Below are 72,089 nucleotides of genomic sequence, written 5' to 3' on the forward strand. Positions count from 1 at the left end.
ATTAGTTTGCTTATATATTGTATTTTTGGGCTGAAAAATACATGGTTTACCACTATTTCCGGTATTCTTATACATGGTCAACAAGAATGAACATGGTAAATTAAAAGCATATCTTGATTTTTTTTTCCTTATAAAACGTGCACAAGAAATCCTTAAAAAAAATAATTCAGCTAGATATATCTTTATGTTTTCCATAAAGAAGAATTAAACACAAATTGCTAATACTCCCATACGCAAAGTAAAAATACAGTAGCGTAGTTCATTATTAAAGAATGAGATTGTCACATATAATATAAACTAGCTTTTTAATCTGCGTTATGTGCAAGTTTTCATTATAAAGCACCTATTATATTTTATTAACATAGTATTCCAATATTTAAAATGGTTACGTATTGCAAAGATTGAGTGAGGTATCAAACAAAGTAAGCTTATGATAATCTATATTTCTTCTATATATATGAAGCCAACTTTTGGCATCAATCCCATATTTACAAAAATGTCCTTAATTTTTCCTCTCTTTTCATTACTTTGTTGAGATCACTTATGTAAACATCTACCATACTTTAAAATTTGGTTAGTTAGTGAATCACTTGCTTTTTTTTTTAGACCTTTTTTTTAAAAACTTTAGAAGTAGAATCTATTACAATTTGCAACCACTTCATTTGCTATAGTAATTTGGGAACTTTCAGATTACTATAATAATGAGAAATGACTTAAAAGAAACAATAAAACGTAAGTAGATCCGTAACTTAGTAATATGAGCTTGAAATAATGAGAGTGTGATGATACCATATAGAATTTAAAGAGGCACTCGAATTGAACAATGGATTTTAGGACATGGCTGAAGAGTACATAATGCTGAAATATGTAATAAAACTAAAACTATTGTAGCAGTAACTTAATGGATTTAGGCTAGGCAATGGCATCAAAAATTAATCCGAAGAAGATCAAGAAAATTGAGAAGCGTGAAAATAGGCCAACATAATTTTCCATAATTAATTGAAAATAATTTTTGTGGCTAGAACTTAATTCATGTTAATCTAGCCTATAGAAAGAGACTTTTGGACACTTGATTGCTTTATACTGCGAAGTATTTTCTTTCTTTCTTTCTTTCTTTTGGCACGGCAATAAAAAAAGGGACAAAATTTGTTAAATTTTGTTATTGAACTATAAAAATGCATGAAATAAATTTTTTTTTATTGTCATTCAAAGAGTTCTGTGGCCCGGTAAAAGAAGAAAATACTAGGTACACCTTACTTGCCAAGTCGGTAATAAATTACTTAAATCATTGATCGCCGTTCGGTGAGGGTTTTTTATGGAAGAGAGAAGGTGAATTAGGAAAAGATTTCTGAAAGAAAAAAAAAAAAAAAAAAAGATCTGAAATGTGGGCCCACGTATCGATCAATTAATAGAGTGATTTGTTATTGACTTGGCAAGTAACGTCTATCCAATATTTTCTCCAAAACCAGTAAAAGAGGAAACAATCGAAAAGGTCCACACAATTTCCGAAGAACTACTTAGATTGTTTCGCCAGTGATGCGGAGAAAGGGTCAGCTGAGTCAAAGTTGCCGGCATCATAGGGTTTTTGAAACATCATTTTTTACAATTAATTGACCTTATCCTCGTAATTTTCGATATATTAATGTTATTAAAAAAATGTAAGTATGAATAATTGACTAAAGGCTTCTTCTGCCATGAATAGAAAAGCGTAGACAAGTAATTGATATCAATTATTTGGCTTTTATATTGCCTAATTAATTTTTCACCAAAGGAAAATATATTGGCTAATTAATTTGCCTACTTAATAGCCCATTTATAATTAAGTTAAGTTTAAATATTTGTAAAACAAAAGGAGCCATAATTGATTTCATTTATTACAATTAAGTGACCTCATTAATGAGAAGAGGCAAAGTTTTTAGATATTAGATGTTAAAACTTAGGGTCAGAATATACAATGAGAAGTGAATGGTATGAGGTTGAAATTCAAGAATAAGGTAGATGTGCTTTAGTAAGAAAAAGTACTATTTAGATGAGTAAATTTTCATGTACAATATACCTACTCTTACAGTGAAGTATTAATCTATATGGTCGTCCTCTCATCCATATATTTTCAGGATTTTGTTAGAGATGCCTCCATTGTACTTGTTAAGAAGCCATTTAAAAGTAACTTCATAGTTTTCCAAGTATTATTTTTCTCGTGTTACGAGTAATCACTATTTTAGAAATCGAAATATTCCTTGATCAATATGTCCAACAAATGCATGAGGGACAATCGTTAACATAACCCATATTTTTAAATAATAAAAAATTGCCGATGGCATTTTTAAAAGAGGAAAGAAAGACATGCTTGAAAGTAGAAGGATCTTTTTATTAATTGATTTATAAAATTTAATATTCATATTCTTGAAGTATGAAAATAAACATGATAGAATTTTATAGGACTATATAGCAAAAGTGACCTTTTAATTTGTCTAATCTAATCAAGTCTTTAAATTTTTAATTTTTCTAATTAAGCCCTAGAACTTGCAGAAATTGCTAATTAAATCCTTTTTGTCTAACAAATCTAGTCAATGGGCAGCTGCCGGACCTCAAGCTTAGGCGTATTGCCCAGGCTTGCTAATCATCAAATTGGTACTTACAAGCCCTTGGGTTGAGTTGAGTCGGGGCGGTCGGATTTTTTCACTAAATGCCTTTGTTGAATACCAACTGAAAAGTCTTCAGGCCCTTGTGGCTCAGGTTGGCAGCCCACGATATGGTCTAATAGGAGGTGACATGTTTGGTGGAGCGTTTCACATGGAATGTTCCAGTGCAATTCGTGTTGAGAATTGCCCGAGGTAGTCTCACATGAGACCACCATTTTAATGGGTGCAATTGAAGTTTCTCTGTCCATGCTTCCTGATATGATGGTATCCATCCATTTATTTGCTTATTTATCTTATTCATGGCCGTTGAAAAGCGAAATGACCACGCTCGACTAGTTAACATTGCTTCTCTTTTAGAAAGTAGAAAGGAAAATGGAGAAATGGTCAGTCCTGATAACGAAGTGACCATGTGCAGATGCAACCGCACCTTCACGAGGCAGGGGAGGTGCGAATCCGCTACTCACGCAAACCCGAAAAAGAGTATCATGCCTTTTGGACTTGGTCAATCGCATTAACAGCTTTTCAGACCAAACTCACCAGTCAGTCTCTCTGTTCATATGTAGTGCATCAAACGCTCGCTGTCTCTGTCTTCCTCATAAAGAAATTGCTTGGTTTCACTTTTGGAGTTTCATCAGTCAACTGAAGCAAAAGGCTTCTTGGAGCAGATCCAAGACAGTGTCACTTCAAGGCTAAGAATGTCAATCAATGAACTTGGTCAACATCAAATGATAAAGGTTCTTCTTTCTGATCTTTGCCCTCCCCCTCTTTTGCTCCCGCCCTTAGGCGACCTGTAGTTTGTCATCTAAGCGGTGTTTCCCGACTCATTGAAATCAATTTTTCTCTGCTTCGCAGACACATTTGCTCAAAGTGCACGTTAACTGTCTAGGATGCCGGCGGAAAGTGAAGAAACTCCTCCGAAAGATCGACGGTAATCATTATCTCTAGATTTTGCCCAATAGGCTTTGCATGTTTCAGACTTTGGGTGATGAGAGTCTGTTTCTTCTGTTTTTTTCGGGCAATCATCAGTGAACTTATTTAGAGTCTCTTGCTTCCATGTTCTGAAGAGTTCTAAATTAGTTTTCTGAACTTCAAGTCAAGTATCATTATGCAAGCGAGCGCTTAATTAATATCGAGTCAGCATTGTAAAATCCATGCATCAATAAACTAAACATGGTTTAATGGCGCCTGTTCAAGTTTCTGTTCCATTATCAGTTTCCTCTTGACTTATTTCTTCAATTTCTTATGCGTTTGTTGGCGTATTATCTGATTAAATTGTTAATTTCTTTTTACGAGTCCAGGTGTTTACTCGGTACACATTGATCCAGAACAAGAGTTGGTAACTGTTTCCGGCACAGTGGACTCTGATGTTTTGATTGAGAAGTTGGCAGGTTCTGGTAAACATGCAGAGCTTATTCTTCCAGAAGTCAAGGCGAATCTGAAACAAGAAGAAGATGGCTCAAAGACATACTCAGACAATGATATACGGATCCTACGTCCAGTGGATTCAATGCCCTCCACTTTCTTCGAAGGAGATAGGACCCTCGGAAACTATCTTACCTCGGATACCGGAGAGGCGACATTGATGGGCAGGAGTATTGATGCTGTCCACTGGAAGGGGGACATGAATCCCGGTGTCTATACCCAAAGAAATGACCTCGGTTATGCTGGCTTCAGAGGCCATCAAATCGACTACCAGAATCTTCCCACCATTCCGTGTCATCTTCCACCGATGTCGATTTGGGCTCGCCCGTACCAATTTTCAGCTCCGGAGATTATGCACAAGCCAATGATGAACGAGGCCCCAAGTGACTATAGCTCGTATCTCTCTTGGCCTTATGGGATGCAACCCTATATTCACTTCACTCCGTGATTGCGATTACCACATGAATAGTGCAATGGCTCTCTAAGTCTCTAGATTCAACAAATTCATACTATTTGCGCAATATTTATGTCTAGTAATCTACTTAAATGGTGTTGTAAGCAAAAATTTCAAAGGCAAATTGGGAACTGCGATGGCTAATTAAAGCCCATCATACTGGTTTTTCTCTATTTGAAGTTAAATCCACCATGAATTCCGCGATTATTTAAGAGATTCCAAAGTGGTCTCACTCGCGCAAATTGTTGATATTTTTACTACTATACATAAAATAGTTTTCGTAGCAGAAAAGGAGGAGACTTCAGAACAAATGGAGAGCCAAGTGACTTAACGTATGCGAAATGGGTAATTGCCGCTGAAAAGTTGGGCTGCAACATAAGTAAATTATGGTGTAAATTGGCCGCCAAGACTTGGTCACTGGTAAAGGAAACGCTTCCGCTGGCATCATCACAAGGTGTGATTCACTTCTATGGAGAGCGGTGAAATGAAAATTGAGGTTCAATAAGACCGAAAGTGAGGAAAGATAGGGTTGGTGCAAAGTTGGAGATAGAGGTGGCAAAATTGGTTAATGGCCCTATTTTGACTTATATTTTACAAGCCTAATCGAATGGTGGGTTACTGGAAACTTCCATAAAAGGTTGTAATGTCACAGTAAAACCCAACTAAAAATTGGGCTTTAATAGATATGTGAGAGACCCATATTTAACCCATGAATTACTTAATTTATACCCCAAAAGTTTTCTGATTGAACAAGCAGATCTCTGCAATTCATGGTTTGTCTTGCTTTTCCCTCCCCTCACGCTGCGAGGAAGATTGCTAAAAACCATGATTTGTACTTTGTGTGCTTTCCAGATAATTAACCAATTAGGATTACTTTGAGTATTCATCACCAACTCTTATTACCTACTTTTAAAATTTAGTTAAAATATACGAGAAGTGAGTTGCTATTTTAAAATTTGGAATAAATATATCAAGCGACTCCTGGTTACATTATAGTTGGATAATCTACGTCTTATTGAGAATTTTGCAAATGAATCCATTAATAAGCAGTACTATGTGTGAAATTTGAAAACTGGTCGTCGAGCTCCCGGAAGAGAGTTATCTATAATTGGCAAAACTTCATGCATCCATAAAGTAACAATCAGGTATTAGACACGTTTATTATTTATTTATTTTTGGAGGAAATTAGAAAATAAGACAACAAGATGTACGAAAGTCCAAACAAATGTAGATTAATCTGCATTCCTATTGCATGATGTAGCAGGAACTTTAATCATATATAAACTAAGGAAGTAGTAAAGATTTAATAATGTCTAACAAAAGACTCTATTTAGTCGAATTTAACAGTCACCGCAAATTATCAGCACATTTCATTTAAATGACAAGATTTCACGAGAACATAATAATCTAAATTACCAGCATATACATGTTTAAAAATATTTGGGTGTATAAACAAAAATTATCCTTGGATGATGGTATTGGGTACATTTCCTTATTTTCCCTTTTGATGATTTGACTGATCTGACTATTTTCAAATCTTAGTATTTTCAAATTTTTCAGTACTTACAATAGTAGAAGTTTAAGTCATACATATCTTCTTAGGTTTGTTCTCTTCTGTTAAATTAGAAATTTTTAGTGCTATGAGAAATAACAGGTTGTGTGTTCTAGTAGCTTGATCTGTCAAATTCTTTAGTAATTCTTTATTTGTGAGTTGTTTTCATCTTTACTTTGTTTCGAATCCCACATTAGCCCCAAGACATTGGGTTTTCATGTATGCTATTTTCATGCATAAAGAGAAAATTTGTTGAGAATTGGAGCTCAATTTGGGTCAAAGTTGAGTATGGGCTACTAAAAATATTTACATTAAAATGAGTCAATATGAATTAATTTAGGTCTAATCCAATTTGGAATCCGAATTTGACCCATCTCGGTCATTTGACAAGTCTAGGTAGAGACTATCGTTGAGGTAGAAGATCAAAAATTCAAAGGATGATTCCCAATACAAACCCGTGGATAAAAGTAACAGTGAATCTAATAGCCAATTATTTCGTGAGGAATACCTATTAGATAACGAGAAAATACAAAGAGACTAGGCAAAATAGAAATGAGCTTAGATGAAAAATAAGAATCGTGGACTTTTTTGGACCTTCACTTTGTTTCTTTTGGTGCATTCTATTGTAAGTGGCAAAGTCAATTTTTTTTCTCCACATTGAGCTATAGATGTATAAGTAATCTTCTTCAGTAAGTATATCATAGCGCATATCATGCACAATAAAGTCAATTCCACGTGAAATTATAGATAAAATACTTTCTTATTCTTGCGAAGTTATTAGAACTTATTCCTTTAGATATTGCTGAGCATATGTAATATCTATATCTATGTTGATAGTTTATGTTATTTTCTCTTAATTGTTTTTAAAAACATTTTTTAATTCTCATGGGTCATTTTTACTACTTACTGTCAAGAGATATAAACTTTTGCCTTTTTTTTGTGGAAAAACTCTTGAATTTTCATACTGATGGTTTTAATTATTAATGTGATGGGCCTAAGTTGGCCCGTCCGCCCATGTTGGGCCTAAAAGCCTGGCCCACAATATTAGGGCCCATGGATAGAGGGATATGATGAAGGGACACGTTTCTTTTTTGAGGGGACGTATATAAGGGGGAAATAAAGAGGGAGGAAGGTACCTTTTGAAGCAACGTACATTCCTCCTCCCTCTCTCCCTTAAAAACACTTCCAGAAGAAAGAACAGTAAGCAAGAGGCAACACCCATCTTTCCTTCAAGGTGAATTGGCGTCATCGGATCGAACAGGGCCAAATTCTCTTCCTCATATCGGCGTCGGTGCTTAATCTATGGCTAACAAGGTACGTTCGATTCTGTGATGTGCCTTAGGATCGGTGATGCATGTGTTTTTCCCGGGCTCGTCTTCCGCACAAGTTTAGGGGTTCGATTTAGTGTCGAATCCGATTTCAGGGAATTAGAAATTCCCTTCACATCCCAAAAAAGAAAGAAAGAAAGAAAGAAAGACCCCCTTCATTAAATTGAATACATTTTATGTGCCAAGATGGGTACCAACATAAATATTGTCAAACTTGCTTTGACCGCTATTTTTCTCAATCTTTTATCTCAATTTAGATCAAAGGCCAAGCATTTAGATCGGATCTCAAGCAGTGACAAACAGTAGATTGCCAAAGACTTGTAAGTCCTGCACCATCTTTGATTATTGGTTACTGCTCAACTAAGATGGTATGTTCAGAAATAATGGCACTCTTCGAGATTAATCATGCCGTGAACGACCATATTTCTTTCGGTTGTTCCAAGTGCGTTTGCGCTAATTAGTGCGTAATAAATCATTACTAAGATGGTACGTTCAGAATTATTGGCACTCTTCGAGATTAATAAGCCGTCAACGACGATATTTCTTTTGGTTGTTCTTAGTGCGTTTTCACAGATTAGTGCGTAAGCGAATCATTACTAAATGATGCCGCAAGCAAGTGAAAGGTAATGCCATCCCAAAAGTGCACTGTGGATCGTGGCCAAGATAAGTGTTATGGAGGAGGACCTGTTCAAGCGTACAACTAGGGTAGCATAAAACCATATTCCTCCCTCTCTTTTCTCATTTTGTTTTGAGAAAAGAGATGAGTGCAAATGAGATATGTGTGTGGATTTGGAGAACTGAAGTGATTTGATTTCCTCGCATCATTAGGTGTAAATAATTTATTTAAATTACCTATTTAGGTTTTGACTCGTGTCTTATTTGATCCATGAAATTCGATAATATTTCTTCATCCTATTTAAATGAGCTTCCTTGTCATGATAAAAAGAGCAACTAGTTGAAAAGAGCAGTGCTAATTGCAATTACAACATAAAGCAATCGAAATGTGATCATTATAAGAAGGAAATGACATATTTGAGAGAACCAGCAAAGGAGTGAAAATTTGCAGACGTTTCGAGGCGAACATGTTGAAGTGCCATGTTTCGCAGAAAGAAATGGAGGTGAAATGTATGGTGATTTCAGCTCCCATTACCATTCTGATATTTGATTTAATTCTCAGATAAGGCAATTTTTAGATGTACTAAGCAAGCGATAAAATGTAAAATACAACCTGCACTGCTTTTTTAATAGTTCACATTCTTAGAGAAGATGATTGCAGGCGTGAGGCGGGAATATTGTCAACTAAAATGCAGAGTCCACTATTTTTTAAACAATTTAAGGATTTAGAGGTCCAGTCTCTATTAATAATCGAACTAATCAATCGACATGATATAATCTAAATGACCGTATAGGAAAACGAAGTCGAGAAACGTTTGAAGTGGTGAACTTGTTAAAAATGCACTGGGATAATGCGAATCCTAAAACTTGTGCAACAGCACACTTGATTTCTAAAATTTTCATTTTCTTCATTTAAATTTTAAAACTTTCATAGAAAATGCAAATAAGGAATTTTGTCAACTCTATCAATTTCCCCCTTCTCTCGCTAGGTTGCACCAGCATTAACAGAAACTGAGACCATTGATAGTAAATGAATTATATTTTCCTCCAACCCCTTCAAGCATCCTTCTTATTGGTGGGCTAAAAGCTGTGAATATTACCCACATGTAAAATTAAATAAGCGTAAATATTGGTGAAACCTATGATTGTAAGTTTTAGGACTCACATGAATGAATTAAAAGATTTTAATGCAATATTGGTTAGCATAAATTTTAAGACTCCAAGCAAAATGAAAAATTGTTCAAGAAGTCCTAAATCTATTGTATGGTGGCTAATTCTGATCTAAACTTTTCAATTATGTTAATTTAATCTTAAACGTTTTGACAATTTTCCAATTTCATTTTTTGATTAATTTTAGTTGAAAATCACTGACATTGTGGTCTACTCAACACTAATCGTCCAATATGGCATTGCCGACATAGGCACTATTTTTACTAACATGGAAAATTTTTGCAATTTTTTTAATAATTTTGTGATTTTTTTTTCCTTTTTTCTTTCTTCTCCTTTCCTTTTTTTCTTCTTCTACCTGCCATCACCAGGCCTCGATGATGGCTAGTGACTAATGGTTGTCAATGGAGGTAAAAAGCGAAAAACAGAAAAACAAAAAGGAATGACAGGGATTGGAGGAAAATAAAAATAAAAATTCAGATAGAATGCTCCAGTTTAAGGGTCAAAAGTAGATTTTTACTTGTATAGATTCTAATACGGTGGCATGAACAAATTGCTTAGTCACAATAATGGTAAATGACTATACCAAAAGAGTCATAAATCTATTACAATTATGTCAATCCAGTCTTAAATTTTTTTTTTTTACTAATTGAGTTTTAAATCTTTTATATTTGTGTTAATTCACTCCATCCTACTCATTTTAGTTGGTTGGCACTAACATAGACGCTAAGTGTCCTATGTGACGCCACGAGGCTGATATGAACAATTTTTAATAATATATTAATTTTTTTTGAATTTTTTTATCTTTTTCTTTCTTTTCTTTTCTTTTTTTTTTTTTATCTTTTTCTTTACTTTATTCTTCCTCCACTTGGTCACTAGCTTGTGATTGGCTAGAGGCAAGGCTGGCGAGGTCTCGTTAGCCTTGGGGAAGCTTGCCCATGGTTAGGCTCGCCTAGGTTGCCATTGGGTTAGTGAGGCTTGAGCCTCGCCTAAGGCGGTTGAGGGGGCCTCGCCTAGGCCACTTGCTAGGGTTGGCGAGGCTCGAGCCATCACTAGAGGCCGCAAGGTTGAAGGCCGCAACCTCATGGCCTAGGCAAGGCGTGCCATGGCCAGGCTCTCGCTAGTGAGGCACGACCTCACCGAATCAAGCTCATAGAATCAGGCGAGGTCGAGCCTCGCCCATGGTTGGCCACACTCGAATTCACCTACCATGGGCAATCGACTGGAGGAACAAGGAAGTGAAGAAAAAAAACAAAAACAAAAAAAAATTCAAAAACATTATCAAAATATTATTTAAAATTATTGATATTAGCACCACGGGCGCCACATACCAACACCCATTTAGGACTCAATTGGTAAAAATACAAAAAAATTAAAACTGAATTGGCACAATTATAATAGGTTTTAGACTCTCTTTTTTTTTGGTAATTTTCTCATAGTTAAAAAATAGAAACGATAAGCGGAATTGTGAGATATTGCGCAATCTCAAGATATACAGAAAACTAAGAGGTTTAATTATCTCTAATATAGAAAAATATCCTAAAGAATTATCCTAATTATCTGACACCTAGGATTATCCAATCTAAGAACTCATCCCCTGCGAGGCAATCTTTCTTCCGCCATTGTAACAAAACTTGTACCAAGATGTTGGCATTGCTTTTCTTTTTGAAAGTAGGAAAGAAAATGGAGAAACGGCCAGTCCTGATAACAAAATGACCATGCGCAGATGCAATCACGCTTTCACGAGGCAATGGAGGTGCGAATATGTGACTCACGCACATACGAAAAAGTGCCATGCCCTTTGGACTTGGTCAATCTCTGTTCATGTGTTGGGCACCAACCCTGTCTGTCCGGCCACTCTGCACTACCAAGACTACTCTCTGTTTCTGTCTTCCTCGTAAGGAAATTTACTTGTCTCGCTTTTGGAGTTTCATCGGCCCATTTAAACGAAAGGGTCCCTGGAGCAGATCCTAGACAGAATCACTTCTATTCTGGCCTCGGAATGTCAATCAATGAACTTGGTCAATGTTGAGTAGCACGGGTGAAGATTCAAAACTATAATTTGAGGAGTACGGGTGAATATTCAGGAATTTGACAATTTTACTACTTGGTTTTTCTCCTTTTGAAGGAAATTAGAAAATAGGACCACAAGATGTACGTAAACCCGAACAAATGCAGTTAATACGTCTGCAATCTTATTGCATTTTTTCAATGGGCTTTCAAAATGCTGAACCAAACACACTCTTAGCAAGAAGTAAAGACTAAATAATGTCTAACAAAAGACTCTTTTTTGTCAAGTTTAACCGTCTCCTCAAATTATTAGTACATTTCATCTTGATGACAAATTTTTGTGTGAACATAATAATCTGAAACATCAGCATTTACATGCTTCAAAGAATCAGGGTGAATACATAACCTAATCCTTTGTTGTATTTGGTACATTTCCTTACTTTTCTTCTTAATGTTATGACTGGTCTGAGTATTTTCAAATCCTTAAGTATCTTCATATCTTTTAGTTTTTATGAGAGTAGATGTTTACCTCACATATATCTCTTCAAATGTGGTCTCTTCTGTTAAATTAGATCAATTTTTTAACACTAGGAGAAACCACAGCGATGTCTTTCACTTGCTTGATTCATCAAATAGTTTAGTAACTTCTTATTTGCTGATTTTTTTCATGTCTAATTTGTTGTTGATTAGTTATTTGTTTAAGCATGTTATTTTCCATATATAAGAAAAAAATCGTTAAGAATTGGACCTCTCTTAAATTATGTTAGGTCGGGTTGGATATGGGTTACTAAAGTTATATTATATGGAAATGGGTTAGTATAAGTTAATTTGAATCGGAGCCATTTTCGACCCATCCAAATTCAACCCATTTCATCCATTTGAGTAGAGACTATCATTGAGGTAAAAGATTACTATTGAGACGATGATTCCTATTACAAACTTGTGGATGATAATGATAACGAATATGATAGTAGCTTATTTTGTGAGGAATACTTATTAGATAACTAGGAAATACAAGGAGACTAGACAAAATAGAATGGAGCTTAGGGAAAGAATTAAGAATAATGGGCCTTGACTTTGTTTGTTTTGGTGTATTCTATTATAAGCACAAAGTCAATCTTTCTCTCCACATTATTTTATAGATTTGTGAGTAATTTTTTGTGTAAATATATCGAAAATCACATACTATGCATAATAGACTCAATTTTACTTAAAGTTATATGTTACACTCATTTTTGTAGAGTTACTTTTACTCTTTGTTGCTTTAGATATTAGTCAACATCAATATGTATATCTATGTAATATTTTAAATTTGTTTTCTCTTAATTCTTTCTAAAAACAAATTCTCATCCTCATAGACAATGTTTACTACTTATTGTCAAGAGATTTCCCTCTAAACCTTTACCTCTCTTTGCAAAAAATCTCAAATTTTCACTTGGGAAAAAAGAGACTCCCATGACGCTTTTGATGTGCAAACATTACTTTTAGTATAGTATATTCGATTAGACGGGTACCAACATACATAGTCAAACTTGCTTTGACCCACTGTTTTTCTCAATCTTTTCTCCCAATTCAGATCGAAGGCCAAGCATTTAGATCGAATCTCAAGCAGTGACAAACAGTAGATTGACAAAGGCTTATCTTTCGGGCCTTGCACCATCTTTGATTATGGGTTACTAATCAACTGAGATGGTATGTTCTGAAATAATGCCATTCTTTGACATTAATCATGCCGCTGTCGACCACGTTCCTTTCAGTTGGTCCGAGTGCGTTTTCGCAGATCCGTGCATAAGTGAATCATTACTAATAATGCCGCAAAAGTGGAGGGTGATCCCTTCCCAAAAAGTGCGTTGTGGATTATGACCAAGAAAAGTGCAATGGAGGAGGACCGGTTCAAGCATGCAATTAGGTGTAGCGAAAAACCATGTATCTTCTCCCTCATATGCTGTTTCCTTTCGAGAAACGAGGTGCGTGGGAATCAGGAGAACGAGACTGACTTGATTTACTCGCATGATTGGGTGCAAGTAATTTCATATTTTGAACTATCAATTTGGGTTTTAACTCATGTATCATCTGATCCATGAGATCAGTAAAGTATTTATTTATGGGGTTATGATTTACCTGATCAAACAGGCTTCTTTGTCATGATAAGGAAAACAGCTTTTACAAAGAGTGGTGTTGGTCGCAATTACAACATACAGCAAACGAAAAGTGATCATTCGTTAAAGGGATATAACATATTTGAGAGCAAGAAGCTAATGAGTAATCATTTCCAAACGTTGAGATCAACATCTTGTTTAAGTGGCATGTTTCACATAAAGAAATGGAGTTGAAACGAATGGTGATTTTAGCTCCCATTACCAATCTGATATTTTATTTAATTTTCAGAAAAAAAAAATCAATTTTAGGTGGACTAAGCAAGTGACAAGATTTAGAATACAAACTGCTTCGTTGTTTGATGGTTCACATTCTTAGAGAAGAAGATTGCACAGGCGAGGTGAGAAATGATGTCAACTAGAACGTAGACTACATTACTTTTTTAAACTATTTAAGGATTTGGAGGTGCAATCTATTTTAATAATTTAACTTATGAAAAGATGCGACATAACTTCAAGATCTGTCTAGAGAAATGAATTCAAGACATATATGAGGCGGCGAACTTATTCAAATATATAGGACAATCCCGCCAGGAGTCATAAAATTTGTTCAAATAGCGTACTTTTGACTCCTTAAACTTCCGTCTTATTCGATTAAATATTAAAAACTCCCACAGAAACTGCAAATAAGGAATTTTGTCGAGAATTAGAGGAAGCTAAAATTTGCCTTTCAACTTCATCACTATTACGTCACCAGTTTCTTTTTGTTTTCCCCCTAGAGTTATACACACAGAATAATGTATAAAAGTGCAAATGAGGAATTTTGTCAACTCTCTCTCTCTCTCTCTCTCTCTCTCTCTCTCTCCAATTTTCTTCGATGCGGCTCCGACATTGAAAAAACAGAAATTGATAGTAAATGGCTATTTCTTTTTTCTTCAAATCGAATTGGAGGAAATATTCTTTAACCACCCTAATAATTAGTAAATACAAATTGAAAACATCATCTATATGCAAAATCATTTAAACATAAATAGCAATGACGCCTTTGGCTGTAACCCACTGATGCAAATGGTGGTTAGAAGAAGTTTTTTTTCCAACTTGTTTCTTTTTCACATTTCTCGTGCGGGTTTTAGGATTCAAATGGACAAAACAAAAATTTTGTAAGATGCAAGTACATCATCAGTCGCCACAAATTTCAAGACTCCAAGCAGAAGCGTCCCCATGCCACAATATGAACTTACCCAATGACTAAAGTCAAGCAATGTGATCGAACTTCTCGAACGCCCTGCACTAGGACCAGATTTTTCGAACGCAGCGACCATCCCATCCCACCATCTCTAAAATGATCACCAAGTCTAAAAGGAGGAAGACAAAAAGTCAAAGGAGCATTTAATCAGCACTCGCCAACCGTTTGTTGACCTTTTTAAGCACTGAAGTTAGGGGCAGAGTTTGGAACGATTTGCTTGCGAACTGAAAACGTCCCGACAGAAAACTTAATTGACGGATGGATTGACACCCGCAAGAGAGTCAACACTTTCACCTATATCTAACGAAATCAATGCACGTCTGTTCTTCTTCTGAGAAGGAAAACAGTGGCCCCAATCTTCTTCATTGTCCATTGATGTATCCCCTAAAATGCAAATGATTAAATGATGTCTGCAACCCGAAAAAGGGTACATTACCGACAGGCGATGCCATAAGTCGAGCTAATTTTAGGTTTCAGCGAATTCCCATGTGAAGGCTTACTCAGCTGACAAGCCCGAAATATTTGATATGCATGGGTCTGATCTCAAACCGACAAACGGTTACTAATTCAAGAGCTTAGATGATAGAATGTATTTCGACTCCTATGCTTGTGTACTTAGAAAATCACCCAAAAAAATCATAAATCTATTATATTTATGCCACTTTAATACCAGCCTTTCAATTTTGAAAATTGAGACCTAAACATTATGACAATTTAGTCATTTTGATCAATTTGGTGGGAAATTATTCACGTAAATGCCGATTTCCAATATGGCACCGCTGATGCTACCGTGATTTTTTAAATTTTTATTCTTTTCTTTTATTTTTTCCTTCTTTTCTTTCTTTTCATTTTTGTTCTTCCTCATTGGTCGACTACCGATGACCGATCACAAGAGGGGGCCGGCCTCGCAATGCTTGAGCTCACCAGATCCCAATAGGGCTCGAGCTCACTCGAGGCTCAAGGCCAACGAGGTCAAGCCTTGCTTGATCACCAAGCCTAGTGACCGGCAAAGGAAGAAAGAAAAAGAAAAAAAAAATCAAAAAATCAAAATTTGTCTACGTCAATGTCAGTCATACCATATAAAACGTCTGGCGTTCACGTTAGTAATTCAGGTTCAAAATTTGCTGAAATGACTGAATTGATAAATTATCAAAAAAATTATAATTCAATTGAAAGATTTAGAACTGAATTTATATTAGCGTAATAAGATACGACTTTTTTTAGTAATTTCGCCATTATGTACTAATGAACCGATTAGCTGAAGAAAGTGGTGATACTTTCGATCGGCTTAATCAAAAGCTGTCCGAGAACAGTTGACTTTTCATTCACTATGCACGAACCACAAACCCCACCTATCAACAACTCGAAGAAAAAACTAAAGGGGATTAATTTCTTTTCGAAAGTACGTATACATATATATATATATATATAGAAAGCAGTGGGAGCCCACGAAATGGGTTTAAAATTTTTCGGACAGCGACTGCACCGTCAAAAGGTAGATTGGGGATTGGGCGGCCGCTCGCGACTACGATGCTCGAACTTTTGACCATCTTTGGATGGCTGCACGCCGAAAACAGGCTCTTCTCCACTTGGACACTATTCATGACTCAACTCGGACAGAGTATTTTTTTTTTCTTTTTTCCTTTTTACAAATGAGATAAATAAACCTTAAATTTGAATTCAATTTATAATATAATTTCTGAACTTTTAATTTATTCAATGCGATTCTTAAACTTTAGTTCAATATGCAATATTACTGAACTTTTCATTTGTTCTATATAATCTCTGAATTTTTTTATACATATTCAGTATAATCATTGAACTGTATGAAAATATTCAATATAATCATTTCATTAATTCGAAATCATGAATAATATTGAACATTTTAGTGTAATTGGGGACTATATTAAATATTTCTATATAATTCATAAATTATATTAAACAAATTAAAAGTTCAGATATCTTATTAAACAAATTATAAGTTTATGAATCACATTACATTTTAAGCCAAAATTCACGAACAATTTGTGTCATCTTCCCCTTTTTTATTTGGAAAAACTTTATAACTCTCATTATTTAATTTTATTTCACATATACTATAACTATATATATATATATATATATATATATATTCTCATAAGTAAGGGAGTGAGGACGCCACAGCCATCCGACTTGGAGCAAAGATCATGTGTTGCTTTCGCTACACCTCAATGATAAAAGAGAAAAAAAAATCATTTTTAGGATAATTAGACAAGTGAGTGGTAATATTTACCTCTCAATTTCATCACCTTTTGCGTCACAACCTTGTTTTTCTTTTTCTTTTTTTCATTTTTTCTTCCCACGACTTGTTCACACTAAAAATAGTGTATGAAAGGGAATTTATTGATGCAATCATCACACGACAATGCTCTTTTAGACTAGTGGGAAATACATGAAAAAGGTGATTAGAGCTTGGGATTGACATGGCCCCTATCCTCTTTTTAGACTTTTCTTCACGACGATGCTGGCCGTGTGAACAAAAATCATGCTTTAAAGTCGCGAATTGCTAGGGACGATCCATTGGGAAACGCGCGAGTATCTTTCGGATTCACACTCTGTATTAACTTCAATAGCTTTTCACGTGATCTCGAATAGAATTACGGTGAGTTTGAGGGAAGAGAGAGAGAGCGAGCAGAGAGATGGGGAACAGCATGGGAGGGAAGAGAAGAGCCAAGGTGATGAAGATAAACGGCGACACCTTCAAGTTGAACACCCCTGTTCGGGCCGGCGACGTCGTGAAGGACTACCCGGGGCACGTCCTGATGGACTCCGAGGCCGTCAAGCACTTCGGCATCCGGGCGAAGCCGCTCGAGCCCCAGCAGGAGCTCAAGCCCAAGAGGGTGTACTTCCTCGTCGAGCTGCCCAAGTTCCCGGAGGAGGACGATAAGGTCCCGAGGCGGGTCCGGTCCACCGGCATCCGGATGAGCGCCAAGGACCGGCTCGAGTGCCTGATGCTGTCGCGGAGGGCAGCGTCCGACCTCGCGCTCGCTAGGTCGGAGGGCGACGGGGGGTTGCCGCGGCGGGGTGAGGGGCCGTTGACGGTGAAGATGAGGCTGACGAGGGCGGAGATGGCGAAGCTGGTGGAGGAGAGCAGGGACGAGAAGGAGGTGGCGGAGAGGATCATGGGCATGTGCCATGGCGACAGGAATGTGTTGCAGCAAGGAGGATCGAATTGGACGCCTGGTCGCGGTAGCATTAGAGAAAAGAGCAGCAGCATCAGCAGCAGCAGCAGGAGCAGCAGCAGCAAGTTGTCCGAGGTAAATCTCCTCTCAAATTAGTCCCAATTTGTGACAACTTCGATTCCCAACTTTTTTGTAATTAAAAGATTAAGAAACGTGTAGCTTTTTTATAATTAAAAGCACTATATTTTAAGAGCAAACAGTACTAAAATGGTGAATCTCACCCCAAATCATGTGGATGATTCAAATCAATAACTTGACTCATTCTTCAGAAAATTTGGCACCACAAGTTCTGCCCAGTTGTAATGAAAGTCCTAAACGAATGCGAACGTGCAATCTAAGTCCGTACGTTTCGAATTCTTCATGCCTGCGAGTCGTGTTGACATCTCTTTTAAACCATTTTGCAGAAGAGGGTGAGATTCGATCCAACGGAAGGAGGAGAGATCCGTCCGGAAATTCAATCGGAGTTGTCGTGAAAGATCGATTTAAGGGCAACCGCGGGCGCGAGGATGTCGTGGACGGAGACGGTCGTGGAGCACGAATTCACGGGGGGCGGTTAAGCAGCTCCTCAAGCGGGCCCGTTCCGGAAATTCTACTCCCGTGTGCTAGTCCTTTGTCTCCCCTTTCGCTATTCCACTTTGAATATTATTATTTTTTTTTTATTAGTAGCTTTGATGTTAGTCAAAAAGGTTGACTCCGTGATGCAAGCAGTCGCATTGCAGATCGTAGCGTATATATGGCAGTAAACTTCTTGGAATTAGACTCCACACGCCGACATTTACGACATAGTTCGCATGAACCCTCATATTTTTTCCAGTTCCAATGTGCCCAAAAAGAAAACTGCTTGTAACACACTGTCCTCTAAGTCGAACATTCAATTCATTTAAGGGACACAAAAGACGTCCACATCGACGGGATAATCCAAGAACAGACGACAAAATTGAACGTAAACGAGCATGTATGTGACACGAGTGTAGCATCAAGAAACGTTAATGAACAATGCATGCCCCCAAGATGGGCAACGCCGCCAAGACCAGCCAACATCCGCAGCCATACAATGCGAACGAGGCTTACAATTCAAAGCATGAGTTTTGGGCCGGTCAATGTAAAAGCGCTGAACGGACGACGCCAATCACGGCGGATGGGAGTGAAGCAGAAGGAACGTCGGGGTGATCGCAAGGTTGAGGATCCACGGAGAGCAGAAGACGATGGCCACGGCCCGTGCCACGAAGTCCAGGACCCTGACCAGGTTCAGCATCGCGATCGACTGGCTCTCTGCTCTCCGCGTCTCCTGCTCGATTCCCGCCTTCGCGCTACCTGTTGAGGTGGGTTCCTCGGTCCCCGTTTCGAACCATATCTCAGCTTTGACTTGGGAGGTGGGTGGACTGGAGAAAAGCTACGTGCCCGCCTCACAGACCGCGGAGGACATGTGGTGCCATGCGCCGGATAGAGCTCCCGACTCGCGTCCTCAGCTGATGGTAGGGGCATCATGCATGCATCATGGTTTACCTGCTGTAAATCTTCAATTCACTCTACCCACTAAAGTACCTATTGTGTACTTATCTTATATGGTTCAAATCGGGATCCGTTTAGATTGTGTCACGACTTTCTATTGAGTAGATTACGGAAAACTAATCAACTTATAAGAAAACGTTTTTCATGACTAAAAAGCAATAAGCTTAGATTGGGAAAACACGACATCCTCCTCTAGTAAAAAGAAAATCACTCTCTTTAAATCACCGAAGAAGTAAAAATTAATTTTTTTTAAAATGATGTTTATGAAAAATACTTTCCTTTATAATGCTCGCAAAATATGGGCTTCGGATCTTAGACTCCATGATCAGGCCTATTCCTCAGACCATTTTCTGAAGTGTTTGGATAATGTTTACTGAACGGCCCAACTCCCAAGCCCCCCCAATCTGTCCATGGGATTGATGAATTTCGTTCATGTGTTACACAACTGACGCAAATGAATGATATCAACTTTACTCATATCTCCAACGTTTGCGCATTTCGCGCTGCAATCTTGAACGTCGACATTAAGGCCGTGGTTCGTTCGGACAGTTTCTTTCTTCAGTTCGGAGGAGCGAAGACCATCCCCACCTAGAGATCAAGGGAGTCGGAAACATTGACCTCCTCACGGACTCATTCAATAAGTTACGACGAACGAGAAGCAAATTCAGGACATGGTTTCGGTTATATTAGGAAGTCGATTAGACCATGGAGTTTTAAGTTCTCACTCCATTGTTCATCAATAGCCAATTACCCATTTGAATGCTGAACAGACATGTGTTACTTCTGCAATTTTAGCTGTCACCGATGTGAGGCTCCGGCTAAATTAGGTAATGGTGATCATCTTTTTTCAGCACATCTAACCGCAACAGAGCGAGTACAAAGAAGTCCAAGAAAATCGCAGGATTAGGTCATCAGATTCTGACACCAAACCTTCCCAACTTTTTACTGGTGATGGCACCGACTTGAAGTAAGTGAAACGGGGATACGCAAACGATACGAAAATCATCATGGCATATTCGCGAAGGATCGATCAATCAGTTCATCAATTAAAAGTCAACAACAAAGCCCATCTATAAACTAAGATGAAACCTAATCCCCTTTAAATTTGGAAAATTGTCCAATCAATTTTAAATTTATTGTAAAAACGTCAATTTTATTTTAAACTTTTCAATTTTACCAATTTAATTCTAAATATTTATGCGAAATTTGAATATAATTTTTTGATTAATTATCGTTGGAAATCACTAACATAACAACGCACCATGTCAATTGCAACAATCTTTTGCTTTGCCAATTATCATAATCACGACATTAAATTTACTCAATATTACATTCAAGATGAACCATAAAATGCACCTAGAAAGGTGAATAGTTCGACGGTTGTCAGGCTTTTTGCACGTAATTCTTTTTTTCCATTTTAATTGAATGTAATAAATACTAGAGTAGGACACTTTCAGGTAAAGGAAAATAAAATTTGAGATGACAATTCATTAACTTATTCCTTAGCCCAACAAATGATCCTTCCTCAACTTATAAGATTCGGCATGCTCCTAACTAGCATTTTAAAAATTTAATGACTATTTATGTAATTATCTCTTTCTTGAGAATTTGAGTTTGCATGTCGTGTTCATATCATGTTATGTCAATATAACAATATTTCAACATAATTATAGAATATTTATCCACCAAAATTGAAAGAAAATGTGTAAATTCATGCCAAATTCAAGTTAAGTTGTATCATGTCAAGCTCGAATATCTTTGACTAAATTCTTGTTAGGTTCAAGTCGTGTTCTCTTAGACCGTATTTGATGACACTCCCAAGAACAATTAATTATATTCTTTTGTTTCCTTAAACAAAAACAAAAAAAAAGTAGAAATTTATTTGCTAAATTTATTTGTTCCCAAGACCAAAAATCCTTTTTTTTTTTCTCAACAATAGATTTGGAATATAATCAAGAAGTAAATAAAGTAACTTTTATTCCCAAAACAATTTTAGAATCAAATCCAACATTTTTCTTTTTCCTTTATTCTATTTCTCTTCTTCTTCCTCCACTAGCCACTGTCGGCCACCACCACCGACAACAATCGACTAGGTGAGGTCCGATGAGCTCTCCAAAGCCTCGCCAAGCCATGGTGAGGTCTAGCAAGCTTGCCAGAGGATTGCTTGGCCACCGTGAGCCTCTTCCTCACAAATTTGGGCAAGGCCAAGCCTCGCCAAGCTAGGAGAGGCTTGGTGAGGCTTGGCATCGCTAGCCAGCGAGGCCAACCTTGTGCTACCTAGGCAAGGTCAAGTCTCGCCCAAATCTAGCAAGGCCAAGGCTCACAATGACCAAGCGAGCCTCCGGCAAGCTCGCCAAACCTCATTATGGCCTAACAAGGCTTTGGTGGGCTCGTCAGACCTCGCTCAACTGGTCGCAACCACCACCATGTTTAGCGACCACCTACAAAGGAGGAAGAAAAAGAGAAATGAAAAAAGAAAAAAGAGAAAAATATAATACAAGTATTTAAAAATTAAAAGAAACAAAAAAAAAGTTCAAAATCCTATCAAATGGATTTTTATCACGAGAACATAAATTTTGAACAGTTATCAAGCGCTTTCAAAAACTCAGAAATTATTCTTAAGAAAAAAAATTTAAAAAAAGAATTTTTTGAATAAATATTATTCTCAAGAACATAATAATTACCAAATGTGTCCTTATTGTGTTGGGAATTGCCACTCTTGATTGACAACAATGGTCAACGAGAGTCTAGTCACAATTTAATATAGCGATTCGGAAAATTGCTATAATTTCTCATAATGAGAAACATTACCAAAGCCCTCATCGCGGTCAAGGAATAAGTTTTTTCGTGGACAAAGCTCGAGACGATGTTTGCACTCATATTTAATGATCTCCTGTCCCACTTATGGCTTTTTTTTATGATGTTGCTATCACCAGATTACGTCCATACAATTCTTTAATCTCAGATACTCTAGGAGTTGGTGAAAGTTTGAGGGAAAAATTAGGAAAATAACCCTTTTGACCCCAAAGGGCGGTAGTTGAAGTGTTGTCGCAATTCAATGAACTGTCGACTCTTGTCCCAACTAAAGTAGCTTATTCTAATCCCTTCGAGGGACCGGGACATCGAAAAAGATGTTGAGTTTCACTCCATCTTATGTGAAATAGCGGACAGCTTTATAGGCCTACGTTCCTTAGCCTAGCATAAGGTTTATCCTAATTTAGGGAAAGTGGCTGAGAAAGAGAAAGTTGGCCGATGTTTGCAACCTATAGATGAGCCTTTGGGCAGGCAATGGGGTTGCACCTAAGACCCTCGAGGATTTTCCCTTGTGAAAAAAGTTTTGCGAAAAGCTCAAATTATGCCTCGATTATTGTTATGTAATGGACATTCTCTGCCTCCTAAAGCCCACATAGAGGACTGCAATACAATGAGACCTTGATTTGTTTAGAATCCAAAGATGGTTAGGGGGGAGGGAGGGAGAGAGAGAGAGTTGAGCCTTTTATTTAAATCACTTAATGCGGTTCCTCTGAAACTCTCCACATTTTCATCTTCTTAAGTCTCTCCTGTGTTTTTGGCCCTTTGGTTTCTCCCTCTCAGTGAAGCCAGAAGTGCTGCAGAGAAATGGCAAGCTCCATCAAGAATGGTCATGGCGTATGTGCAAGTATCTTGGTTATGGTTCTGTTCGCTGCATTTCCACAAGCCCTGGTACATGGACAAGCTGTAGTGACAGTTTCGCAGCCGCCACCTAGCAACTGTCCCTACCCTTGTCTCCCGCCGCCGACGACCCCCACAATGTACCTGCCGCCATCTCCGCCGTTGCCGCCTTCCATGGTCTATCCACCGCCCAGCGGGAACTTTCCATACTATCTTCCGCCGCCATGGTACTTGGCCAATGCACCTCCCCCTCCTGATCCCATCTTGCCTTATTATCCATGGTACTACAAGGAGCCTCTGGTGCCAAGCTCTTCGTCGGAAATTCGCCACCTGCAGTCCTGGGTCGTGATTCTCTCTCTTCTGCTGATGATTGTGAGTTCAGCTCTGTTTGGGTGATAGTTTTTCGCAGTTGCGCTAAGGTCTTTACCTAGTTCTAGTGACAATGTCGTGCTCTTTTCCCTCAAATTTGGTGCTATTTATCCTCTGTAGCAATTTGACAGGATGCCCAGCAAGTAATATGATTCTGGCCCTCAAAATTTTTATTTTATATCTAGGTTCAAAGTTGCAAAATGTTGTGTTTTGTTGCGAATTTCGGACCTTGTTTAGTCCTTTGGGATAAATTCTTGCTGCAAACGATCAGGAAAGAGAACTTGGTAGCCCTTTTTTGCTGCATTATGTGAAGATGCAGCATTCAATCATGTCGATCAAGAAAAAAACGATTGGAAAGATTGCAATGCAAGGGAAAGCGAAAAAAAAAACTGGGGTCTTTCGAGTAAAAGCTGAAGAAGACCAGGACACGCGGTTTGAACAGCGGGTCGCAAAATCAAGTTAATGTCATGGCCTTCTCGAAATGTCAGCAGAATTGGCTGTTTCTTCTTCTTGTTGGTAATCATTCAATCTGCAATCGTCGGCTCCGTTTTCCTGGTTCTCTGAACTTTCTCTGGTTGTCTTCTTCTTCACAAATAAAATATTCTAACCGAACCAAATGACCAAATCTGGAGTGGGATAAATTGCCAACTTATGTAACGGATGAGATCCCAGGTCAACTTTGGAGGTGAACCGGGCCACCACATCAACATGCCAGCCACCTTCATCATCACCAAGTCGCGGGCTGTTGGTTTACGTTATTAGTAAGCAGAGTGCGAGCAGATGAACCATTTGGGGGGTATTCATATTTCATGCATAATCACTTCCTTACTGACTTCTGACATTTCCTTGATGTCATCCGGTAATAACGTGTTCATCAAAAGTTAAGTTTCGAAAAATGTAAGGACCGTAAACCAATACCGAGCCGTGTCCCATGACTCCTATCACTGTTTAATTGTTGATGTGAACTGTGAATGTCCCCTATTGCTCAATGACCTTAGTCCTCTGACCTCAAGGAGACGAGGACAATGCCTATTACGTAACCCGGCAATACAAATGAAAACCAGTGCAAAGAAATTCTCTTCCTATCGTCAAACAAGATATTCTGAGACCAACATCCTCACTCGGCGATAAAAACTTGTAAAAGGCTTGATGCGAATTCTTTATCATAATCTGATCTCTTTCGTCGGACAATAGCTTCCGAGGCCTGAGACCTTGTTAGAAAGTTGAATATGCGATCCCTGCAAGTTGGGTATGCAAATTTTGTGGTCGACTTTAATCTGCCAATGCCATTCAGCCTTGGAAACATGAACAGGTCATTTCTCCTTCCTAAGTTAGAATCCAGCCACAACAAAGTGCCAGCTTTGGGATATACGCCTTTGTAATATCATAATCCCACAACAATACAAAAGAATTACATAATTAGCCATGGGACTACAAATTCAAAAGGCACAAATCCTTTTCACTGAACAGGCGTTGGAGGAGCCGCATTTACTACTGACCATAATATACATGGACCTCACATCCAATCTGACATTACAAATCCTAGTTGTCAAGGCTACAACACAAAGAAGCTTGTATACCGCTCAAAAGAGAGCCCTGGTGGCAAGCCTTGAATGCTGATGTCTAACTAGAAAGCCCATACATTTCGTTCCATCTACTGTGCAACAGAACAAGGTGGGGCTTGGTTAAAAGGCATCACAGCATTGGGGCTTGGTTAAAAGGCATCACAGCATTGGGTAACCTGCAAAGATTATGAATTAGGTAACAGAGCAAATGATCCAACTTCTAGAACAAGAAGAAATGCAGGCAGAAAAGCATGCATCACATGCATTTTGACTGACATAAGTGGAGACATCAACTCAAAAACTGCAAAAGCAAACATTAACACTTTGTTCAGTAACAAATTCATCAGCCAGTCACAGGTTAAGACCCCAACAAGGTGGTGGTTGACTATTTTTAGTGAGAAAGGTTCTATCAGAAAGCAGTCAAAGATGTTCCATGATTGTTCAAAGATCGATTAAGGAGGAAATGGCAACAGGAGTAAAGGTGTCTTTAAAGATATCATTCTGATAAATATCTTCAGTTTGCATACTAATCAACACTAACATAGCACACACCTAAGAAACAAACGAAACAATGTTCAAAGACAAGTAGCCACCCTATATGATTACAAGAATTCAGTTAATATGGTTTAAAAAAGAATTTTAGAAGTAAAGAGTAGAACCTACTGAGGGTCAACACGCAGTTTCTTGTTGGCCTTTTTCTAGTTCTTGCGTCGCTTTTTACCCGGATTCGTAGCAGCAATAGGCTGTTGTTCTGTACTTGAAGGAACAAAGGAGATTAACGGATTCTCCACTGCAGAGGATGCTACAGCCACTGCTCTTGGTATTTGGAACAAATGATGCGGTTTAGGTAACTCTGAGCATGCCTCAGGAATAGCTGAACCAAGAATATAATTAGGTGGCCCAGAAGATGAACCTTCTCTATTCTTGGTATCTGAGATTTCAGAATTGCCTCCCACGTTCACTCCAACAGGACATGAATACTTAGTCTCACGGTATGCAGCATAAAGTTTCCACTTAGACTTGATCGTCTTCAAAAGAACTATTTTCGACTTGCTATCATCTGCATTACATCCTTCGTTAGTTTCTTTATTCCCCTTTTTTTTTTTAGTCGGTACATCCTTTGTTAGTTGAATGGATAGAAACGTGCATAACTTCAAAATAAAGTACAAAAAATGGCATACCATATAGGGATTGAATGGCAGCACGGGCTGCCAATTGTTCAGCCTCCTTTTTGCTTTTACCAACATCACCAGTGTAAGTCACACCATTGAATACCAAAGAAGATGCAAAAACTGGAACTGCCCCTTGTGGCTGAATGGTTCTGTAATTTGGCATTTCCAAGTTCATCTTGGCCGCATATTCATTAAGAATAGACTTGCAAAAAATTGTATCCTGTGGAGTAATGACATAACCAGTGAATTAGTTAAAAAAACATAAGGATGAATTAAGAATCAAAATATAGCATTGAGAGTGTGAAGCAAACATTGTGTTTTCTAGTTGCTATTGGTTGAAACAAAATGTAAAATAACAAAGGCTGCTCCCTAGTGTCTTATTATCTATGTCATACCTCCCATCTTCATATTCCTCAATTGATTTAGTGGTTTCACATAGATGGTCAACCCAGTTGACCACATGACAAGAACATATAAATAATGAAAATCAAATGTTGACCTCGTTTGGACGTGCACACAGAACTGGATGAATCATATCAACAACCATAGAAAGGCAAGTTCTTGCTATCAGCTATTATAGGACAATGTTAATGAGGATAAATTGCAAAGATATCCACCTGAGGTACATTCATAGTTGTAAGCTCTCAAATGAATTAGTCGGTTCAGTTCAAGGTTTCTTCAAGATATCCACATGCATGATAAGAACATGTCATCAATTCAAAGATAATGATTTCCAGCATTTCAGCTATATATAACATATGCTAACTAACAATTCAAGTGAATCAATCGCAATCCATATCAAGCATAGCAACAGGTAAAAAAATTATCAAACCTCATGGATGAGAGGACAGGCTTCATCCTCCATCTTTTGCGACAAAAGTTCCAATGCAATTTGAGCAACATTTTGCTCAGCTTCCTTTTTTTGGGGAAATGTGTTGGGAGATGTAAAGCTTTTCCCATCTACGAATACCGTTGACCTATATCTCGGTGCATGTTGAGATCCTTCATTTATTGTATTATAAATAGGAAAATGCACCATTATCTTCTGCGTATACTCCTGCAACCGATTTTTGTACCTCACATGCTCTGGAGCACCTGAACAAGTTACACATATGTGAGATTTTCTTTTTGGTTACTATCAATGAACATCACTAGTCTTTTGCCCACTTTATAGTAGCATCATCTATTTTCAGGAATTTAAAGGTCTCTTTTGACCATTTGGAAACATGAAGAAAATAGAATATATTTCTTGTTCTCTTGTTCAATACTCAAACAACTATATATCACAAAACTCTTCAGTTCATACGGAGTGCATTTAGAATGTGAAACATCAAGCAGGGTACTAAAATTTCGGCAAAAGCATGTTACCACCTTTAAAGGTCAACAGAGGCAGATTTATATATATTGGTTTTTTCTGTGAGTAAGATTCATCATTCCAGAGTAGATGAAAGAATCCGAAACACATTAAAAAAAACAAAGCACCCTTTTCTTGGCTATCGAATTACACATATGAAGCTATGGATGGTCTTTTTTACTCATTGTTATATCATTTTTCCTGGTACGCCTTTTAGATATAACAAAATTGTCTCAATTTTTCTCAAATATCCACCATCAACAGTAAAGTCGCTGAAGTTTGTCAACACCTCATATATCTATTTATCCCCATATAGTCACATTTGTCCTCATAATTATTCGAATTTCCTTCTAATTATCCTTCTGGTCAACAAGATCAATAGCTTCAGGGGAAAAAAAAAGATCAATAGCCAATAGTTAGTAAGAAAGGTCTTGAAAACATAGGGTACAAAGTCATAGGCCACACGTCAACTATATGAACGAATCAAGCATCAAAAAAGACAGTTTTGACCCTATGTGAGCACAGTGGGCCGTGCATTATAATGTGGAAAAAACTTGGGCCATTTCAAAATGGTCTTTAGAAATCAGGATACATAGGATACATTATAGGACATGAAACAACGGAGAGCAAAGTGAGACAAACTCCAAAGTTAGGAAAACATTTAAGCTATACAAGATTATTAACACTAATTTTTTCACCAAGAACAAGTAAAATCAGGCGAGAGACCAATACAGAAGGGAAGACTTACACGAAGGAGGGCAGGAAACCTGAGCTCGCTCTGAAGCTTGAGTTGAAGGTGGAGCTAGAGCCTGAGCAGGGACAACTGTAGGAGGTTCTGGTTGAGAGAAGTCACTGAGATCATCCATTCTGGCTGGTACAACTGAAAATGAAACAGACAATGACTGTCATATTGAAAGACCAAACCTCTCCAGCACTTTTTATAACATTTAATATGAGATCGTGGGTGAAAAAGATCATAGCATGAGACAAACAGCCTTTAACATGGGGGGATGAATTGGGTATAGCAGAGTGTCCAGCCTCCTATTTCTTCACTGAAAGAATTGATAGCAAGCCTCGAAAATAAAAAAATAAATAAAAAAGACTTTGCCTTGTTTGCTTTTGGAATGGTAAAGTAAGAAACACTTAGCCAAGAGATTCCACATCTTTTGACCAAACAATTAGGAGATCATTTTGAAAAATAAAAAATGCACCATCCTTTATTTCTGCTGCAATCATAGCCAACCTACTTGACCAAATATCATGTATACCATAAAGCGTGTAATCTCGATGCATAAGGAATTGGGAGAAAGAAACATAATGTACAACTTTTAGCTTTATCACCAGATTTTCCATTTAAATCTTGAATGATTTGACAATCCACTATAGAGAAAAACTTACTTGTTAGGCACTTTAGCCCCACAAAAAAGAAAAAAAAAAAGGCCAATCAATTTATGAATGCCAAATTCTCATATAATCTGATCAGATGATAACCCACTGGATAATCTAGTTGCTTAAAGTCAACCTATATATTAATATATCTTTTCAATCAGGATGACAATTATTTGTCCCGCTTAAGTGTACGCAAAAGCTAATCATTCTTGATTACATTATGATAGCAAATTTCATTATAAACCAATATTTGTCAGCAAGACTTACGCAAAGAAGGGTTGAACACTTGAGCTTGCACAGGAGCCTGAGATGAAGCCGGAGCCAGAGATGAAGGTAGAGCCAGAGCCTGAGTTGGGATTGCAAGAGGAAGAAGTTCTGTTTGACGAAATTGACTAAGATTGTCCGTTCTGACAGGCACAGCTGAAAAAACGAGAAAGGCGTCTGTCATATTAAAACACAATGCCTCTACCACATTTTTTACAGCTTTCCATTTCACATCATGGGAAAAAGGAATCATAGCATGTGAGGAACAGCCTTTCCTATTGGGGGATGTACTGAGGGAGCTGGCTTGAACTGCATCCAGCCTCCTATATCATCTCCAAAACAAAAGACACTATATCTTGTTTGTTTCTGGAATGGTTAAGTAAGAAATATTTAGCAAAGAAACTCCACATCTATCAACCAACAGCTATGATTAAAAGATTAGAAGTGCACCATCCTTGTTTCTGCTGACATTGTAATCAACTTAGATATTATGTTTTAAATAAATACCAAGACTACATCTGAGATCCAGAATAAAGACAGTCACCTTTTAAGTACCTTCGCCTGAAGAAATTGGTCAATCAATTTATGAATACCAATTTCTCATATAATCTGATCAAATTATAAACCATTCAAGAATCTAGTTGTTTAAAGTCCACATATATAGTGATATTTCCTTTCAATCAAGATGATGATTGTTAGTCCCACTTAAGTGTCTGCCGAAGCCAATCACTATTGATTACATCGTGCTGTCGCAGGCAGATCTCATTATAAATCAATGTTCATCAGAAAGACTTACGCAGATAAGGGTCAAATGCCTGAGCTTGCATGGGAGCCCCAGATGATGGTGGAGCAGGAACCTGAGCAGGCTCAGCAACAGGAAGTTCCGGCTGATGAAGTTGACTAAGATTGTTTCTTTCGATAGGCACAGCTGAAAAAACGAGACAGGTGACTGTCAAATTGAAAGATGATGCCTCTACCACATTTTTTACAGCTTGTCATTTGTGATCACGGGAAAAAGGAATCACAGCATGTGAGGAACGGCCTTTCTGACTAGGGGATGAACTGAGGGAACTGTCATGAACCGTATGCACCCTCCTATATCATCCACACAACAAAAGACGCTCTATCTTGTTTGTTTTTGGAATGGTTAAGTAAGAAGTATTTAGCAAAGAAACTCCACATCTAGCAACCACCAGCTATGATCAAAACATTAAAAGTGTTCTATACTAGTTTTGGCTGACATTGTAATCAACTTAGGTATTAGGTTTTAAATAAATACCTCAACCACATAAGAGATTCCAAAATAGAGGCAAACCAACTTTTACGTACCTTCGCCTAAAGAACTTGGTAGATCAATTTATGAATGCCAATTTCTCATATGATCTGATTAAATTATGAACCATTCAAAATCTAGTTGTTCAAAATCTACATATATAGTAATATTTCCTTTCAATCAGGACGACGATTGTTAGTCCCACTTAAGTGTATGCCAAAGTTAATCATTCTTAACTACGTTATGCCATCACAAACCTCATTATAAATCAATGTTCATCAGCAAGACTTACACAAAGAAGGTTCAAACGCCTGAGCTTGCATGGGAGCCTGAGATGAAGGTGATGCCGGAGCCCGAGCAGGCTCAGCAAGAGGAAGTTCCGGCTGACGAAATTGACCACCATTGTCCGTTCTGACAGGCACAGCTGGAAAAAACAAGACACCTGTCTGTCAAATTGGAAGAGGATGCCTCTACCACATTTTTTACGGCTTTCCATTTCAGATCTTGGAAAAAGGAATCATAGCATGTAAAGAACGGCCTTTCCTGCTGGGGGATGAACTGAGAAAACTGTCGTAAACTGTATCCAGCGTTCGATATCATCTTCACAACAAAAGATATTTTATCTTGTTTGTTTTTTGAATGGTTAAGTAAAATAGCATTTAGCAAAGAAACTCCACATCTATCCACCAACAGCTATGTTAAAACATTAGAAGCGCAGTATCCTTGTTTCTGCTGACATTGTAATCAACTTAGGTATTAGGTTTTAAATAAATACCTCAACCACATATGAGATTCCAAAATAGAGGCAAACCAACTTTTACGTACCTTTGCCTAAAGAACTTGGTAGATCAATTTATGAATGCCAATTTCTCATATGATCTGATTAAATTATAAACCATTCAAAATCTAGTTGTTCAAAATCTACATATATAGTAATATTTCCTTTCAATCAGGACGACGATTGTTAGTCCCACTTAAGTGTATGCCGAAGTTAATCATTCTTAACTACGTTATGCCATCACAAACCTCATTATAAATCAATGTTCATCAGCAAGACTTACACAAAGAAGGTTCAAACGCCTGAGCTTGCATGGGAGCCTGAGATGAAGGTGATGCCGGAGCCCGAGCAGGCTCAGCAAGAGGAAGTTCCGGCTGACGAAATTGACCACCATTGTCCGTTCTGACAGGCACAGCTGGAAAAAACAAGACACCTGTCTGTCAAATTGGAAGAGGATGCCTCTACCACATTTTTTACGGCTTTCCATTTCAGATCTTGGAAAAAGGAATCATAGCATGTAAAGAATGGCCTTTCCTGCTGGGGGATGAACTGAGAAAACTGTCGTAAACTGTATCCAGCATTTGATATCATCTCCACAACAAAAGATATTTTATCTTGTTTGTTTTTTGAATGGCTAAGTAAAATAGCATTTAGCAAAGAAACTCCACATCTATCAACCAACAGCAATGTTTAAAACATTAGAAGCGCAGTATCCTTGTTTCTGCTGACATTGTAATCAACTTACGCAGATAAGGGTCAAACGCCTGAGCTTGCGTGGGAGCCCCAGATGATGGTGGAGCAGGAACCTGAGCAGGCTCAGCAACAGGAAGTTCCGGCTGATGAAGTTGACTAAGCTTTTTTCTTCCGATAGGCACAGCTGAAAAAACGAGACAGGTGACTGTCAAATTGAAAGATGATGCCTCTTACCACATTTTTTACAGCTTGTCATTTGTGATCATGGGAAAAAGGAATCACAGCATGTGAGGAACGGCCTTTCTGACTAGGGGATGAACTGAGGGAACTGTCATGAACCATATGCACCCTCCTATATCATCCACACAACAAAAGACGCTCCATCTTGTTTGTTTTTGGAATGGTTAAGTAAGAAGTATTTAGCAAAGAAACTCCACATCTAGCAACCACCAGCTATGATCAAAACATTAAAAGTGTTCTATACTAGTTTTGGCTGACACTGTAATCAACTTAGGTATTAGGTTTTAAATAAATACCTCAACCACATCTGACATTCCAGAATAGAGGCAAACCAACTTCTAAGCACCTTCCCCTAAAGAAACTGGTCAATCAATTCATTGGACAATCCAGTTGTTCAAAGTCCACATATATAGTGAGACATCCTTTCAATCAGGACGATGATTGTTAGTCCCACAAAATTTTATGCTGAAGCTAATCATTCTTGACTACATTATGCCATCGCAAATGTCATCGTAAATCAATGTTCATCAGCAAGACTTACACAAAGAAGGGTCAAATGTCTGAGCTTTCACAGGAGCCCGAGATGAAGGGGGAGCCGGAGCTGGAGCCTGCTCAGGCTTCACATGAGGAAGTTCCGGTTGACGAAATTGAGTAAGGTCGTCAATTCTGACAGGCACAGCTGAAAAAACCAAGACAGGTGACTGTCAGATCGAAAGACGATGCATCTACCGCTTTCCATTTGTTTCATCGATGCCAACTTCTCAGATAACCAGATCAGCACCCACTAAAGGTAACGCAGAAGCCAATCAATCTTCATTATGGACCGAGGTTCACCTAAGGAAGCTAGTCTTTCCCGTCAAAACGCTCTCATCGCATTCAACCGAAAACAGATTCCGCATCATTTCTCAAGCATAACGTCATTCTCTCATCCCAGCACGCTACAAATGCGATTTCTCCCCAAATTCCAAAGGCGTCGTTTCAAGCAAAGCTCGAATCTTTAACACGAAGAGAGAGAGAGAGAGAGAGAGAGAGAGAGAGAGAGAGAGAGAGTTACGTGAAGAAGCCGACAGGCGTCATTCTCTCATCCCAGCGCGCTAGAAGTGCGATTTCTCCCCAAATTCCACAGGCGTCGTTTCAAGCAAAGCTCGAATCTTTCACACGAAGAGAGGAGAAAGAGAGAGAGAGAGAGAGAAGGAGAGAGAGAGAGTTACGTGAAGAAACCGACGGCGCCGGAGGCAGAGCGTCAGCCAGACTAGACGCCGGAGCCGGAGCCGGAGCCGGAGCCGGAACCGGAGCCGAGAGAGGAGGCTCGAGGCCAGGGAACTGGCAAAGGTCGCTCATTTCGCCTCCCTTCTCTCTGCCGCTCTCGGCGGAGCCGGACTGCGGCGGCGGAGGCGGGCGGCGGAGGGGCGGCGGAGGCGATCGGCGGAGGAGCTCCGGGGCCGGCGAAGGCTTAGGGCACCTGAGGGGAGAGGCTTTTGGGGAGCTGAACTGTTGGGGGGAAATGAGCTCACCAACTGACAGGAAAACGATACGAAATATCTCTTCGTGTACCGTCGCTCACGTGACGTTGGACAGGCTAATTTCTTCTTTTTCTTCATTTTTCTTATTTTTGTGAAAAAATGGCCAATTTCAAGAATTTGAATTTTCCACCAAGGACTTGGTTATGTTCCAAGCCTCGACCCTGGCGCATTTCCTCAGAATGCGTCCGGATGTTTCACCCTGGCGGATCATCGCGATCCTGGTTAGGCCCCTTATCCCTTTCTGGGAGTGGCCGGGAGTAGCCCAATGTACTACCTTTATTTTTTACTTGGGAAAGGCAACCGAGGAACAATGCTATTCTCTCTGCTTCCCTATTTAAACCCAAGAGCAGTTTAAAGACCTGCACTCCAAAAATAGATTTATCGGAAATTTTTTCAATTTTTATGGAGAATTGTTAATGAAGGAAATGGGGACAACATTTAAGTTCATTTATAATGATATGTCGTTTATATTAAAAAAAAAATGTACATGATATGGATATGATGAAAACATATCCGACTTTAATATTGCGATTCACCAAACAATTGACAGGATATAAAAAAATCACAGGATTTCATATCTTATCCTATTCAGTCCTATCCCGATTAGAAATCCGGACGACCAAACATAGCAAAGGTATGAGATGAGGTAATAATTTACAAGGAACTAAAACGTAGACATAAATTTGCAAGAACAGGTGTCATTTGATTGATAGAGCAAGGATATATAACAACATGGTTATTTATATCCACTTTTTGACATTTATTTATAGTCAGTTATAGATTCTGAATTAATGAATAACTTATTAACACTGGCTACAATCATTGATTGATAATTACACTTGTTGAGACTCTAAACATGATTATCCAACGTTACAATCATTTAATAGGGTCTCGTCAATGGCTTGCTGGGAGCAAGCAAGGGCAGCTAAGTCCAGCAATTGCCAATGAAGGGAAAAAGAAAAAGGAAAAAATCAAAAAAAAAATTAAAATTTTATACAAAATTTTATACCAACGCTGGTAGTGCGACAAACAATATATGTATCGATAATTTTTTTATCAAAATTAATCGAATTAATTCAATAAGCACAATTAAATATTAGGATAAGTGCGTTAGAAGTTCCAAAACTTATTATGAAAATACATTTGAGTTTTAAAACTTTTAAATAAATTAATTAAGTCCTAAAACTTGTCATGAAAGTTCAATCAAATTCTAAAATTTTCAAAATATTTAATAAAATCCTAAAACTTATCTCAAAAGTGTAACCAAATCCTTAAACTTTCAAAAATGCAATTAATATGACAATTTAAATTGAATCACTTTGAAAAGTTTTAGTACTTAATTATATTTTTTGAAAATTTTGGAATTTAATTAAAATTTATAATAAATTTTAAAATTTAATTATATTTTTTTAAAATTTTAAAATCAAATTATATTTTCATGACAAATTTTAAGACTTCAAATGCATTTATCCCATAAATATTTATGACTTGATGTGCGATCAAACCGCCACTTCCAAAAGAACACAGGGGACCACGTCGGTAAATTCGCCCCCGTCGGCTCCGCGTTTCGGCCAAGACAACCGGCACGCCTAGCGTTTTCCAGGGAGAACAACTGTAGATTTGTCCTCTGATTTTCTCCGCGATTGCCCCCCGCCCCCAAATCGCCTGCTCGATCTTCTCTCTCGATTTAGGGCTAACACCCGAGAAGAGGATCCGTCAATGGCCGGCGACCGGAAGCGGCCGTACCGCAATTTCCGCCGCGCCCGCTCCCGTTCGCCGCCGCCGAGCGCGCCCTTCCTCGACAGCAAGCGCCGCGCCTCTCTGAATCCGAGGTCGAAATCGATATCGAAATCCCCCCGTACCCGCGTCCCTACCACCACGCCCGCCCCATCGCCGCCGCCGCCGCCGCCGCCGCCGCCCCCGCCGTCGCCCCGAAACAAGAACTGGGCAGGCGGCCGAATTTCAATTCGTACCTCGACGCCCCCAATTTGCCGCCCAAGATCAGGGTCCTGTGCGAAATCGTCGCCCGGACCCCCGCCCACGCCGTCGAGGAGGTCCTCGGGGATGCCGGCATCGGGGTCGGGCAGGAAGACGTCGAGGACGTGCTCAAGCTGTCCTACGCCTTCCCGGGCGCCGCCGTCAAGTTCTTCCGATGGGCCGGGCACCAGCTCAAGGACGACCACAGCCCGTACGCTTGGAACTTGGTGGTGGACATGCTGGGCAAGAACGCCCTGTTCGATGCGATGTGGGACGCCGTGAAGTCGATGCAGAAGAAGGGGCTGCTCTCGCTCGCCAGCTTCGCCTCGGTTTTCAGTAGCTACGTGATTGCCGGGAGCTTGCCGGAAGCTATCATGACTTTTGAAGTGATGGACCAATACGGCATGCCGCCTGACGTCGTGGCATTGAATTCGCTGATCAGCGCCATATGTAGGGACGGTAAGACCGTGGACGCAGTGGACTTCTTACAGGTCGTGAAGGAGAGGATTAGGCCGGACGCCGATACGTATGCGATATTGTTGGAGGGTTGGGAGAATGAAGGGAATGTGACTGGTGCTAGGCGGACTTTCGCCGAGATGGTGACAGAAATCGGTTGGGACCCGGCCAATCTGCCTGCCTATAGCTCGTTTTTGTGTACTTTGCTAAAGGGTCCTAGTGGCATGTCTGAAGCGTTGAAATATTTCGGGACGATGAGCGATCACCAGTGTTATCCAGGTATGAAGTTCTTTCAGGATGCATTGGAGGAGTGTATAAAGTGTGCTGATTCTAAAGGAGCCAGCTTTCTATGGGAAGCTATGGTAGGAAGAGTTGGGTGTAGACCAGATACAGAAATGTATAATTCAATGATAGCTTTACATTGTGACACCGACCACATCGATGTAGCCGAGAGACTGTTGGATGAAATGGTCTACAATGGGGCATTTCCAGACGATAGAACTTACAATATTTTGCTTCAGTTCTTGATCATATACAGGAAACTAAAGGAGGCCTCGATAGTGTTTACAGAGATGGTGAAAAATGAATGCTTGCCAAGCCTGGCCAATTGTAATGCAGCTGCCAGGATATTTATAGATATAGGAGACCATCACTCAGCTATGAAGGTCTGGAAATGGATGGTCGAGCACTACAGGTCCGATTTGGATGAGACTGGAAATATTTTGATTGTGGGGCTTCTTAATCTCAATAGGCTCCCTGAAGCAGTCAAATATGCCGAGGATATTATTGAAAGAGGAATTAAATTGTCCTCTTCCACATTGTCGAAATTGAAACAGAGCCTTTCCAAGGCTGGAAAGTTACATGTGTATGATGAACTTTTGAGGAAGTGGAGAAGTCCTCTTGTAGCTTAAAATTCATGCAAGCCTTCATTTTTAGAGGTGGCATTTTCAGACTGGCCATATTTTGTTTCTAGTCAACTATATATTCTGTGCCTCCAATTCTTCCGTCCTCTCTAAGAATGATCTGTAAATCTCTAAACCTTCTTATTTGCATGAACTACATTCTCCTTGGTTGTGTGGACAATGTTAATCTGGATATATGTGTCAACCGAAAACCGTGCTTTTTGAGTAGTAGACTGTTTCGTGTCCAATTTCTCCTCTTATGGTAAGATTTTCTCACTAAGCTAACTGGGAGGGTGAATGTTCCGGCAGTTTTTGGACAATGAATGGATGTCTGCAATTGCGGTTATATCTTTGTGAGTAGAGTCAGCAGCCTGTCCTCTATCTATGAGTGTTGCGTCACAACCATATCTTTATGTTAGAGGACTCTAATGTGGAACTTGTATTCTAGGAGCTGTAATGTTTTGGACGGTCTTTTGGAAATGTCGTTTTTGGTTTTCACTGTTAGTTCAATTTCTAAACCTGCTATTTTCGTCAACGCTTTGTATTTATTTGGATGGTCATTGTGTCATCCTTTTCTGGTAGCCTTAGCTTCTTTTATTACTAAAGGTCATAGTATCGTGTGGCCCTTATTTGTTGGAAGATTGTACACATTCTTGGTTGTAATGTACTCTTCATTTTGCATAGAGTAAGCAGTAGATTCGTGTTTTGGGAGGCTGCATGTTCGTTGGTTGTTGGATATATCATGATTTGACAACCATTAAGAAGAAACTAGTTGCCAAGAAGCTCAGTAGCATTGATGAAGTGGTCTCTGTTATGAGGAATGCCAAATGCAAAACTTTGAATCGTTGATGACATTTTTTATGTTGCACTTTTTATGCGCATCATCTATTTTCTGGTGCCTCGCAAATTGTTCAGACACGAAAACTGCAGCGAATTATCTTCTTTGGATGCTGTTGACAACTTTTAGGCCATTAGATGTCTTTGCCCGCCAAGCCAAAAGGGTGAGATGTGCCTGCCTAGCTATACGTATTCGGACATTCCCAACGAGGAGAGATGCCTAACCCTGTTCGCTTGGGTCTTGGAGTGCCTTGTGAAGTCAGTAGCCATGAGGAGGGTGCACTGATGGCTGATGAAGTGGTTATATCAATATCCTGTAGTTTTGTTGGGCAGCAACTTTCCTCTTGAATTGACAATTCTCCCAAGGTCCTGTGACAGACTTCTTGTAAGCCATTTTCTGCGTTTTTCTTCCCACAAATTGGTAGGATTGCTGCTGAAGAATTATTCAATAGCAAGTTTTAATTGATCGTTAGAATTATTCAGTTACACCGACCCTGTGCCGGCGCCTCTGCATCCTTGAACTGAGGCTGGGGCTGGGTTCGAGGTTAATTCAAGGTTGACCACCCATATCAGTCTCGATCCATGTTGAGGGCTTGGCAGCAGCCGTGGTGACACAGAGAGAAAAGTGGCCCCGCCAGGGGAGGTTGGTCGAGGCATTTTAAATTGTTTGGTGACACGGACATAGTTAGGGTAAATCTTTAAAATTATTTCAATATTGGATCTTGGACATATGAGGCTTGGCAGCAGTTGTGGTGACACAGAGAGAAAAGTGGCCCCGCCAGGGGAGTGAGGTTGGTCGAGGCATTTCAAATTGTTTGGTGACATGGACTTTGTTAGGGAAAACCTCTGAAATTATTTCAATATTGGACCTTGGACATATGATAGTTTCGAATTTTTCTTTTTTTTGAGGGGGTGGGGTGGGACGTTTTAATCCGGCGAGATGAGGTGCAGGTGACTGAGGATGGCAGCTACTACTGCAGTGGTGGTGTAGCGGGGATGACGGTTCGACAGCCAAGGTGGCTGCAATGGCGCATAAATCCGAGATGGGTCAGAGGATTGCGCATAAGAGGGAGAGGACGGTTCGTTTATCTTATTCAAGGTAAATTGCGGCTTGACATAATTTTAATTGACAGCGCATCTAAAGTTTGATAGGGTCGGGCTTACCTAACTTTTTCTATTGCATTTGCCTCTTCACATTATTTTGCCTAGAAAGCATGAATCAGAGTCCCACCGGTGCTATAAGCAGAAATAGCTAATTTTAAAAGGGTAAGAGATGCCTGGGGCCTCACATGGCCATGTAAGTTGAGATGAAACACGAACCATGAGGCGCTTTCACTAATAGAAATACATGATACACGGAAGAATTGCTCTCACTACTTTCCGTAAATACGAAGCTGTCATGGTAGATGAGAAAGATGTCATTTAATATAAGATAAGTTCGACCAAAGAAAAACAATTTAATATAAGATAAGGTATAAAGAACTAGCTCAAAAGTGGAGATTTCCACGGTGAAAATAGAAGATGGGTTACTCAAATACTAATATCAGACGATATAATTGTTACTAGTAGCACCTGCATTTTTCATGTGTTTAAAATTGTTATATGTATTTTGACAGAAACTACTTGTATATTTAAATTGAATCTTCCTCTTTTGAACAAAATAAATGTGAAATTTTTAGTTCATATTATTTTAATGTAAAATAATATTGACTCGATAATAGTTAAGAACTAGTTAATGAGAAGAGTTATAAAAAAGTTGAAATTATAATTGCTAAATTGCAATATTAAAGCCCGTCAAAGCCAATGTTCTTTCTGTTGAACAAAACTTATGGTTTTGAATGAGGCATGAACAAATCCTAATTGGAAACAAAATGAGGGGAGAGTAAGACAAGCTCTTCTTGCAAGAAAAATAATCCATCTCTCACAAATCAGCGAGTGCAAGCCTATGGTAAGGCTCGCAATTACAATCTTGAGAGTGGCGAGCTCGCCTGTCACTGTGGTTGCTGGCCAATTGAAGAAGGAGGAGGAGGAAAAGAAAATACAAAAATATATATATATATAATTAAAAGTTCTATGTTTTCAAAAAAGAGAAAAAGAATCAAAAAAGAGAAAAAGAAAGAAGAGGAGGCCAGCATGGCTGCTGAGATAAGAGAGAGGAAGTGAGAAAACTATCTTTCATTTTTTGAAAAGCAAGAAACATTTTCTCTTGTTTTAGAAGACTTTTTTAGTTGATGGAAAATGTTTTTTCTTAACTAGTTCTCTTTCCGTGAATCGAATACCGAAAAATTCGGAAGATGTCTTCTTGGAAGTTGTTTTTGTAAAACGAACGGACTCGAATCCCATGTAAAATTTATAATCGCTATTCTGAAAAAATCTTGATCCTTCCCACTCGATTAAGATGTTAGATATTTTTCATCTTGTTAAAATAATTGATAGAACATTCAGAGTTTGTCACTTTATTAACGACACTTTTATCTTAACAAGATCAATAATGTTATATTCAAAAAGACAATTTATCAAAATTAAATTTTCGATGATCACCATTATTGTTATGCTTAACCACAATTATAAATAGATTATAAGTAAACAGATATTTAACATATGATAGAAAAAGAACAATACACATAATGAATCCAGTGATTGTGGATAATACAATAATTAGCATAATTATTCATTACTCAATTGGATTTTATAGATGATTATTTAAAATTTCATAATTAAATATAATGTTGCTCATTAAATAAAAATTGCCTCAGTTATTAGTTATTTTAATTTATGTTATACAAAACCAAATAAATTTGAAACTTAACATGTAATGACGAAAATATATTATAAACTAAAACCTGTATTTTTCCATTCTAATCAATATGTCATTAATATTTGACGAAAAAAAAATTACTTATAACATAATTATACATTGTTTACAAACAACAAGTAACCTGACTACTACATATCTAATATAGTAGTGTGTGAAGCTGTTCAATTATTATCCATATTCATTTGCAATTGCAGTGTTAATCAACCATGAATTTAAACCCATAAGTTCAAGAGATATATAGTATGGTGGAGAAGAAGAAAGTTAGAATATGTATATGCTAGGGAGAAGTATAGTAGAAGTGTTAAAAGTTGTGTATGACTCTCACTTTAGTGCCAAAAATTTTCACCGGTTCACTTAAGCGTCAAATCAGAGAAAAACGATCACTTAAGTACCAATAATGAAATATTATGGCCAAAATGATCATGTGGCTTTTATGATTAAAAAAATAAGCTAAGTTGGATTTTTTATTAAAAATTTTAGTTACGTGAACTAGCAAAATGACATTGCTCAATCCAATGTGGCTAGGTAGGACTAAATGGCATTGCACCAACGCCATTGCCCAAAAACAATGTCGCACATGATGAATGAAAGTTAGGGCTCTAATGGTGTTTGTCTCTTAGGGCTCTAATGGTGTTTGTCTCTTAGGGCTCTAATGGTGTTCGTCTCATCGTCCACCATTCTCCCTGTTAAGGTTGCTCGCGGTCCTCGCTTGTTGTTTGTCACTCGCCATCTTTGTTGCTCTTGGTTCGTCAAGTTCTTATTCCTCATCGATTCACTCAATTGGAGGGAAAAATTAGGCCTTGGGCTAGGAAGGCAAAGTTAGGGTCATTAGTGCAAGAGGAGAAATCCTTGAAACAAATTTGAGCCACTATTGAAGTTCCTGTCTTTCATTTGCAAGATTGAGCTATTAATTTGAAGGGCAAATCAAATTAGGGTGTGAATTTTGACTAAATGGCTGATTGGGGTTTCAAATTTGGGTTTCTCTTTCAATATGGGGATTTAGTATTCTTATTTGGAGGAAAGCTAGTAGACGACGTTGTTTTATGGTTTAGATGCTAACTACACTCTTCAGCGAGCCATGTTAGCCTAAGAAATTAATAAAACAAAAAGGACACATTGGATTTATGTTAAAGAAAATCGGAGTTGACATTGAAAATATTATTTTTTTAAAAAAAATTGGCACTTAAGTGATTCAAGATAAATTTTTTGCCTTAAAGTGAGAAACGTATATAACTTTTAACATTTTTATTGTACTTCTCCCCTATATGCCATTATTTTTTTTCAGCCTTCCCTTGGTCCAATGAAGTGAATGGATGTGTGCAAATCTTCAAATATAACTTCAGAATGTAACATCTCCCAAAAGGTACACTAGTAGAACCTATTCCATACATCATACCTTCAGGAACAAGCATTGTACCTTTTGGACTGAAATTGTTCCTCGCACCATTTCGCGCAAGGATCAAGGATGATATCCTTTCATTTTCAAATGCATAATTATATATATTGTATCTTGATTTCCTTCACGAAAGGAAATAAGTGGACAAGTTTATCAAAGGAATTTTCTTTATGAAAAAAGGGGTATATCAGGAATCTTGGGAGGATATGCCAGCGAGTCCCTTAATAACAAAACCCCCCAATCAAAGCGTGGAGGGAGCACAAATAGCATCTTCATGGTGCAGAGCAGGATCGACAGAACAGGACTTCCCAGAATGGCAAATGATACCATTTTTATAGCACGAAAGAAAGACAAATGGAGTGATGCATGCAAAGATCCGTGAAGATCATGTTATAGGTTATGATGGAAACTGGGACGAAGGCGAATGGTTGAATCAGGGCAGCAACCACAAATCGACAAAGCGATTAGGAGAGATCATGTTACGCAAATCTTTTAAATAAGGGTTTGCACGGCACAGACTGCACTTTCATGTTGGATGGACACGCGAGTGTACCGTTATCCGTGGACAAATATACGATGGAAAACTCACTACAACTAATGCAATTTAATGACAGATGAACACTTAGAATAATTCTGGTGATGATGATGAGGAGGGGGACATGAAAGTTGGACATGTTAGCCATAATGCAAAGCGTGCGTGGCAACTGTCATGTCAGCTGGTAAACTGGGGCCAAATTTATTTAATCAGGCTTTGTTGATTCTTGCTTCCTATAATGGTGCATTCGCCAACCTAGAGGAGCATATCGACATGTAGGGTTTTCGAGGAAGGAACTAATTTTGTTTAATGTGCATTGTCCTCCTAGTTTGGTCCATTCAATTTGCTTTTTGAACTTTTTTTCAACAAGTAACGTCTTCTTTTAACTTTCAATTTCATTTATGTTTTTTTTTTTTTTTTTTTTTTTTAAAATCTTGGACTCCACCAACCAGACTATTGACTTCGCCGACCACTTTGGCACGCCGGCTATTAACTTCTCCGACCACCTAGCGCAATTGGGCTATCAACTTCGCCGACCACCTAGCGCCACTGGGCTATCGACCGGCGTCGGCCGACTACCTAACGCGGTGACTATAACTAAGGGGAAGCTAGCACATGACCCCACCACCATGGCCTCCACTTAAGACGTGTTATTTAATTTCATTTATGTTAGTTTTTGAACCAATCTAAAATGGTGAATTATCATCCTTACTTTAAAAATTGATTCCACACTCAATCGGTATAAAAATGTCATCTTCTTCTTAGGTTCTCAAGAGATCGATGAAACTAACAGGATTGAATGAATGATTAGACGCCATGCGTCAAATCGTAAAAAGAAAAAGTTCTCTGTACTTGTTACTAGTAAAGATTTCATCTACTTTGATTGATATTTCTTTTTATTGGTACGGAGCTTTTTCTTTTGAGCACCAACCCAATGCTTTAGTTCAATTACCTTTACACTTAGTCCAACCAAACGGATCAGCATCTCCAGCTTTTCTCAAATATTAATGGGGCTAATCAAACCGAAGAGACTTATCGATTAAAAGGACCCTCATCAAGATCACCATGGAGTATCCGCCAAATATATATATATATCCGCATGGAGGACACTGGGAATGATAGAGCAATGTTTACATCAATTATTAAGGGAATACAAAGGATGGTGTTTGGTCACATGGTAAAAAGAAAAGATCCGACTGGACATGCTTTGATCCTGAATCGTCCAAAGGACCCCCTTTTCCGAGCGAATCGAATGCTACAAACAGAAAGTGATCGAGCATATAAACCTGAAGATGCAATGACGTCTATCCTAAGACCAATCACGCGTGCAAGGGGAGAATTATAAAAAAAAGTCCTAAACTTATTATAATTGTACCAATTCATTTATAAATTTTTTTTTAGCCAATTTAGTCCTAAATCTTTTACAATTCTGCCAATTTAGTCCATCCAGCCAAAATTGACCGGCCGGTGCTAACATGGACGCCAGATAGTCCGATGAACACTAACATGGCATTTTTTTTTTTTTTTGGATTTTTAAATATTTTTTTTTTGAATTTTTGAATTCTTTTTTTCCCATCTTCTCCTTCCCCTGGCCGGTTAGAGGCGAGGGCTGGCGAGGCCTCGCCCTCGCCAACCTCGCTGGCCCTCGCCTCCGACCGGCGGGCGAGCCTCGCCAGTGGGTAGCAAGGCTGATCTTGCCGGCCGACCAGAGGAAGGAGAAGGTGAGAAAAAGAAAAAAAAGAATTAAAAATATATATTTAAAAAATCGAAAAAAAAAAATTAAAAATTTGTCATATTAGCGTTCGTCGGCCTTGTCCTCCGCCGGCGTCAATGTCAGTATCAGCCGGCCAATTTTGGTGGGATGGACTGAATTGACACAATTATAAAAGGTTTAGGACTAAAATGACAAAAAAAAAAAGTTTAGGACTGAATTGGCACAATTGTAATAAGTTCAGGACTTTTTTGGTAATTCTCCCCACGTGCAAGGCCCGCTTAACAATACTCACATAAGTGGAACGTGTTGAGACACCCTTGTGAGTTGTATTTAAAAAATTTCACATTGCAGTATTAGCATAAATTAGAGCTATTCATATCATAATTCATTCATAACTCAGTGACTTAAATCTTTCAGTAAAGATAAGTTTAATTAAATATATTCATAGGCCCATACTTAGACTCCCTCTTGGCGATCTTCTTAAGTGAAAGTATCAGACTTCTATTGCGCACTCTTAACAAATGGTATCCTAAGGAAAAAAATCTCTTGACCAACCTGACTTGATTTAAAGGCAATGGGCGTTATGATGTGATTTGGAGTAGTAAGTTTGGCTTTAGCTTTCGAATGAAGATGGGTTCAACTAAATATGTTAATGAGCTCTAAAGAGTGAGGAAATATTGAGGTTAATACCATAAAAAATTTCAAACAAATACACTTATGATGGATTTAACTCAAACTTATTTTTGAATTATCAAAGACACAAAACTGGTATATGTGTTACACATTTATCTTCCGTTAACTTCTGTTGAATTTTACTGTGAAATTATTGAACTAAACGACACATAATGATAACTCAGTTGACTTGGCAAATTTACATGGAAATTTATAACTCTCTTTGTTTCTTCAATTAGCCCTAATTTGAAACAAATGGGTCTCTCTCTCTAAGCACACTTTCATCTTTGATAATCTTCTTACCTTCGATTTTTTTTTTTTTTTTAGGCTTGTTTGGCTAACTCATCCAAATCACTAAATTAAGATAAGTGGTTCGAAGGGAAGTGTGTCATAATTTAACTCTATCAACGAAGTTTGTCGGAAGACGATCTAGTGTTTTTTGTGCTCTAAGGGAGACATAGAATGTGCCCTATTAGTTTCAATATAGGGCTTCTTGTAGAGAGAGAGAGAGAGAGAGAGAGAGTTATGGAGTTCAGCATGTACTTGCCACATCAACTGAGTTATTACCATATATCATCTAATTAAGCAATTTCAAATAAAATTTGACCGAAACTAATAGAGAGTAAATATGTCATAAGTATGTTAATTTGGAATTATGGTAAATTTGTTACGGATATATTAATTTGGAATTTAAAAAAATCTCAATTCACTTCATTTTTCCTCTCCATCTCCAACCACCTTAAGCCCAGCCTCCTTGCCTCCCCCCTCCTTGCCATCGGCAAAGTTGCTAGCGCCGTGTCTAAGACGACCATTGCTGGGTATCCAACCCTCTATGTTGTCTTTGTGGTCCGTGTGCCTTTGCTTAATTTCATTGCCACAGATAAAATCTAGGGTCATGGAGACGAAGTTGCAAGTCTAGAAGTCAACCATTGTTGCTCAAGGCCATGGACAAGCCGCTGTCACTGGAGTTTGCAGATTTGGAAGTCTCGTCACAGCCTTGGACGAGCTACTATGGCCAAATTTGAAGAATTTCAGTTCAGTCAGGTCCAGTTCCGGGCGATTCAGGTTGTTCCCATTTTGCACACCCCTTGCATCCACGACTTAAGTGAAATAAAAATAACCTTATTTTGGCTGAAAAATCATGTAACAAAAACTTGACAAAGGGTAAATGTGTGATATATGTACATGTTTGGGTTTTTTTTTATGTCATAAGAAAAAGTTTAGAGTAAATGTATCCCAGTGGAAATAGTTTTGGATTTTTGATACAAAAAAAAAAGTTAGGATGAACGTGCTATTATGGGTAGAGTTTGATTTTTTGTGGCTTTTTCTTAAAGATTTCAGTGCTACTTTAGTTAATTTGCTCTCAATCTTTGACAGATCTTCGTGAGATAAAAAAAAAAAAAAAAAAACCTAAAATCATTGTTAGAGAGGGTTAAGTAAGTGATAAGGTTTGAGGAAACTATTCCCAACACAATACCCAATGCTTTAGTTCAATCACTTTCATACATTTAAAATCACATAAAGAGTCAATGCCATAAATGATTTTTGAACTTTGGCTTAATGTATAATCTCGTCTATGGACTTTTAATTGTTTGATATGGTACATAAAGTATTGGTAAATATTCAATATAGTGCTTCTATTTGCTAAAATAATAAATTAGACATCATTTAATGACGTGGATTACAATATGTTGAGTTGGATTTTTAAAACGATGAGTTAATGTGTCCATCTTTTTATTCATCTACTTTAGGGAAGAAAAAAAAAAGAATGTTAACATGTCCATGTTTATTTGATAATGTGAATTATTACATCTTCATTTAAGATGGATATCTTACTTGTAATTTTTATTTTATTTTATTGTCATCAGTTCAAACTTAACGGATTGAAAGTTACATGAGCAAACTTTGTTAATTCAAATTAATAGAAGAACGATATTGGACATTTCATATAATTTAAGGATTAGATTAAATATTTATCAATAATTTAACAACCACATTGAACAAAATTAAAGGTATAGAGCCGACATTAAACATTCGATAAAAGTTCATGAACTATTTATATCATTTCCCCATGCATAAACGGATCTACATCTCATAGCCTTTTTCATACATACACGGTGCTAATCAAACCGAAGGGACTCATTAATGAAGTAGGCTCTCATCAATATCACCATGAAATACACTGCAAAGGATGGAGCAATGTTCACATCAATTATTAATGTAACGAAAGGAGACATGTTGGTGTTTGGCCACATGGTCAATAGAAAAGATCCGACTGGACTTGCTTTGATCCTCAATGGTCCATAGGAGCCCCTTTTCCGAGCGAATCAGATGCTACGAACAGAAAGGGATCGAGCATATAACCCCGAAAATGCAATGACGTCTCTATGCCGACACCAACCGCACGGGCAAGGCCCGCTTAACAATGCTCAACACTAGTGAGAATGATTGAAATTTTCTCCTATCATCTAACAGGTTTCTTCGAAAACACCATTTGAATAAAGGGCAAATGTCAATGAGTATCGCATGATGCTTTCTTACGATTGTGGTAAGCTCGTTTGTCCAATTGTAGAGCAACAGAATCTTTGCGATTTACACGACATGAAAGTTTCCATGGCGATAAGTATATAGTTACGAAACTTTATAATCGTTCGCACTTTAGCACTTAATCAATATATTTCGTTAGGCAAATGTAAGGCATGACGAGAAATCTTATTAGAAACTTGTTTTATCAAATGATGTGGCGAGTAATTGAGTGCTGAGATAAGTGGGACCAATGCTATGGATGACCAAATAGATTAAACATCCAATAGGATACTGCAACGTCCCTTAATTACATAAGTTTAGTATGACTTTTTTATACACGCAAGACGTAATAGCATTACTTTTTCTTCATCGTACATTAAAAATGGCTATATTTAAATACAATATATCAGTTTACCTTATAAGGATCTCAAGAAAAAGATTGATCCTAATAACTATTATTTCTCGTCATTTCCGACGAAACAAAAGCTATTTTTAGGTTGAGAATATGTCAACATGTTTGTTTAATGGTACGATTGATAGTCAGGTCTCAATAGGAGTTGAGCGCTAGTAAGATAAGAGATGCAAAGCCGAAAAAAGCAAGGTTGTCAATATCAATCAAGGTCGTTGGAGGGTCACCCAAAGTGCAACGTGATCCGTTCTATTTGAGTTTTGGCATGGACCACCCACTTTTTCTTTTTAAATAATAAGAAAATAATTAATAACATTTTCATTTCCAAAACAAATGGTGGTCAATCTTATAGGTTATCAAATATAATCCACTGATTTAAATGCCCACTAAAATTTACCACGTGCCCACATCATTTTGTATAATAATCTTCTAATTAATCAATTTTTAATATCTCGAACACAAAATAACCTTATGAGGTTAGCATTTCGATCACATCATGCACACTCAAGCTTAGTTTTCCTTAATAACGTGAGATATCCACCAATATTTCGTCCCCTTTACAAACAAAGAGTAGTCTCGTAAATACACACGCAAATCGCCTGTCCACGTGTGTCGGCTAAGGTATTACTTGGAAGGTCATAAACATGGGTGGATGCCAATAACATAATCCATTGGATTGAAAGGAAGCGCTGAACATGCTTTATTAAGCATACTTGTTTATTTCTTGTTTGGGATAATAATATAAATGAATCCCTAAACTTTGGTTTAATGTATAATATCGTTTATGAACTTTTAATTTATGTAATGAAGTTTTTGAATTTTGGCTCAATTTGTAATGTCGTTTTTAAACTTTTAATTTATTCAACATAATTTATATATAATTGGTATATATATTCAATATAGTTTTTAAATTATATGAAAGTATTTCAAAATTTATGGACCACATAAGATATTGAACCAAAATTCAAAAATCATATTACATAACTTAAAAGTTCATAAAATTTACAGAATATTTCTGTCATTTTCTCATTTAGCTTCCCTGTCATTTTCAAATTCCGTCCATGACCCTCTCACGGCACACACAGTCCCTCGTTTGGTCAACGTGTGAAGATCCACAGATCCACATGAGAGGCTCCTCGAGAAGGGAGGTACTTCCCCTGCCCAATTTCTACTGAACCACATGAGCCTCGGTCTTCGCTTTTTTTTCCTTCGGCCAGTACAATCTACTCTCCCTCTCTCTCTCTCTCCTCCTGTCCTGTCCGGGTGTGACTTGAGCTTGCACGCTTCGGCCATGGCAGACGGAATCTCTGCTTTTTTCTCAGCAGCCCCTCTCTGACCTCACAACTCATGTCCCTCCCTCCTTTCCCCCCTTTAAAAAAATCGTTCCTTCCACTTGTGCGAGCCCACAGGCACCTGCTCCATTTGTTCATATTCATGCTTTTGGGTGGGAGGGGGGCGTTTACATGCACCTTCTCCCTCCATATTATTCTGTACTCATTTTTTTATTGATATATACATATTTCTCCATCCTTTCTTTTCCCAACTTTGATGGATGGATTACAAATTATTATCTCATTCATATTCGGATTTAATTATATATAAGGATGTCAATAATATTCTTATACTGTTGGCTTCCTCTAATTAGAGATGAAAGAAGGCACGACTTACAATTCATTTGAAATGACCGATTTTGACATTTGAACGACCCGCACGAGTTTACGAGATACTGAAACTAACCTTGTTTCGATGTGGTTTTGCAATGTCAACTGAATTTAGATCACTGTTTGGCATTAGTCATGCATGTAAATTATTATTATTTTTTTTGCCTTGATTACATTAATTTATGATGCGTTGTCTCAGCATGTTCAGGCACATCCCCATGTCCACCTGCTGATTGTCAAGAAGACCCCTCTCTCTCTTGCATCTCTCACATGTTCTCTCTCCTTCCTCAAGCAAAGCAGCTCCCACTTTAATATATTCCCACCCAACTCTCTCCTCCATCTTCCCTCTCCTTGCTCAGAACACTTTCATCTCTGCATTTTCAGCCACTTCCAGAAAGAAAAAGAGATAAGTCAGAGAAATGGGGTTGTCCCAAGAAACTTGCACAGATCCTGAGAGGCCACGCAACGAATCAGATGCTCCGATGCCAGTTTCCCGTCGGTACACCGACCACCAAAACGAGGCACGACTCAAAACCCTCCTCAGGAAGATGGTGGCGGACTTTGGGTTGTCCTGTTTTCGTCCTCTGACGAAGAAGCAGAGCCGGGACGAGGCCGAGCGCGAGGATAAGGACGGCCACTTGGAGAACAACAAGGCGTGGTTGCTTGCGGAGTCGAGCGGCGGCGGGGGCCGCCACGGTCCGGAGGTGGCCAACGCCGACCCGCAATCCGTGCACTCGTCCTTCAGGTTCACCTTCTGCTCGCGGGTCGAGCTCGAGCCCTTCATCGTCGACGCTTCCGCTGTCGGCACGACGGTTCTCATGCTGAACTTGGACAATGGCCTGGGCCAGTGCGATGCCCAGGAGCTCAAATGGCGACGGGTTGAGTCGCTGGAGAAGAACATTGCCCCGGTGGCCAATACTTTGATCAGATTCGGCTACAGTGAAATTCGCTCTGCAACTCGCAATTTTTCCAAAGGTGAGTACAGTCCAGTTGGCTTCTGTTCCTCTTTTCCTACTTTTTAGATTTAGGAAAGAGCTCATTTAGGTAGATAAACCCCACCAATCAAGTTGATGAGTTAAAGGAGAGGTCAGGCACGAGTCAAATCGCATTAATTGGCCAAATAATGAGCTTATTTGCACTTTCACGGCACTCTCCGTTCTCTTAACTGCTAACTCAGTTCGCGTTTCGGTTGCTGGTATTAATTTCGAGACCTGGAGTGAGAGCGTTTGCCGCGTTATTTTGTAGGCAGAGTGCTGGGAAGAGGGGCATTGAGCTGTGTTTTCAGAGGAAGGGTTGGGTACTTGAGAACAGCAGTGGCCATAAAGCGTTTGGACAGAGAAGACAAGGAGTCCCCAAAGGCGTTCTTCAGAGAGCTGATGATTGCAAGCTCGCTTCACAACCCAAACATAGTCCCTTTGCTAGGCTTCTGCATCGATCCGGAGGAGGGCCTGTTCTTGGTGTACAAATACGTGTCCGGGGGAAGCTTAGAGCAGCATCTGCACAGTGAGTTCTGGTTCGGAAACTCGCTGTTGAATGGGTTTCAATTTCTGGGTGGTTTCTTGAAAATTCGGTCTTCCTTCTTGCAGATAGGAAAAAGGGAGGTAAGGTTTGCCCTACACTTCCATGGTTGGCGAGGTACAAGGTCGCTGTCGGTGTTGCCGAGGCTATAATGTATTTGCACAATGGGACTGAGAAAAGCGTGGTTCACAGAGACATCAAGCCCTCCAACATTCTCCTCTCCTCCAAGAAAAAGCCCAAGGTCAAAAAGTCGATCTTTTTTTAAGTTTTGCTGCTCCATTATCATTTTTTTTCCCCGTTCATACCGGTCAAGAATAGTCATTCTGATGCACCTACCTCTTGGACTTGTTTGCACTTTGCAGTTGTGTGATTTTGGGTTAGCTACATGGACTTCTCGACCATCAGTCCCTTTCCTGTGCAAAACTGTCAAGGGAACATTTGGGTATGTGTAGAAGTTAAAGGGAAAAAAATGGCAAAATAGAGAAAAACAGGGAATATATTGAATTGGGCTATTTGTTGTTTAGGTGCATGGTTAAGACGTTTCTTCAACTGATGTGTTTCTAACACTTGACCTGGTGCAGATATTTGGCACCTGAATATTTCCAGCATGGCAAAGTGTCTGATAAGACCGACGTTTACGCTTTTGGAGTGGTTTTGTTGGAGCTAATAACTGGCCGAAAACCAATTGAAGCAAATAAGCCCGCAGGGGAGGAGAATTTGGTCCTATGGGTATGTTCATCTTCTAGCTTTAGATTTATGTTGCTGTTCACTGCTAAAATTAACGTGTAAATGCACACTCCTCATAAGCAACTTATGTGCGGAAAAGAAGTCAACCAAGAAGATATGGAATTGACAATGGCAATTCGCTAGTCCTCAGAAAGCTCGTTTACTTTGGAAGTACCCTTAGTCTAGCTAAGACATCTCGAAGTACCTTTAATCTTGCTAGGAAACTGCCGTAATCGAAGTGCTTTTAAGCTATATTAATTTTTCAATTTTATGAGGTTTTGAAATTGGAGAGTTCATCTTGTTTCTTTTTGCAAAAAGAAGCAAATAGTTTGCATCTCATGACGTTTCAAAGCTTCAAATCCATGTGCCTTCAGAACCAGATGTAGCTGGTCCTGAAGTTACTGAACTTTCACTGCAGCAAACTTGGTTTTGGCATCGAATCTTCTTGACCTGTTGGCACAATGAAATACAATACTATTTCGCCTTTTTGACAGAATTGTGGGAAGTTATAATAACTAAAGTTATCCTGAAAAATAACCATCATGTCATTGTCTCACTTGCCTAATAAGGAAGCTCGGAGCACTTAATTGCATTGTCTATAATTCATGTCGAGTTTATTTTTATAATTTAAGAAAAAGCTCCTTGAAACCACTATAGAACTGGATTTGTCCCGGCAATACTATAAACTAATGTTTTCTTTCTTTCTTCATTATTTTGGAAGTTAAGCAAAGTATTATGACACGGGCTAGATGGTTAGTATTTTGAAAGATCTCATGTCAGGAAAATATTGGGTTTAGTGTTAGGGAGGCAGAATATTTGAATGATGTTAGTCATATGCGTATGTTGGAAAACTACCTATGACATAACTTATCCTAATCTGAAAAGGTAATCCTACCGGTCCTTGTGAAGCGCTCTGCATGTAGATGTGGCTTTGTGTTCAAAGGATCTCAAACTGCAAGATTGCAACTACTGTTTATATGCCTACCTCCAATGTATGCCCGTCAATATGCACTTCTGGTTTTGGAATTTCTTTGTACATGAGCAATAGCATAAGGCTCGATGTAGTTACGACAAGCTATAATGGGACTTTTGCTGGTTCTGCAGGCGAAACCCCTCTTGCAGAAAGGAGTAGGAGCCGTCCAAGAACTGCTTGATCCACATCTTGGACCCACTCTTAGAAGTTCTAGCCAAGTTCTGAGGCTGATTCAAGCAGCACACGTGTGCATAAATAGCGAAGAATCTCAGAGGCCACCCATGGATCATGTCGTCGCCATTCTAAGAGGCGAAGAGGAGCCTTCCTCATTAAGTAGGAAGGCTGGAAATGGCTGCATCATCGACTTTTACAGTCAACTACAACAATCAAAAACCGACATGAACGGGCACCTAGCCCTGGCGATGCTAGGAGTTCCTGACTTTGAAGACGACGATCACTTCTTCTGTCGTTGAGACTTGAGAATAAAAGAAACCCAACAATTCCCTCCCGGATTTTCTGCTTGGGTTATCCGAAGCAACTCCTGCTCGGAGAACGGAGGTGGAGAAAGACTGTCGGTAGAAGCATTAGATACCTATAGGAGCCGAGTTTGGAGATCAATTTCTTGTGAATATATCGCAATCATCTCCCTCTTTTCCGGGAGGGAAGTGTAAAACGAATTCTCAACCTCGATCCTGGAAAAATTACATTGCATGGTCCTCTAGTTTGGCGAGCGGTACCCTGCAATTTCTTAATTTTTGAATGATTTCAGGGATGACCCTGACACAATGCGAACTTGATGTGGATATCCAGTCCTTTTAATCCACGGATGGATATCTCATTGGAAGGCATGCAAGTCTTCGTAAGATCGGCAGCTTTTCGTGAATTGGGTCGGTCCAGTGTCCATTTGAAAAGATGAACAGAGAGATGGGGCCAAGGCCATATTCGAGTTCTGCCATGGGAAGAAGAAAGGCGAAACATTTCTCCACTTCGAGATACTCTGTTCAGCTATGGAAGCTTGCTTCATTGTACACGATCTTCTATAAATTGTACCATTCTCTGTCTCTTTCTTTCTCTGTTTATTGCGCATTTGAACGTATTCGAGAATTTCATTTCATTTCTTTTGGCCAAGAAGTGACATACCTCAACTAGTGAAAGATAGTAGGGCCTGAAAGACGGGCTTTGGTACGTAATAGATCGCAAAGAGCTTGGGATGGGCCCGTGGGAGGATAAGACCCAGTTTGGAGGTATAGAGTTTTTTTCGCGAGCTCTAACTATCCGATCCGTAATTAAATTGGCCTTCTGAAACAATGAGCAGCCCAAATTTTTGGGGAGAAAGACAATTCCAAAACAATAAGCTATCCAAATATTTGGGAAGAAAAACTGTAAGAATGCCAAAAGTTGTATACAAGCATTCACTTTAATATCAAAAGTTTTTATCACTCATTTAAGTATTAAATCGGAGAAAACCGATCATTTAATTGTCTTTAATGAGAATTTTCAGTCAAAGAAATTACATAGCTTTTATAATTAAAATTTTATCTGGGCTAACAGTTTTTATTATAAAAAAAAAAATCAGTCCACATGGATAGATGATTGTAAAAAATGACGTTGTTCCTCTGAAATCGTCTTCTCCTCTCACCATTCTCTGCGCCGCCGATTATGAAGCCACCACGCCTAGCACCGCCAACTCCTCCACTACCTCGACAGTCAGTGAACGCGGCAAAAGCATCGTCAACCCATCCATCTCCTTCGAGAACGTTTCCGCCATGCCTACATGCTCATCTAGTTCAGTCCATGTCTATTCCAGCCGCTTCCTTTGATTGAGCGACTTCAAGCTCTGTGGAGAGTCCTTGGTTGTTGCTGTGAAATCAAGCTAAAGCTCCATTCGTTTTGCAGAAAATAATTTCCACAAAATATTTTCTGGATTTTTCGGTGTTCGTTTCACGAAAAATGAATTCCTTGGGGAAAATGTTTTCCATAAAAGAAAAAAAAAAGTTTTCTAAATTAGGGGAAAATGTTTTTCACTTTTGAAAAATGAAAAACATTTGCTCACTTGATCTATCTTATCTTACGCTTCTACAAATCCTCACTTTCTCCTCTCATTTCTTCTTCTTCTTCTTTTTATTCGAATTGTTTTTTAATTTTCTTTTTCTTTTTAAGTTAAATTATTTTTAATTTCAATTTTCTTTTCTTTATTTCCCATCTTCTTCTTTTTTGGCTAGTCACCCGTTGTCGCTAGGCGAACCTCGAGCTTGTTGATCTCAAGCTCGCACTCGTTCTCATCTAGGCAAGCCTTGAACTCGATGCTTGCGCTCGCCAATCTAGGGAGCGGCGAGCCTCCGCTTGTCGGCGAGCTCGAGGCTCACCCGTGGGTCGGTCGCAGGCCGTCAACGGCTCGGCAATCGCCCAAGAAAGAAGGTGATGGAAAACAAAGAAAAAAAGAAAAGAAAAGAAAAGAAATAGATTTTAAAATTAAAAATAAAAATCGATTTTAAAAAATATGAAAAATCCATTTTAAAAAATAAAATAAATGAAAAAGAGTATATAGAGAAAAAGATTTTCCTTATCGAACAAAGAAAAATATTTTTTATTTTATTTTCATATTTCACTTGAACACCGAAAAATAATTACATTTTCCCTGGAAAATGACTTCTTGGAAAACATTTTCCAAAAACGCCACATTTTCCACAAAATGAACGGAGCAAAAAAGCCACATTTTTCAAGTTCTCTCTTATTTTCTGACTTTCATTTTATGATTCAGTCAAAGGCATTGTTCCTCAGCCTTTTTTTGAGATTTCTTGATCGATTTTTCTTCTCCATCGCTCTCCTAACACCAAAAAAGCCATCATTGAAGAGCAAGGGATTCATCATACATGCACTGATCAAACGAAGAAGTTCTTGATAGAAGTAATTTTCGTTCGACTCGGCTCGCGATTTCAGACGAGTTGTTCTGGTGGCTGTCGCCCTCGTTGACAAAAGTCTCTTCGCCGTCACTCACTTCCTCTGTTTCACCATGTCTTATGGCGAGAGTGTCCAAGTGGTTGAATCTCAGCTAAAACTTCATCGCTTGTGTCCATCTTCAATGACAACGAATTCTAAGACCTCTTTTTGTCAGTTTGACGACGGATGGCGATTAGGATTCCTCCTCATTAAGGCGAATTCTTTTAACTCCATTTTTGCCGCTTATGAACAAAGCAGAGTCTGTAAAATTTCAGCTACTACCGGCATGAAAACCGGCCATGATTTAGGGTCCGTTTGTTTTGCGGAAAATGATTTTCGGAAAACATTTTCCAGATTTTTCAACGTTCGTTTTACGGAAAATGAACTAGTTAAGAAAAACATTTTCCATAACTTCTTCCATCTTGCTTCTTTTTACCAATACATTTTCGTTTTATTTTTATGCTTTCTTTTTTTTTTAAATTGAGTTTTTAATTTTTTTTTCCTTTTCTTTCTTTCCTTTTCATCTTCCTCTTTGGTGGCGGCCGGCCGACCGCAAGCTAGCTCGAGCCTTGCCCTAGGCCGGCGAGGCTCTACCTAGCTTGATTTGGCGAAGTCGAGCTTGGACCTCGCCAGATCGGGCAAGGTGGAGCTCTTGCCGGCTTGGGGTGGAGCTCGCGGCTCGCCGGATCTAGCGGTGGAACTCGCGCTCCCAATCTAAGCGAGCCCGAGCTCCGCCGCCAGATTCGGCAAGCTCACGGCTCGCCAGAGCCCGACGAAACTCTAGCGAGCTTGGGCGAGATCGGCCGAGCCTCGAGCTCACCGGATCTGGCGATCAAGTCTTGGTTGGTTGCCGGGCAGCCGGCCATCGTCAGGCATGTGGCGGAGGAGGAGAAGAAGGAGGAGGAAGGAGGAAGGAGAAGGAAAAGAAAATGAAAGATAAAATAAAAATAATAAAAATTTTGATTTTTAAAAATACAAATAATTAAAAATTCATTTTTTTAAAAATATAAAAAATAAAACTAATTTTTGGTCAATTAAAAATATTAAAATTCAATTTTTGATCATTTTTCCTAAACAATTAAATTAACTAATGAACAGTGAAAAATATTTTCCACTCAAAGTTTAGGTTTCGGCAAAATCGGAAAATAGAAGTCATTTTCCTAGAAAATGACTTCTGGAAAATGTTTTCCGAAAACATGATATTTTTCGCGAAACGAACGACCTTTAGTATTCATTGAACTTAGCATCCATTGAAAATTCAAGCTTGCTATTATGATGTTGCGGTCCGTGGAGCGGTGCTTGAAGACGGTAAGGTGAACAGCGTCCAGACGACGATGGGAAAGAAAGCCAATGAAGAGGCCTCTAGGGAATAGGAAAGACCAAAATCGAAACCAGAGAAAGGAGGAGGACCAAGCTTCAGCGATAGAATACAAGTGTCGAGCAAGAAGAGTCATTTAATGCTTAGAGACTTCGGAAAACACAAGTCGAGCGAAGGAATCACTTCGGAAGAGGATTTTCCTCCCTCGGTGATTGTTTCTGATGTGTCGATCGTCCCTTCTCTCTCTCTGGCGAAGGACTTTGAAATGGATTCAAATTTTTTTGGATAGCGCCACCGCGAAACAGAGTACAGGAGAATCGGAATGTGATGTTAGGACGGTCGTCATTGACAGTGACAATTAGTGGAATTAGCTCCAGCTCTCTGGAATCGCGAATCGCGTTGGATGAAATCGTTTCTCGAAAGGAACTGTCACGAATTCATGCGTCTTCGGTCTGCTCCGTTCTGTGCAGAATGGGAGAAGGCAAGCAACCGAAAATAGGATCGGAGATGGTCGATTCGCGTCGATTAGTGTTTTTTTAGCTTCTGATTCTTGGTAACACGAGAGGAAATTTCGTTTTCTTCCTTCATCTCCCCCATTTTGGTCGTGTGAGAGAGCTTGAAGTAGTTGGCGAGGAATCGGTTTAGGTTTAGGGTTTTGAAACTGGGTTTTTTTTTTTTTTTTTTTTCAATTTGCAATTTAGGTTTTATATGTTGGGGCAAACGTTATAGACAATGTCCTTTAGGACTTTGTATGTTAATTAGGTATGAAAAATGGCCACGTCGGATTTTCGATGATTTAGATTGGAATTACCATTTAAAATATTATAGTTGAACTTAGACATCAATGTGATTTAAATTTAATCAATACTGTCGGATACACAAACATAGACAAAACATAAAACGGTTCCCGTATCACCCAATAACCATTTATTCTATGAAATGCGTTTGAACAGAATGATGTCCTCTGTGGTTGATTTGCTTACAACGTGTCTCCGAGTCTGGGTGATGTTATTATTATTTTTATTTGGACGGAATGGGTGAAGTTAGTTGACTTTTTAATTATTTATTAATATCATTTACTTGAAAAGTATGTGGTATCAAGATTACCTCTTTAAAAATTTGTTATTTGTGGTTAATTTTCTTTGGGGAAATTGTTCAATCAGTTCTGAACATATTGTCTGGATGTGAATTCAATTCAAAATCCTTCAATTTTGTTTCAAATTTTTGCATGAGATTTCAGATGTAGTTATTCCAGTTAATTTTAAGTAGAAATTGGTAGTGTGCTGCGTAGCATAGTCAGTAATGACTGGACCGCCATATCAACGCTTTTTGGTAAAAATTGATAGGAATAACTATATTGGAATTTTGTGCAAAAATTTATGATTAAAATAACAAAATCGAAAAGTTTAAAGTTAAATTGACATTTATACAATAGGTTTATGACTAATTAGGTAATTTCCCCAATTTTCTTATATAGTGCTAAGCATTTAATTGTATGGAATGTCATTTGTTATAGCTTAAACATCCAAAACACGCGAAGTCATAATATGCAAAATGTTAACAATAAACTTTACATATTATATCCATTTCCCACCATTTTTTCCATCTTACTCGGTGAATTCCCTCATTTTAATTTTCAATTTAGTCATTATATATATATATATATATGAATCCTATTATTGTACCTTATGTTCTACTCTGTTCCATTCATTTTAAACGTAACATTAATATGAACTTCCATGTTTTAGAAAAAAGAGATTATTTCTACTTCTAAAATGAGAGAGTCTTAACTTTTTCCACGCTCTTTAATAGTTCTTTGTATTAAATAGTTATTTGAGTATTTCTAATAATCAATTTTTTTTATCGGCTTATATTCAAATTAACTGACTATCGCGACCGGATTTTTTCGGGTTCACCACCTAAAACTAGGTTAATGGATTACTAAGTCTTTAAGCTTAGCTTGGGCTCTCCCAAACCCATACCAATTCGCGACTTAGGTTTGAATTGTTAACATGCAATTGAATTTCAATCAGGAGTCGCCACTAATCTATTTTCGGTGGGTCGATTAGAAACCCAAGTAAAGTAACTGGAGATTTACTTTACTCATACGAACCAGAGATTCATGAGTTCGAGGACTTGGTTACACCAGATTATCCTAGTGCTTTTTCGGTACCTTTTTATTTCTTTTTCAAAAAATGTTTGGCAATTGAATTGATTTAAATTTAACTTCTTAACATGTGAGGTGATCATACATGTACGCATACCACTAATTTAATACTCAAGAAATCAATTAAATAATAAAGCATCTGCATTATTAAATCAGAATTCACATCAACCATCATAAATATGATTTCTAATTAACACGCAATTTTAATTTTTGTTTTCGCTTTTCTTAATGAAAATCATGCGATGCATGTTAATAATCTAATATGACATGGCAGCACGACCTAAAATTAAATGCAATCTAAATGACCTAATTTTAATGACATGCAATGCAATGCAATGACATACAAAATTATTTAAACTAAAATAACATGCAGCATATAATTTAGTATGCGAGTTATATGTCATACAACATTTATTAAATGACTTAGTCTAATGACGAGGAAGTTTTAATTAAATGAACCTAATAAAAACTAAATGACGTGCATTTGATATTTCTATTTAAAAATGCAAAAATGATCTAGCTAGATTAAAATTCTATCTAATTTAAACTAATGATTAAGTCACATTAAATCCTAATTTAAATTAAGATATTATCTTAATCTAACATGCAATTTATTTAATATGCGATGATGTGCAAAAAATGCCCTAATTCAACATGATATATGCATGATGATTTTTTGTGTTTTTATATTAATTTCGAAATTAAAATTTCACATGCAATTCAAATAATGATAAAACCAACAACCTAAATGAATACACTTTCTTGTTTTTTTTATATAATATTTTTTTAAATTCGGAATAAAATCCCTATTCTAGATATGTAAGATAACAAGAAATATTCCAAAACAAACTGAATCCTAATTCAAATATTTTTAGATTTTTTAGTGGTTTTTCAAAACAATGCAATTACCAACTAAACATTAAATCTAAACTAATCATGGTGGCATCCAATCAAATAAAAGATCAAAATAATCGAAAAAATAACCTGTTGTCTCACAGGTCAAATTAACATTATCATAACCTAATTATCACGACAAAAGAGTTCAAAATAACTAAAAAATCTGATCCGAATTTTACGGATCAAATTAATAATTACATTGATTCAGCACTTAAAACACTATTAACAAACCCCAAAAATTAATATAATTAAAAAAATGATCCGATATCTTACGGATCAAATTAAAAATTACAATAATTGGTGCATGTGTGTATGGCGGTTGAGAAAGAAAGAGAAAATTCAATGGGATTTTCCCATTATTCGAGGGAAATATTCAGCAATGACTCAAAGGGAAGTGGGAGATTCACGTACTAATAGGGGCTGAGCATAATATTGAGAATATCAATCGGTGGATTTCATTCACGCCAGCCCAAGATATCTCCTGCCTTTTTGCAAACAGGATTGACACATATAAATAAGAAGCAAGAGACAATCGTAAAAGAGGGAGGCCACACGTTGAATACCCGGCCACAATTGAGAAAAAAAAAGGAACGGCAGCAACAGAGAGAGTCCTCTCTAGGCTGAACCAAGGAGACTCCACGTTGCGCAAGGTCCCTCGCAGCCGCGGTGCTGTGCCCGAGCCATCTGAGTTGCCATTGCTACACCGTCCTTGCCGCTCCGCCCCCTAGCGGTAATGACAGACTTGCTGCCGTGACCTCACTGCTACCGCGATAAGATGTTGATCTGGTGCTGCCCTCCTGCTGTCGTGACCAAGCCTTAACGAGTCCCGCCCAACTGAGACGCAGATGGAGCTGCTGCCTTCCTCGTGCTCGACTACCGTTTGATTCGCTGCTCCCCCAACGAGACCGTGTTTTCTCCTTGCATCAATCACCCGAGCAGTCATCACACCCTCGATGATCCACGATCTGCCGCTTCTACTGTATCGGGAACCAGCGTACCCTAGAGATGCTTGAACCCCCGTCACTCTGGTTTAGAGTGAACGAAGACTCCTGCGGATTCCATCTAGTGTGAAGTTTTTGCCGAGGTCCAGCAAGGCCAAAATCTCCCGAACAATGTGAATATCTCGTGGTATTTTTGCGGCCACCGCTTGCAAGCTTGAAGTCCACGGTCAAAAGAATGAAATAATTCTTAGTGGTGGATTTGTTTCTTTTTTAAGTTTTGTCCAGATTTTACTATAACATTGTGGGCTTTGTGATTTTGTTCCATGCAAGCAAAAGAACGGTTCTTTTTGGCGATGAGATCACGAAGAATTTGGGTGCGTGGCGACTATGGACAGTGCGGTCCATCGTGTATACCACCGACCGCCGACCACCTCACGCCGAGTCCCAATTGCTGGCCACCCACTGAGAATGGCAAGCCACCATGGTTCGCGGTCCCAAACCACGAGTTGCCCGTCGACGTTGATGCCAAGCTCGAGCCAGCGTTGATAATCCCTTTAAGCCGATCTGTTGAAAGTTTCTATTTTTCATTGGCTGTGACCCACCCGCATCGTTGCTCACCAACCTCCACCATCGAGTGCCGCAACCCTTTCCCGGTCATCTGTCAAGCGGATTCCATTCAGTTTAAATTTGGTAACATTATTTGGAGAACTGGTTAATTATCTTATCTAAATTTGATTTGGATATTCTATTGCCTAATGCATGCCTTTCAGTATCTTACGTGCACATTTGAATGATAAGCATACTTCAAGTTAGGATTTATTACCTAATTCGCAACCGCACACGGATTTTTTATTTCATTTATAAGGCTTTAGATAGAATAATTAAAAATGCGGGAATAAAATTGATATATTGATCTTTAAGGCTTAAGATCAATTTATCGATTTTACTAGCGAAATATCATCCCTTAAACTGGATAATGTGCGATATCTTTTATGATTTTGAATGGTCTATCTTGTCTTGATTGCTTTATTTATCTTGAAATATGTTTGAGTTAGAATATTGCATGTTTTAGGGTTATTTGCATATTTAGGTTAAGCATTCTATTTATCATGAATTTTAAAAAAAAAATCAAAAAAATCAAAAATCAAATCAATCCATTTAGGTTGCTAGATTTTAATTTGAATTGCATGTTTAATTATTTGGCAATTATTAATTTCCAAAATTAATAAAAAAACAAAAAAACAAAAAAACAAAAATCATCATGCACTTGTCATGTAGAATTAGGGCATATTTTGTACGTCATTGCATATTAGGGTTAAATTGCACTTAGTTTAATTTTAGATAATATTTTTCTTAATTTATTATAAGTTTAGGCATTTTCTTAAATAGATTTCATTTTAGGATTATTTGGGTTAAGATAATATTTTAGTTTAGATTAGGATTTAGCTCAACCTTATTCCTAATACAAATTGAATAGGATCTTAATTTAATTAGATAATTTTCACATTTTTCTAATTTCGAATTTCATAAAAAATACAAAAAATGTCTTAGAATAAATTAGTTTCAATCTCTAAGATAGATTGCATTCTTTTAAGGAAAAGAAAATAAAAGATGTCATGCGCATGTCATTAAGATTAGATTCATGAAATGCATGCCATTTAGTTATTGTTGCTAGGTCCATTCAATTAGTAATTTCATGTCATTAGAATTAGGTCATTTAATTAATATTGCATTACATATTGCATGATTTCCATTAATTAAGTGAAAACAAAAAAAAGAAATTGCGTGTTAATTAGAAATCATATTTAGGATTGTCGATGTGAATTCTGATTTAACATTGCAAATGCTTTCGTTGCTTTAAGGTAAGTTCCTGCAATTTATTCATTGCTTTCCTTGAATGTTAAATTGATGGTTTGCGCACCCGCACGATCACCTCACATGTTAGGAAATAAATTTAAAATCAATCCAAACTGCTTGCCAAACATTTTTCAAAATAAAAAGAAATGTACCGAAAGGGCATTAGAGAAATCTAGTGTAATCAAGTCCTCGTACCCATAGTCTCTGGTTCGTAGGAATAAAGTAAATCTCCGTTACTTTGCTTAGGTTTCTAATCGACCTACCAAAAATAGATTAGTGGCGACTCCTAATTGAAAATTAATTGCATGTTAAGAACTTAAACCTAAGTTGCGAATTGGTATGGGTTTGGGAGAGCCCGAGTTAAGTCTAGGCTTAACAATCCATTAGCCAAATCCTAAGTGGACTACCCGAAAATTTGGTCGCGACACGCACACACACAAATATAATTTTAATTTCTTTAATGCTTTCTTTTCTATATAATTTTCAAATGCAATACTTACTTCCACTTCCTCGATGGAAATGCCAAACACGCTGATAAATAGCCCCTTATCAATTAACTAGCTAGGTGATGCTTAATGAGCTTAATGATTTTGCCTTCTTCTTCTGCTTCTCTTGCTTATGCCTTTTCTTCTTCTCCTGTTTCTTTTTCTTTTTCTGCTTCTTCTGCTTCTTCTTCTTATTCTTCTTCTGCTTTTGCTTCTGCTTCTTCTGCTTCTTCTCCTGCTTCTTTTTCTTTTCCGCTTCTTCTTCTTCTTCTTCTTCTTCTTCTTCTTCTGCTTTTGCTTCTGCTTCTTCTGCTTCTACCCCTCCTCCTCCTGCTCCTGCTTCTGCTCCTCCTCCTCCTCCTCAATTTTTATTTTCTTTTGGTGAGTGCTTATCATTTCCCGAGGGAAAATGACACTAAGTATTGTAAGTTTTGTATGTTACTCTTTTTAGCGCCAAAATTTTTCAAGCAATTACTTGAATATCACGTTACTAGAATTACAATTACTTAAATGCCTTGGGCAACAATATTTGGAGACTTTGTGGCTTTCTTAACAAAAATTGAAGTCCAACTTGGACAAAGGACAAGACAATGTAGCAAATGGTCTAATTTTATTTTTGGTTGAAAGAAAATTTTATTCACTTGTCAAGATTAAATATGAGAGGAATATAAAAAGTTTCCAAGCAAAGCAAATCCTAAAGAGCCGCAAAACAAAACAAAATCCAAAAAAAGCAGAGTATAGCCTGCAGCTTGCAGCTCTAAACACATTCTCATATCAAAATACTAGATCTGTCGCGGCATAGAAACATAATTGGCGGCCGATCACTACAAAATTAATGATGGACACATGCTATGATTATTTCCTCTGGAAACTAAGGCTTACACTACGCACCAAGGTTCAATGACTTTAACATTATCAATGTAACAATAATAATATGTTGAACCACCATAAATTGAACACCTCTAAGAAACTTCCACATCTCTATTAGAAGAGAAAAACTTCCGGATTTAGATTTATACCTAACTCAAGAGAGGAGAGTTTTCACCGAATATTGAGAAGTTATAGAACAACGCTCGGGCTTCTTGTTGGCTGGATTGGTAACGAGTTCTTACCAAATTTTCAGCTGCAAGAAGATTTATACCGCGATGACGAAGAGGAAAAACAACGAGTCAAAGATGACGCCACGAGGTGAAGAAAGACTCTCATATTAGATTGGGAGAGGCAAAAAAGAAAATCAAAGCCTATAAAAATAAAGTGGAGCAAAGCAAGGATGAAGCTGAGAGAGCCTGCAAGTGAAATTTCTTTGTGTGAGGGTTTTCCGGAAGAGAGATTAGGGTTTGGCCGATTTCAATGATCTAGCTAACTCAACAATCTACCTTCTCTTCATCTTCACCATCTGTCTTCATCTTCATCTTCGGCCAACAAATTTCACTTTCATATACATTTTTCCTTTTTTTTCTTTTCCTTTTTCCAATCATTTTCTTAGCTAACGTCTATGTCCTAACGTGACCAACAAGACCAAAACAATATGGGAAAAATGTTTAGTTAGATTCTCTCTCTATGATGCTGTGATACGTGCTTCGTGAATCTGCAATATGAAATGATGGAGCTTCAGCGAGTTTGGTGGATGATCTCTATGGTTGTCGTGATTTTGTTGGTGTGTGTTCCTCATTCTTCGAGGGCTGAGGATATATTCCACAATGACAACTCAACTCTGAAGAAGCTCAGTTATAGCAATTGATTCGTTCGGTAACTATGTTGCTCCCTCTCCTTTGCAGCTCTTGTTCGTCTGATGCTTGACTAGAACATGCTTAATATGGCAATGTCCATCCTGCTCTTGCTCTTCATTGCTAATTTTAGCACCCAATTTTGCATCGACTCCTCGATTGAAGAACAAACTTAATTCAGAGCTTGAAAAAGAAAACAAATTTAGCCCCGATTCATTAATTTGGGGCAAATAACCCACACAGATGATGCAGTTTAGCACTGATATTATTGACTTCACTTTGTTAGCAAGTCATGTCCAATAGTTTACATTAAAATATTGGAACGACGGATTTCGAGCCAAACAAATTGTTGATGACACTAAGTGATCTTTAAAAAAAAAAATTATTTATCAAAGTAGACTTAGATTGAAAAGTTCTGGCACTAAAATAAGCACCATACAAAGTTATCCCACTTCTATTTTGTTCCCCATTTCACAGTAACGAGAAAGTTTTGGTAGATAACTAATTGTTCACTTTGCATGATTATCATAGCAAAATGCCAGTATTCTTTTTTATGGTTCTATTCCAAATTAAATGAATATCGTATATGAATAAAACCTAATGTCAAATGAAGAATCTTGAACTATTGCTTAGTCAAATTGGGTTTTTATATATTTTATGAGATTTTATGAGAACACTGCTTACTATTTTAAAAGCTTAAACTTTTAAATGAAGGCACGGTTTAATATTTAATTATTTGAACATTTCCCCTCACGCTTAGTCTGCTCCTTTTCTCTTGTACTAAGCATAGACATTTTTAATTGGGGAAGCAAATAAGGTCTGGAAAGATTTGAATTTAGAATCTCCAATTTTAATACCATATAAGATTTTATGAAATTGCTCCAAACTGTTTTTAAAAGCTTAAGCTTTTAGATAAAAATATGATTTAATATTAATTATTTCAACACATCTTGAAGAATAATTCATATGCTTTTTACTTATATATATGCTGAAAAAAAGATAATAAAATTTCGGAATTTTTTAAAAAAAATTAAAAAGATTATCCACATAAAAGTTAATCAGTCATGTAAAACAACCACCACCGATTGAATTTCCACATTGGTGATTTTTGGCCAAAATTAGCCATAAGAATTATGCTAAGTTTTAGGACTAATTTGGCAAAACATTAAAATGTTTAAAACTAAATTGATATAATTAAAAGTTTTAGGACTGAATTGGCCGCCATACATTAGGTTTAGGTCTTTTTGGATAATTTTCCCGAAAAGTGTTTCAAAGTCATTAGAAGAATGATGTAATTGATGTGATTAGAAAATGATATTTATGATATATGGTAACATTTGTAAAGAGCAGATGTTTATTTTAACATATTAGAACAATTAAAAAATTATGTTATCTATATTGTCGGTGCAGATGCTATAGCCAAGAGACATTATTTAAAATCCATTTTTGCCTTTTTCGTTCTATATGTGTTTCTTTACTGTTAAAAATTAGCGTGTTTCAAAATTAATTGGTAATGGTACTTTTTTATCCCCATTTTCCGTTACAATTGAAATAGTAAATGTAGAAGTCGCCTCTTTCCATAATACATGACTATTCATTTGCAATATGTGTTTTAATTTTCTTTTAAAATGAAAATGATCCATGAGTCGACTTTTTCCTAATCTCCCTTTCACCCCCTACTGATAATATGCGTGTGTACTACACACACACATATCTATCTATCTATCTATATATATATATATATATTTTTCGTTCATTGTCTTATTTCTCCTTTATCAATGTTTGAAATATCTTTACAAGGGACATGAGTACGAAAACATTTTCTTAATATTTTAATAAAAAGACTGATTTGCTAGGGATCGTGCTTAACTTATTTCGCAAAAAATAAATAATTTAGAAAATATCTTCCTAAAAATAATCGTTTGTATCTATTGAAATACGTGGTCAATTAAAAATATTTTCACTATTAACAATAAAATATATCTCAATATTTTCGTGAACGATGAAAATATTTTTTCGTTTGTTCATTTTTTTATGCAATACAAAAGATTATTTTTAGGAAAATATTTTTCAAATAATTTACTTTTTACGAAATAAATGGAAGTTCAAGTGTTAATTCGATATGTGGAAAAATTGTCCATACACGATTTTTATATGTTTATCTACAATTCTTATTGTCTGTGTTCCCGAAAGCAAAGAAGGAAATGTGCAACTGAATTTAAATGGAAAAATACCATTCACGAAATCAAACAAAACAACCAAAATTTTCATTGCACTTCTAGTATTTTCAAAAGTACAAGCGTTAAAATTTACATAAGAAAAAGAGAACAAAAAGAAGGAAAGAAGGATAATCCATCCCTTCATACTTATACCTCAAGGAACGTACAAGCAAACCCACACGATCCAACTATCTGGATGCATTGCACTCATATTATCTGATTTCTTTTTTTGTCTTTATATTATCCGATTTAAGCTCGATATTTTGCCACTACAAGAATTACCGCACTAAGAATAATGGACATAGCCCATGAATTTTGGTAGAAGTGATTGATTCTATGTTTAGGTTCTTGATCTGAAACTTACTTTATCAAAATCAGTTTCTCATTTCAAATCGATTCTCCCATAGAGGACTTAGTTAAAATCTACCCATGAATTGAGCCTATCTTTTGGAGAATCAAACCTTAAGTAGTATAACTATTTCTTTAGGAAAATTTGTGATAAAGTGCTTAAGTCATCGATCTATTACCTACACTTTTCAGGTTTGCAACCCATCTTGAACATATCCACCTCTTTGTTTAAACAATTCAATACTGGTTCCGTTTCCTAAAATTTGGAGTTTTCATAAATGTACAAAGACTCCAGACTCTATCGACCATCTCTTCTTTGCTTATCCCGTCTCCGCGACTCTTGCCTTTTTTTGGGCCAGTAGATGTAATCTTCCATGGCGTAATAGATCTTGGGCGGAAAATCTCCTTTGGGCTTTGAATTTCCTGATTGGTAAGGATTTCTTCCATTCCATTGCTCGGTTTTCTTTTGGAGCCATGTGCTATTTAATTTGGAAGAAAAGAAATAGCATAATTTTCCAGGGTGAAACGCTTGAGGTTTCGGCTTTGAAAAATCAACTTGTCAAAGTTATTAAAGATAAGGTGTTGATCTTCAGCAACGTGCCGGACAACTTTTGTAATAGACGTCTTCAACGAAGGTGGGGCTTTGACTCTTCTGTTTTTATTGGCGGGCCTGCCCATTCTCCTTAGTGGTGCTTCTTTTGCTAGGGTTGGTCAGTTGGTGCTGTTCCTTCTGGGTTTGCGGCGGTCGTTGCTGTGTTGTGCTGCCTTGCTGACAATTGTTTCTTTGGTTTGCTTGGTGGCGGTTTTCTTTTGGTTGCCAGTTTGTTTCGGCTTCCTTGGTTTCCGTTGTTTTTCTTTTCTTTTACTTCAAGTCCCTTTCACTCTTATTGCTCGTGCATTATGAGTGAAAGTTTTTGGCACTAGGTTCTTGTAAAGTTGGCTTTTGCTCTATATATATATATATTTTTTTTTTTTTGGTATTGGAGGAGCAGAACCATGGCCGATACCGCGCCGTAAACCCCAAAGTGACATTTAAGCAGGGACCCACCACCCCGAGTCACACTTAATACACCTAATGCCTCCCGGGTTTTGACCCTTCACCTCTTCGTTGAGGATCGCTAGTCTTATCCAGGTGGAGCCTCTTACCTTACCAAAAAAAAAAAAAAAAAAAAAGACTCGATGCATTTAGTAGGCAACCAAAAGTCAGAGCAGGTTTCCAAAGTCCCACGGTTCTCCTATGCCGGACTCTGCAGCAGGTTGCTGCACGTTCTGCGTGACCATGAGAAAAAGATAACTACAGCTTTCCCACTTTCACGGGTGTCTCCTAGGACCACTTTCCATCCGTGAGGTCACTTATCACATATTTTTGGATTTATATGAAAAAAAAAATATCGCCAGTGTAATATTTTTTTCACTTAAATGCTTTTAAAATTAGAAGCTACGATCACTACCATGTCAATTTATCACCTGCATAAGTGTACATAGGTCGTGATCTAAGGTGTTCTTGGGGAAATTGTCTAAAAAGTCCTAAATCTATTGTATTTTTGCTAATTCTATCCTAAACCTTTTAACTTTGCCAATTGGTCCTAAACCTTTTTACTTCTTGCCAATTCAGTCCATTTAGTCAATTTTGGCTGGAAAATGCTAATGTGGATGCCGGCGCTGTCACATAGGATCACAGCGCGGGACGTGGGCAATTTTTAATAATATTTTATTTTTATTTTTAAAAATTGAATTTTTTTTTTTTTGAATTTTTTCCTTTTTTTTTTTTGGCTTTTTCCTTGACCTTTTCCGGGCCGGCCACCGCCACAGCGACGGCCGGCCATCGGCTAGCCTCGCTTGCCACGGCGAGGCCTGGCCCGGCGAGGAGGAGCCCCAGCGAGGGGAGCCCTCGCCTAGGCGCGGCTTGACAAGGGTTGCTCGGCAAGGTCGACCCTCCCTAGGCAAGGGTGGCCTCGTCGAGCATCGGCCGGGTGACGGTGACGCGGCGAGGCCGCCTAGCCCTGAGGGCCAGCCGCCGGATCTGGCGAGGGGAGCCCTTGCCTAGGCGAGCGTTGGCCTCGCAGACTAGATTTGGCGAGGTCGGCTCTCACCCCTGGTCGGGCGGGCGTCGGCCTTTGGCCAATGGCCAGCCGTCACCCGCTTGGCTAGGGGCGGGCCGACGCTCGCTTGGGTGAGGGCGAGCCTCAGTGAGGGCTCCCCTCACTAAATCTGGCAAGGCCGCCCCTTGCCGGGCCGGGCGGCCTCGCCCGGGCGTTGCCGTCGCTTGGTCGACGCTCGGTGAGGCCACGCTAGCTGGGGAGGGTCGGCCTCACCCAAGCGACCCTTGGCGGGACGTGCACGGGTGAGGGCTTCCCTTGCCGGTGCTCCTACTCACCCGGCCGGGCCTCGCCCGTGGTGGGTGAGGCCCGATCCGGTCGATGTGGCCGGTGGCTAGCCACCGGAAAAGGCCAAGGGAAAAGCCAAAAAGAAAAAAAAAAAGAAAAGAAAAGGGAAAAAACAGAAAAATATAAATATAAATATAAAAATTCAAATTTTTTAAAAATATTAAAATATTATTAAAAATTATCTACGTCAGTGCTAGCCATCCTACGTGGCACCGCCGGTGTCCATGTCAACATTTTCCGGCCAAAATTGGCCGGATGGATTGAATCGGCAAAAAGTGAAAAGGTTTAGGACTCAATTGGTAAAGTTAAAACGTTTTAGACTAAATTGACAAAAGTGCAATAGGTTTATGACTTTTTAGACAATTTTCCCGGTGCTCTTGGGTATTCTAACAAAAGAAAATCATTGATAAAATGACAATTAAGCTTGTCGTTTTCATTCTTGTTTCGTTTATTTCTCGAAAGATGAATGATTTGAAAAATATTTTCGTAAAACTAATTAGTTATATTGTTTGAAAAAATTAGTAAAAGATATTTTCGTTTAGAAATTTTTATAATTGATATAAGTTTTCGTTTTTAGGAAAATATTCTGAAAAATGTGGGTTTTTTTGGGCAAAAAATCAGACCCTTATTGTCTTTTTTTTTTTTTTTTTTTTTTTTTTTGGATTTACATAACAAAATAGCGACAACGTAATCTTTTCTTGACACTAGGGCTCTAAAAATTAAGATTTGTGTCCATTATCGTGTCAAGTGATCACCTATTGCAATGCTGCGTGACCTCACGATGTTACCTTTTATTTTTATGTATATAGTGGTTGAGATAGTACTTTTTTTTTTTTTTTTACTCACTTTTTGTTATTGCTATGCATTAAGGTCTGCCTAGTAACTTGGAAGACCTCGACTTCTAAGTTCTAGCCTGCTGTCCACCAATTTGGCGATTCAAGGACACCTCAAACAAGGTTAGAGATATGATTTCATTGGATGTCAAATGCAATCCATTTGTTTGAAGAACTATCTGTAGCTTTCCACATCGCTTATGGTATGTTTGGTCGTAGTAATGACAATTACATTAGACTTTTTTTATATTGCCCGTTATAATGTATGCTTGTGATGATAGCTATTAAAGTGTACTCCCTATTTTATTCCTAGCTAGAATATTTATTAAATCACCCCCTGTGCACTAGCCATTCCCGCCTAAAAGATCCCTGCCTGTTTTTGCCAACTCACTCTACCAAGGTTAGGCTATATTAATTATAACTAACTTTATTATGCTATTATATCACAATGACAACATTTATATTTAATTTGATATGATCACATATTACGCGATCAAAAATATAGTTGGTCATAATCATAGTGAAGCACTCGGTGAGTTAGGTTTGCCCCGTCTTGCAAAATTATGCTATATTGATAATAAGTAACTATCTTATTCAAAAATATTCTTATGTAACGATTAGCATAATAGTGGTTGCTTAACATCAGGTATAGTAATCAAAATTTTTGTAATTGACTATCATATTTATTTTAATATAATGATTATCTCAATCACTAATCATTTGATGCTCAAAATTGTTGTTTGATTATTATTTCAATCATGATGATATTTATATTAATACAATCACATACTATGTGATTAACTTTAAATAACAATCATATATATATTCATTAAAAATTCAATTAATAACTATAGTATATATCTTGAAAATAAATATGGGGTTCTATACTCATAATTGGCTCTTCAAGTAATATTTATAGTAATATAATATTTATGTTAAGATAACCGCATGTTATGTGCTTAATTTAATAATAATCTTACACAAAAAAAAATAATAAATATTTGATATAATAAATTATATTATCTGATAATGTTTATGGGGTTTAAATTCATAGTTGACTATTAGAATGACTCTTATAATATTATGGGCGTGCATGGAAACGTTCCAAAGAAATGTTTCGAACACTTCGTACGGATTTTGTTCTCGGAACAAAAAAAGAACAAAACGCGTTTGGTTGCGTTTCTGTTCTTTTTTGTTTTTTGTTTCCGGAAAAATAAGAACAAAAAAAGAAACAACAAATTGTTGTTTCTTGTTCTAGAAACAAAAATGAAGAAATGTTTTCTCTTCTCTCTTCTTCTTCTCTTCTTCTTTCTT

At 37.9% G+C, this 72,089-nt stretch overlaps 5 protein-coding genes across 9 annotated transcripts; 4 read left to right on the forward strand and 1 right to left on the reverse strand.

Moving 5' to 3' along the window:
• The first annotated feature begins 17,011 nt into the window (after positions 1-17,011).
• On the forward strand, positions 17,012-18,534 carry LOC104422132 (uncharacterized protein At1g66480-like). Its single transcript, XM_010034365.3, has 2 exons — positions 17,012-17,828; positions 18,158-18,534. The coding sequence occupies exons 1-2, from the start codon at positions 17,211-17,213 to the stop codon at positions 18,224-18,226; spliced, it is 687 nt and encodes a 228-aa protein (XP_010032667.2). The 5' UTR covers positions 17,012-17,210; the 3' UTR covers positions 18,227-18,534.
• A 4,349-nt stretch (positions 18,535-22,883) lies between these two features.
• Positions 22,884-23,312, forward strand: LOC104423699 (leucine-rich repeat extensin-like protein 1). Its single transcript, XM_010036158.2, has one exon. It carries the CDS (start codon positions 22,884-22,886, stop codon positions 23,310-23,312), a length of 429 nt encoding a protein of 142 aa, XP_010034460.1.
• A 1,269-nt stretch (positions 23,313-24,581) lies between these two features.
• On the reverse strand, positions 24,582-33,547 carry LOC104422133 (double-stranded RNA-binding protein 4). 5 transcript variants are annotated; one of them, XM_039303786.1, is made up of 12 exons: positions 33,225-33,547; positions 32,555-32,692; positions 31,826-31,957; positions 31,364-31,495; positions 30,595-30,726; positions 29,826-29,957; positions 29,033-29,185; positions 28,125-28,256; positions 26,855-27,117; positions 26,032-26,242; positions 25,512-25,910; positions 24,582-24,995 (listed from the first exon to the last, which is right to left on the reverse strand). In XM_039303786.1, exons 1-11 carry the CDS (start codon positions 33,352-33,354, stop codon positions 25,549-25,551), a joined length of 1,917 nt encoding a protein of 638 aa, XP_039159720.1. In that variant the 5' UTR covers positions 33,355-33,547; the 3' UTR covers positions 24,582-24,995; positions 25,512-25,548. The 5 variants fall into 5 exon arrangements, with proteins under 5 accessions (XP_039159720.1, XP_039159721.1, XP_039159722.1 ...); XM_010034366.3 differs by having other exon boundaries at positions 24,989-25,026; positions 25,514-25,910; XM_039303787.1 differs by lacking the exon at positions 30,595-30,726.
• Positions 33,548-35,233: 1,686 nt separating this feature from the next.
• LOC104422135 (pentatricopeptide repeat-containing protein At1g77360, mitochondrial) lies at positions 35,234-37,102 on the forward strand (the record flags this gene model as incomplete). Its single annotated transcript, XM_010034374.3, has 1 exon — positions 35,234-37,102. A coding segment is annotated over one exon (1,647 nt), but the record flags the coding sequence as incomplete, so codon positions are not given.
• Positions 37,103-49,307: 12,205 nt separating this feature from the next.
• LOC104422136 (probable serine/threonine-protein kinase PBL7) lies at positions 49,308-53,717 on the forward strand. Its single transcript, XM_010034375.3, has 6 exons — positions 49,308-50,414; positions 50,685-50,942; positions 51,026-51,198; positions 51,320-51,399; positions 51,539-51,686; positions 52,788-53,717. Exons 1-6 carry the CDS (start codon positions 49,859-49,861, stop codon positions 53,127-53,129), a joined length of 1,557 nt encoding a protein of 518 aa, XP_010032677.2. The 5' UTR covers positions 49,308-49,858; the 3' UTR covers positions 53,130-53,717.
• Positions 53,718-72,089: the final 18,372 nt, after the last annotated feature.

The sequence above is a fragment of the Eucalyptus grandis genome, chromosome 10 (genome assembly GCF_016545825.1).
Source record: "Eucalyptus grandis isolate ANBG69807.140 chromosome 10, ASM1654582v1, whole genome shotgun sequence".
NCBI classification, from domain to species: Eukaryota; Viridiplantae; Streptophyta; class Magnoliopsida; order Myrtales; family Myrtaceae; genus Eucalyptus; species Eucalyptus grandis.

Bases quoted from the DNA above. Each gene is read 5' to 3' on its own strand.
- LOC104422132 (XM_010034365.3), top strand. From the start codon at position 17,211: ATGGGGAACAGCATGGGAGGGAAGAGAAGAGCCAAGGTGATGAAGATA. The intron at 17,829-18,157 runs GTAAATCTCCTC...ACCATTTTGCAG, and splicing joins GCAGCAGCAAGTTGTCCGAG to AAGAGGGTGAGATTCGATCC.
- LOC104423699 (XM_010036158.2), top strand. From the start codon at position 22,884: ATGGCAAGCTCCATCAAGAATGGTCATGGCGTATGTGCAAGTATCTTG.
- LOC104422133 (XM_039303786.1), bottom strand. From the start codon at position 33,354: ATGAGCGACCTTTGCCAGTTCCCTGGCCTCGAGCCTCCTCTCTCGGCT. The intron at 29,186-29,825 runs GTAAGTCTTTCT...TCGTTTTTTCAG, and splicing joins GGCATTTGACCCTTATCTGC to CTGTGCCTGTCAGAACGGAC. The intron at 25,911-26,031 runs GTATGCCATTTT...GATGTAATGCAG, and splicing joins TGCCATTCAATCCCTATATG to ATGATAGCAAGTCGAAAATA.
- LOC104422136 (XM_010034375.3), top strand. From the start codon at position 49,859: ATGGGGTTGTCCCAAGAAACTTGCACAGATCCTGAGAGGCCACGCAAC. The intron at 51,199-51,319 runs GTCAAAAAGTCG...TGCACTTTGCAG, and splicing joins CCTCCAAGAAAAAGCCCAAG to TTGTGTGATTTTGGGTTAGC. The intron at 51,687-52,787 runs GTATGTTCATCT...CTGGTTCTGCAG, and splicing joins AGGAGAATTTGGTCCTATGG to GCGAAACCCCTCTTGCAGAA.